Source organism: Marmota flaviventris, chromosome 5 (assembly GCF_047511675.1).
Source record: "Marmota flaviventris isolate mMarFla1 chromosome 5, mMarFla1.hap1, whole genome shotgun sequence".
In the NCBI taxonomy this organism is placed as follows: Eukaryota; Metazoa; Chordata; class Mammalia; order Rodentia; family Sciuridae; genus Marmota; species Marmota flaviventris.
Genome location: NC_092502.1, coordinates 27,630,218 through 27,702,306, shown reverse-complemented (window position 1 = coordinate 27,702,306; position 72,089 = coordinate 27,630,218). Strand labels below are relative to the sequence as shown.

At 38.4% G+C, this 72,089-nt stretch overlaps 3 pseudogenes; 1 reads left to right on the top strand and 2 right to left on the bottom strand.

The window, feature by feature from the left end:
- The window catches only part of LOC114095396 (large ribosomal subunit protein eL43-like), a 3,902-nt pseudogene extending 2,099 nt beyond the window's left edge, over window positions 1-1,803 (bottom strand).
- Window positions 1,804-41,816: 40,013 nt separating this feature from the next.
- LOC114095395 (neuromedin-U receptor 2-like) lies at window positions 41,817-58,244 on the top strand (annotated as a pseudogene).
- On the bottom strand, window positions 45,173-46,339 carry LOC114095492 (mitochondrial nicotinamide adenine dinucleotide transporter SLC25A51-like; annotated as a pseudogene).
- Window positions 58,245-72,089: the final 13,845 nt, after the last annotated feature.

The window sequence follows — 72,089 nt, the reverse complement described above, 5'->3', positions numbered from 1 at the left end:
ATGAGTATTTTTTATTTCTCTTCTCATTTCTTCTGCTATCTATTCATAATTTAAAAGATATTATTTAATCTTCAGGTGTTATAGTTATTTCTGATTTTTTAATCTTATCATTGATTCTAATTTTATTTCATTATGATCTAATAGATTTAAAGGTGTTATCTCTGTTTTTGTATTTGCTAAGATTTGCTTTATGACCTAAAACATAGTCTATTTTTAAAAATGTTTTTATGTGCTTCTGAGAAAAAAGAGAATTCAGTCATTGACAGATGAAATATTCTATAGGTGTCTGTTAGGTCCTTATTATTAACTGGAAATTTTTCTGATATTATTTTATTGAAAAGATTGTGCATGCCTTTAACTAGTATTTTAGAGCCTCATCCATCTCAGAGAATCTTAAATGTTGCCTTTTAATGTTATCACAGATTTTTTAATATTCTGTTCATGGTCTCTTAACATATTTTTTTATGGTGAACTTTATTTTTAAGATTATTTGCTTTTTCTTCAAGGCCTGAACATCTGTCTTCAAAGTATTCTAATCTACTGCTCACACTTTCCACTGCATTTTTAATTTGGTTTCTTGAATCTTTCATTTGGAGAATTTCCACTTGGTTCTTTTTTCAGAATCTCTCTTTCTTTATATTTTCTGATTTCACACCTTACATCTTTTAGCTCATAGAAAGTTTTAAGTATGGACTTTCTAAATTTCTTCGCTAATACTTCCTTCATTGTAGTGTCAATGAACCTTGTTATTGAAGAATTATGGGCTGTTTGGGATGGTTTGTTCCGTTGTTTTTTTTTTTTTTTTTTATATTGTTTATATGTCTACCCATATATCAGTATAGTTCTGCATTCTTTTAAGTGAAGATCTACTTTGGAAGCTTCTTTCCTTTAAGAGCCCTGGGTTGGGTGAATATCCAGATAGGTATTCTTTAAGTCAATGAATGAACACTTCTGATCCCAATATCAGCACCACTTTGAGACATGCCACTGAGCCCTATTTGCTATAATCATTTTAAAACCAAGTGTTGTTCTATTCAACCTTCTAAATGACAAAAACTTGTTGCAGTTGTTCTCTACAGTTCTTCAAATTCAGGTAAAAACCTACAATAAGGTTCTGGAATAGGTCAAAAAATTAATTGCTAAATTTAGTAAACCTTAAGTGAGGGCTAAAAGTGGGGAGGAAGAAAGATGGGGCAAAAAGGGAAGGGAAAAACACTGAGAGACACAGAGAGAAAAAAGATATAAAATAATAATTTATACCATAATAGAAGAAATAGATGAATGGTGGGCATTTGCAGTATTAGTAGACAATGCAAGAGGATCAATAGAGAATAAGAGGAGAAAGTACAAGCTTGAGCTAAGAAAACAAAGTGAGGAATATTGATTTCAATGAATACTTTAAGCCATTAGATGAAATACATTCAAATAGGTTAAAGATAAAATGCTGGATATTGGGTTAACAATTATGATTCTAGTTAAAGAATTATTTAGATGATTAAAGTTACATTGGAGTTGTTTGCATTCAACCATACCTAGGTGAAGAACCCCCTTCTTGATTGTTGGTTTGGTTTTCATTGGGGTTTGGACATTTAGCAGTTGTCCCTCAGCCTTTGGCTTTGGATCTCTTCTGAGTCGCAGGGGCACAGAAGCAAACTCCTAGTTGCTATAATCCTCCTACCAGCAGTTCTGGTTTGTCAGCTCAGGAGCTTGCAGCTGACTGCTCAAGAGGGTGCAGTTTTGTGGGTTGGCTGTTTCTATTGTGTACAGTAGTTCAGGATGCAGGATCTGGAGTGTCCCTGCCATTGCTGTGGGTCACCATGATATACCTGGTCCCCGCTACAGGATCCTTTTCATGGTAGTGAAGACCCTGGTGGCTGTGAGTGTAGGAATTCTGTTTGGGTTTTCCACAGTTGTTCTGTGGTGTAAAAGTATTCCCTTGGCCATTGTTGCTCTCAGGTACTGTAGTGAGTGTCTCATGTAGTTTTCCTGGACTCTAGTTTCCACTGCCCCAAGTTGTGAATGGTGGGCATTGATTTCCTCTGTTTACTAAGTCAAGGTCCCACAATTATTCAAACAATGTCCTCTCACTCTCTAGTGATCATCACTGATCAGGGTGTGTGCCTGTTAAGACTGGGATCAGCCTTTTCTTGCTGTGTAGACTCTGGTAATCTCCCACCAGGTCTCTGTGTCCCTGGATGTTCAAGAAGCTTCCCTTTGGCATGGTCCTATAATCCTAGGGATTGGCCCAAGGCTTCTCACAGTGTCAGTGGTTGAAGCCTGCTGAATTCACTTTCCTCTTTTGGGGGCAAAAATTGCTTTGTTACTGTGTCTTGAGTCAGGTAATAGGACACTGTGCAGAGCTTTCTCCCCTTGCCTGGTTTGCAGAGGCTGAGAAGGGTGAGGTGCAGTTCTGGACACAGGTCCCCATCAGTCTGTTTCCCTTGTTCATGTGAGGGGGAGTGAGAGGGGGGTTTCAGCTACTTTGGCTAGTACTGGCCCTTCTAGAAGTCCTTTCTGGCTGGATTCTTAAGAAGTCCCACTGGAGAGGACTTCCCTCTGGCTTAATATTAATTTGCCTATATTATTATTTTATAATCCAGGATCCAGACAAGTTAATTATTATGTAGCCTTGGTTTCTTATAATATATAATCATATCCCTAAAATCAAATGCTTTGTGTTTTATGATGCTGACTTCTTTAGGAGTCAGCGATTTGTCTTGTGAGAGGCACTGTATCCTGGATTTATCTGATTTTTAAAAATCATAATTAGACTTAGGTCAGCTATTTTTGGCTAGAACACTGTGAGATAATGTGGTGTGCTTCTTACTGTGTTGAACAAGGAGGCATGCTAAGATTTAAGTAACCTTAGTTGAATCACTTGGTCAGGTAGGTGTTTGCCAGTCCTCTAAATCATAAATGTATATTTTTCAACTACACTTTTTGAGCTACTTGTGGGGTGATATTTTGAGCCTGTGAACACTTTGTCCTCAGATATATTTAGACACAATTCTCTACATACATACATATGTACATTTAGTTGGATCTTCTATTTACCACAGAGGTGGGAAAAAGGCAATTGTTCTCCTCCTCCTCCTCTTCTTCTTTTTTTGTTTGCCATGACTATCTGGTAGTCTTTTTCAAAGAACTTTCTTTTTGTCCACCTACTTAGGTACCATGGATCTAGGAGTTTTAAAACTTTTTATTGAAAGTGCTTTAATCCGTTTCCTCTGTTATTCTTTTATTGAATCTCATACTGTCCCACATCTGGTCCATGGGAGCCCTTTGAGTAACTCCTATTCTCTCACGCATGTGAGTTCTTTGTTGCTTTCTGGCCCAAGCTGTCCCAGATTGATCTTGTGGCTTTTCTAACCCAATGTGAAATTAGCACTAAAAGGAAGAATTATATTGAAAAAGGGAAATACTGATTGAAGCGCCATACAAACATTTTTAAAAACCTTGCTATAATATACAGAGAAACATCCAGCCAACCTTGTATACTTTGTCAAATGACCAGTCTGCCACCTAAATCATCTTTCAACTCAGTTTAATTATGATTTCTTTCAGAAAATACCAGAAAACTCTCAGAACCCCCAAGAGGAGAATTAATTCCCCCTAACATGCATTCCCTTGGAACCCTAAATTTCCTCTCTATCCTGAACATACTCTTTACTGTTCAAGGTCAGCTCACTTGAAAACTCCACTTGGGAAGAATCTGCTTCCAGGCTCAGGTTACTGTTAATCACATTCAGTTCCTTGTAGGCTGCCAGGCCTCAGGCCTCAGTTTCTTTCTGGCTGTGGGCCTGAGGCCAGCCTCCATTTTTTGCCATATGGCATTCTCCATACACCATCTTATAGCATGAGAGCTTGCTTCTTCAAGGCCATAAAGAGATCCAGCAAGAGATATGTTGTATTCTTATTCTATGAAGAAGAAAGGACATCCCTTCACTTCTATTCTCCTCCAGCTCATTGGCCTAACCTCCATTCAATGCAAGGGAATCATGCAAGAGTGTGAATACCAAAAGGTGGGAATTGTAGCACCCTCTTAGAATGAGTCTGTTCATTGAGGCCATGGATTTGACATTCTAGAGTGAGGATTAGATGATAGACCTACAAAATACCATATCAGATGGATCTGTAAAGACAATGAACAGAGTGATGAGATGGAGAGTCAGTGGTGAGAGCTCCTTAGCTGGAGTGGCATGGGGATACCTCTGTGGAAGCTAAAATTGTCTAGACCTGAATCCTGAAAATGATTTAGTCATCTGAACATGTGCATAGGCAGAATGAAGAGGGTCAGTGATCCTGGAGAAGGCTACCAGAATGGGTTGAGAGAGGGAGGCAGAAATTACTTGGGATTTACAGACCACATGGTAAAGACTTTGGACTTTATTTTAAACTCAGTTTGAAGCCCATGCAGGAAGGTTATTATGGAGAGAGATATGATCTTATTCTTGCTATATTAAGATTTACTCTAACTGAATAAAGGGGGAGAGCAGAAGCAAGGGGGGTCAGATTGGGGGCTCATGCAGAAATCCATTAGAAAGCTGGTGATAGGCTAGGGTGGTGGTTGGGAAAGTGGTGAGAAGAAGTCAGATTCAGAATACATTCTGAAGGCAGGGTCCAAGGGATTTATGAATGGATAAAACATGTGATTGAGAGAGGCCTAGAAGTGGCAGGTCTATTGGGCCTGAGTGGGTGGATGGCACTGGATGGAGAATAGATATTAGAATGAATGTCTTGGAGCATTTTTTAATAGACTTGATTTTTAGAGTAGTTTTAGGTTCATTCTAAAATTGAGTAACACATAGAATTCTCATAGTCTCTCTCTCTCTCTCTCTCTCTCTCTCTCTCTCTCTCTCTCTCTCTCTCTCTCCACTCCTCTATGCACAGTCTTCCACTATCAACCTCCTCCATCACAGTGGTACCTTTGTCATACTTAGTGAACCTGTGTGGACACATCATTGTCACTCAGAATCCAGTTATGTTCCGGTGAGCTCATGGTGGGGTACATTCTATTAGTTTTGGTCAATGTAAAATGATGTGCATCCATTATCATAATATCATATCACGTAGTTTCACTCCTATAAGAATCTTTTGTACTTCACCTATTCAGACTTTCTTCTCCCCTAACCCTTGGCAACTACTGACTTTTTAAAAATTAATTTTATATTTTTTTTGGTACCAGAGATTGATGTAGCACCCATGGGTGCTTATCTACTGAACTACATCCCTAGCCCCATTTAAAATATTTTATTTAGATCCAGGGTTTTGCTGAGTTGCTTAGGGCCTTGTTTAACTGCTGGGGATGGCTTTGAACTTGTAGTCCTCCTGCCTTAGCCTTCTGAGCTGCTGGGATTATAGGTATGTGCCATCACAGCTGGTGAATGACCTACTTAATGTCTCCATGGTTTTACCTTTTCCAGAATATCATGTATTGGAATCATACAGCCTGTAGCCTTTCCAGATTAGGTTCTTTTATTGAGAAATATGTATTTAAATTTCCTCTATGCCTTTTAAGTTGACTAATAGTAATTATACATATTTATAGGTTTAGGGTGATGGTTTGATAGGTGCATAATGTGTAATGATCAAATCAGGGTAATTAGCATTTCCCTTACACATTTATCAATTATTTGTGTTGGGAAGCTGAACTACACTTAGGGACATGAAGGCTGCAGGCTGCTCTAAATGATTTAGGTATAGATGGCATTATTGGTGACTGCTAGGGATCACCTGATTCCTCTTTCTCTGCCATGCCAATTCCCTTTTGGTTTAGGGTTGATCTGACATGAGCAGGCAGGATTAGGTGCTGTGCACTTAGTTCCCTTCTTCAGAAGACCATTGAGGTGCTTGGTAACATCTCTGCCAGATCCCCACAACACTCTGGTGCTCTGCCTCAAACATTCCAGTGGAATGGCAGTTGTTTTCTGTTTGTTTGCATTTTTAGGGGAGTATTCTAGGGACTTGTAGAGACTGCTGATGTCACCTCTCCATGTCTTAATGCATAATCAGTTCATTTCGTTTTATCACAGAATGATATTTCATCATATGGGTATATCATAGTTTATTTTTCCACTCACTGAAGAACATCTGGATTGCTCCCAAGTTGATTTTTTTTTCATTTATGAATAAAGATGCTACAAGCATCCATGTACAGCTTTGTGTGTGAGCATAAGTTTTACTCCATTTAAGTAAATACCAAGGAGTGTGATTGTTGTATTATATGGTAAGAGCATATTGAATTTTGTGGAAAACTTGGAACTTCTGATGGCATTAAATTCTTGATGCTCATCCTCATAACTGACTCCTCTATAGCACCCACTCTGCCATAGCTAATGGGTGGTGAGCTGCCACTAAGAATATATCAAGGCCTCTCCTTTGCCCTATAGAGGTTCCCACTAGTTTTTCCTGTCCTGCTGCAGATGCTGTCTAGGGGAAGAAAGAGAAAACATGTTCTCAAGAAAGAGAAAACATGTTCTTGTCTTTTCTAGGTCACAATCCTCCTTCCCTGACCACCCAGGGCCTGGTGTGAGGCAATGAGGACAGGACCTGGGCCCCAGTGCACATGGAAACTCTTCAAAGTGACCATTCCCCTGCTCACCCTGCCCCACCCATTCTCCTCCTGTGAAAACCACAATCAAGGCCCTTGGCCTCACTTTCCCCTCTCTCCCTCTGTGTCCTGACCAACCCTGATGCTCCCCAGGTGGCCCCCTGTGATGTCCTGTGCTCCCTGCTCTTGGAGTCTGTGACCATCCGTCTGTTCAGTGGCCACTGTCTTCTGATCTGTTGGCCTTGCCATTTCTGAGCCACAGTAAGCCCAGCTCACCCCCATCTCTGCCTTGACACCCTGAAGAGACACTTCACACCTGGAAGGCAGGCTGGTGAGTTGGCTCCCATGGCCAGAGATTTTGTTCTTTCTGCCTCTTTCATTGGCGATCACTCTAAATTTGACTTGGAATAGTGCAGGGGAAATCACAAATGCCTAAAGAAAGTTAGCTCTCGTACTGTGGGAAAAAGATGATTAGCAGCCTTAATAAGCATAGTTTATTAACAATAAGAGCTCCTGCTTCCTCTCTTGCCCTGTGACATCTCCTGCTGCCCTCTTACATGTGCACCCACTCCTCCAGCCTCTGCTCTGCCTGAGGCCTGTCCTGAAGCTGACACCACTGCTCTGCCCTTGGACTTCCAGGATGTACTCTCTCCTCCACCTGGGGAAATGTACTCAGAGAGTTGGCCAGGATCCAGGGCAGCCCCCCAGGGAGCATTAGTATTATATACTCTGGATCAGAAGAACTCTCAGAAGTAAAAATATTGAAATGCAGATGCTTTAGCTGGACTCACAGGGCACTAGGGGTGGAAACCCAATCCCAGGAGCCCTGTGCCTCCATATCATTTGTATGAGTTCTTTAATCAGTCACACCCAGAGCTGAGCTCCCTCCAGGTGATTCCAGGCCTCCACTGCCTCCTCATGCATAGGATCCCTCATTATTGGTTTTAAGATCAGAGATTTAATTGACATTGTACAGATGGCCTGGTCTAAGATAAATTAAAATATTTTCTATTAGGCTAAGGAAACTATTACCTTTGTTATTTTTAGTTATATATAATATTAGGATTAATTTTGACCTAAGTATAAAAGCATGGAATATAATTTGCTCTGATTTCCCTAGAATTTTGCCTTCCCCCTTTTTCCTCCCTCCCCATATCCCTTCCCTCTGCTATATTGATCTTTCTGCTATTTACTTAGGTTTATTTAATTTAAACTAGTGTCTTGTAGGTCTTCCTAGTGATGAAATTCCCTGTGGTATATTCATATATGTACACAGGAAAGTTAGGTTATATTTATTCCACTGTTCTTCCCCAATCCTACCATCTTCCTTCCCCCTCAATCCCTTTCCTCTACTCCACGGATGTTTATTTTGATAGAATTCTCTTTTTTTTCTTGTTTACCTTATATATATATATTAGTTGTAGATGGACACAATATCTTTGTTTATTAATTTATTTTTATGTGTTGCTGAGGATCCAACCCAGTGTCTCACACATGCGAGGCAAGTGATCTACCACTGAGCTACAGCCCCAGCTCCATTTCCCTTATTTTTTTTTCTGATTTTTAATGTAATCTTGCTTTTTTAATTGGTTGTTCAAAACATTACAATGCTCTTGACATATCATATTTCATACATTTGATTCAAGTGGGTTATGAACTCCCATTTTTACCACGTATACAGATTGCAGAATCACATAAAAACATTTGAGCTTTTAATTTCTGGGTCTGGCTTATTTCACTTAACATGATAGTCTCCAGTTCCATCCATTTACCAGCAAATGCCATAATCTCATTCTTCTTTGTGACTGATTAGAACACCATTGTGTATACATACCACATTTTCTTGACCCATTCATCTGTTGAAGGGCACCTAGGTTGGTTCCATAGCTTGGCTATTGTGAATTCTGCTGCTATAAACACTGATAGGGCTGCTGTATAGTATGCTGATTTTAAAACGTTTAGATATATACCAAGAAATGGGATAGTTGGGTCATGTGGTGGTTCCATTCCTAATTTTTTGAGGAATCTATATACTATTTTCCAAAGTGTTTATGCTACTTTGTCATCCTACCAACAATGTATGAGTGTATGCTTTTTCCATATCCTCATGAACGTGTTTTAATTTTTTTTGTGTGTGTGTGCTAGGGATTGAACCCAGGGCCTTGTACATGCAAGGCAAGCACTCTACCAACTGAGCTATACCCCCAGCCCAATGTATTATTTTTTGTGTTCTTGAAAATTGTCATTCTGAAAGGAGTTAAATTAATTCTCAATATAGCTTTGATTTTCATTTCCCTAATTGGTGGAGATGAGCATTTTTTCATGTATTTGTTGGTCATTTGTATTTCTTTCCTTTAGAAAAAATATTTGTGAGTTGTTGATGGGTCCTTCATTTTATTTATTCATGTGCAGTACTAAGAATCAAACCGAGTGCTCCACATGCTAGGCAACTGCTCTACCACTGAGCCACAACACTAGTTCCCTGTATTTCTTCTTTTGAGAAGTGTCTCTTTAGTTCTTCTGCCCATTTATTAGCTGGATGATGATGATGATGATGATGATGATGATGATGATGATTTTGGTGTTAAAGTGTTTTTTGTTGTTGTTGTTGTTGTTTTTCACACTGGGGATTGAACCTGGGGTGCTTAACCACTGAGCCACATCCCTAGCCCTTTTTATTTTTTATTTTGAGATAAGATCTCACTAAGTAACCTAAGGCTTTGCTAAGTTGCTGAGGCTGACTTCAAACTTGAGATCTTCCTTCCTCAGCCTCTGGAATTAGAAGCACGTAATCTGTCTGGCCAGAGTTAAGTTTTTTGAGTTCTTTATATGTTCTGGATATCAATGCCCTGTCTGAGGATCTGGTGGCAAAGATCTTCCCTCATTCTGTAGGCTCTCTTCACACTCTCAGTTGTTTCCTTTGCTCTGCAGAAGCTTTTAAATTTGATGCCATGCCATTTCTTTTATTTATTTATTTATTTAGTTAGTTAGTTAGTTTTTAGTCTCTCATGCTTTAAGAATGTTGTTAAGAAAGTTGGTTCTTGTGCCAACACGTTGGAGTGTTGTATCTATATTTTCTTTTAGCAGTTGCAGAGTTTCTGGTCTAATTCCATCCATTTTGAGTTGACTTCTGTGCAGGATGAGAGATTAGGTGTCAAGTTTCATTTTTCTGCAAGTGGATATACAATTTTCCTAGCCCCATTTGTTAAAAAAAAAAAAAAAAGATATCTTTTCTCCAACATATGTTTTTGGTCTCTTTGTCTATAATCAAATAACTATTTATGTAGGCTTGTCTCTGTGTCTTCTTTGCTTTGATCTTCATGTCTGCTTGGATGCCAATATCACGCTGTTTTATTACTATAGCTCTGTAGTATAAGTTGAGATCCTGTATTGTGATGGCTCCTGCATTGTTCTTTTTGTTCAGGACTTTTTTGGCTATTCAGGTCTTTAATATTTCCAGAAAATTTCAGAACCGCTTTTTTTTTTTTTCATTTTGTGAAGAATGCCATTGGTATTTTGATTGGGATTGCATTGAATCTGTATGACACCTTTGGGAGTATGGCCATCTAAACATTATTAATTCTGCCTATCTAAGAACATGGGAGGTCTTCTGAGGTCTTCAGTTTCTTTCTTCTGTTTTCAATAGTTTTTATTGGAGATGTCCTTCACCTCCTTCGTTAGATTAATCCCCAAGTACTTTGTTAAGGTTATTGTGAATGGGATAGTTTTCCTATTTCTCTTTTAGCACATTCACTATTGGAGAATAAGAAGGTTATTGATTGATGAATGTTAATCTTGTATCCTGCTGCTTTCCTACATTTGTTTATCAACTCTAGAAGTCACCTAGTAGAGTTATTTTTTGGGGGGGGGTGTCTTTTAAATATAGGATCATGCCATCAACAAACAGATAATTTGACTCTTCTTTTATTTGTATCCCTAATTTTCTTCTCTTGCCTCATTTCTCTGGCTAGAGTTTCAAGGACTACTTTGAACAGGAGTGGTGAGAGTGGAGATTCTTATCTTGTTTCTATCTTTAGAGGAAATTCTTTTAGTTTTTTTTCCTTTCAGTATATTGATTAAGAGTTTATCATATGTAGCCTTTACAATGTTGAGGTAATTCTGTTCTATCTCTAGTTCTTCTAGTTTTTCAAACATGACTGGGTGTTGGGCTTTGTCAAATGCTTTTTTTTTTCTGCAACTATTGAACTAATTATGTGATTCTTGTCCTTAACTCTATTTATGTTATGAATTATGTTTACTGATTTCTGTACTTCAAATCAACTTTATATCCCTGGAATAAAACTCATTTGATCATGGTACACTGTATTTTAATGTGTTTTTGTGTGTGTTTTGCCAATATTAATATTTTTGCTTCTATGTTCCTTAAGCATATTGGCCTGTAGTATTCTTTTCTTGATGTGTCTTTGTCTGGGTTTGGTGCCAGGGCGATAGTAGTTTCATAGAATCAACTTGGTAGTGATCCCTCCTTTTCTATGTCATGGAATCATTTGAGAAGGATGGGTATTAGTTCTTCCTTAAAAGTCTGTTAGAACAAGGCTGACAATCTGTTGGAACCTGGACTTCTCCTGTTTTGGAAGGCTTTTAATAGCTGTTTCAATTTCATTACTTTGATATTGATCTTCTTAAGTTTTTCATATCTTCATGGTTCAACTTGGATAGGTCATAAGTCTCTAGGAGTTTGTCAGTATCTTCAAGGATTCCTAGCTTATTGGAGTATAAATTGTTAAAATAGTTTCTGATGATCCTCTGGATTTCAGTAGTGTCTGTGGTGATATTGCCTTTTTCATTTCTAATTTTGTTAATTTGGGGTCTTCTCTTTCTTATAATTAGTTTGGCTAAAGGTCTATCAATTTTTTTTATCCTTTAAAAAAACCAATCTTTGTTTTATTGATCCTTGGTACTTTTTTTTTTAGATTATTCTCAATTTCATTGATTTTGGCTCTGCTTTTGATAATTTCCTGTCTTCTGCTGATTTTGGTGTTAGAAAATCACTGTTTATGCTCAACTCACATGCTACAATGGAGACCAAAACTTGGAGATGCAGGGTAGAGATAAGAAATGAACAAAGATTTGGCAGCAAGTTAGTATACTGAATCTGAATGTATGCACAGGGGTGATTTGAAATCCTCATTAAAATGCAGAGGTTTTCTAGGGATGGGTGCATACGTGTGTGTGTGTGTGTGTGTGTGTGTGTGTGTATGCATGCTCATGTCTCTAGGAAGGGAGGGGAGAGAGAGTTTAAAGGATGAATTATGGTGATAATCTGTAATCCAGTTGTGGTATGAGACCAGTTATGTAATCATGCATGGCATAATGATTCAGCATGAAACTATTAATTGGAGATGTGAAGGGAGGAAAAATCCCAGAAGGAAAAGTGCTCAGGGAAGATATTTAAAAAGCTATAAACTGACTTTAGTCTTAAAACATAAAGAGGATTCAAGCAGGAAATGGGAAGGGCATCATGAAAAGCGATAAGTCTAGGGCAGTTAAAAGAAAAGCTTGAATTACTGAGATCTATCAAGAACATTTGCATCTACACCTAGGCTACTTCATTGGGATTTTTAAGAAGAGGTAGGGGTGAGTAAGAGGATTCAACCATCTCTGTAGGAGGTTCTAATATAGTAATTAAAATAATAATATCAAAAAGTAATATCAAAACATTGGTAGCAAAAGAAAACAGTAACTGGTATGTTCTATGTATCATCACTATGTAAGCACTTTTACATGCTTTCTCATTTAAACATCAAATCAATCCATGAATCAAGGATGAAATTTTCTGTCATTTTAATTTGAGGAATCTGAGACATCCAATATTTTTTCTAACTTCTGCCAAATCACAGAAGTTAGATTTTGATTCAAATGTTAGATTTCAGAACCTGATATTTCTTAATTTCTGCTGCAGAGAGTTAAAGAATTGAAATGAATAGATTTAGGAAATGAGTAGATTTAGGAGTTTCAATCTTGATCTGTCATTTGTACAACTGGGGAATGTTTCGTCTTGTGCCTGGGTGTCAGTGTCCTCATGTATTCACAGAGACTATTAAACCACATCACCTCTGAGGTTCCTCCTAATTCTCAAATGTGCTTAGAATTTTCAGTGTTTTGTTCTGATAGTTGATTGGCACTGAAGTATCTGAAGTTGCAGAATCCCTTTACATCCAAATCTATATTATAACATGGGGTAATATAAAATACTTCTGTGAGCTCACACCTCTTTCCTGATTTTACCAGCCCAGCCCAGCCCATAAAGGAGGCAATTTGATTGTCCCATGTGCTTGAGTCTATTGCCATGTTGGGATGAGGGTGGAACAATCTACTCCAGATTGAAACAGTAAAGTTAGCTCAGTGGGTAGGAAGCAGAGACGGGCTCCTCACCCTGGACTCACATCCTGTTCGCTGCTGGTAGCTGTGGAGTGCTGTTGCTGCTGCTCAAAAAGCATCTGTATCCACTCGGGGCTGAACTTATCTATGAAGAATCTTGGAATCTAGTCTGAACACTCCTTCTTGCTACCTTTAACCTGATTCAGAACATCATTATTGTTGTTGAGAGTTTCTTCGGTAGCTGGGAAGGAACTAAAGGAGAAACAGGGAGTTGGTCCTTGAAAAGGAGTGTTTCTCAGGAGGACAGACTGTGAGACAGTGGAAGCCCAGCATGCTGTTGGTGCACTTCTGGGGCTGGGTAGATGGAGGACAGGCCTTCCTACCTCAAAGTGCTGCACTGTAGACACCATGCAGGGGGCGATACTCAAATGCTCCTAGCTGCATCCTCCCTGCTCCATCAATTTTGTCTCATGTTACTTCACCTAGACTCTTTGAGTGCATTAATTCACACCTTTAAAAATATTTAGAAATAATTTGCTAAAGTTTTAGGAGGAAACAAGTAAATGTATATATTCACAAAGGTTCTTAAAGAACTTAAAAATATTTTTTCATATAATATTTGAAAAAAAAACTTTAAAAAGTTTTTTTTTTTTTTCTCAGCAAGAGAAATAATCTGTGAGATAAAGAGAGAGCCTACATCCTGGGAACAAATTTTTACCCCTCACACGACAGATAGAGTGCTAATCTCTAGGGTATATAAAGAGCTCAACAAGATAAGCACCAAAAAAACCCAAATAATCCAATCAATAAATGGGCCAAGGACCTGAACAGACACTTCTCAGAAGAGGATATACAATCAATCAACAAATATACGAAAAAATGCTCATCATCTCTAGCAATCAGAGAAATGCAAATTAAAACTACTCTAAGATACCATCTCACTCCAGTAAGAATGGCAGCCATTATGAAGACAAACAACAAGTGCTGATGAGGATGTGGGGAAAAAGTGTACACTCCTACATTGCTGGTGGGACTGCAAATTGGTGCAGCCAATTTGGAAAGCAGTATGGAGATTCCTTGGAAAGCTTGGAATGGAACCACCATTTGACCCAGCTATTCCTCTTCTCAGACTACACCCAAAAGACCTAAAAACAGCATAATACAGGGATATAGCCACATCAATGTTTATAGCAGCACAATTCACAATAGCTAAACTGTGGAGCCAACCTAGATGCCCTTCAGTGGATGAATGGATAAAAAAATGTGGCATTTATACATAATGGAATATTACTCAGCACTAAAAAATAAAAAAAAAAGATCATGACATTTTCAGGGAAATGGATGGCATTCAAGCAGATTATGCCAAGTGAAGTTAGCAAATCCCCCCCAAAAAACAAATGTCAAATGTCTTCTCTGATATAAGGGGGGTGACTCAAAACGGGGTAGGGAGGAAGAGCATGGGAAGAAGATTACATCTAGATAGGGAAGAGGGTTGGGAGGGAAAAGGAGGGCGAAGGGGAATTGCATGGATGGTGGAAGAGACCCTCATCATTGTACAAAATATATGTATGAAGATGTGAATTTGGTGTCAACATATCTTGTATACAGAGATATGATAAATTGTGGTATAAAGGTGTATTAAGAATTGTAATGCAATAATAATAATAATAATAATAATAATAATAATAATAATAATAGAGCTCATGTAAAAAATAAATAAATAAAAGAAAAACTTTTTTGTAGTATTTAATATGTGCCATGATGATGACCAAACACCTGTAACCCTACCTTCACCCTAAGACAAGGAACAATACCCATTGTTTCAAGATGCCTCTGACCCCTACCCTTCCACTCTATTCAGAGAACCCTCCTCTTACATTTGGAGTTTCCTTCTCGTTTTGATTTCTTCTCTTGGTTTTGAAACTTTGGTGTTTAACAGTTAATCTTTTCTATCTGATAATTCCAGTATTTGAAGTCTACCTGGGGTTGAGAGTTTCTGACTTATTTATGATTTCTTGTTTCTTTGGTTTTGTTTTGACTTATTTTTCATGAGCTTATTTCAGGTTGAACTTAATCAAAGAAGAGAAGAGGACCAGAGTTAAGGGTGCATGGCTCCCTAGTGTGCTTGCAATTCCTTCTGCTGACCCCAGGGGGCACTATCAGGGAGGCACTGCTTGATTTTCTTGGCTTGAGCTTTCTCTGACCAGGCAGTTGTTATCCACTCCACCCCCACCCAGCCCAGGTGAGAGCAGGCTGGGTTACATTTCTCAAGGGAAACTGCACATGGAGAAGTTCGCAGCCAGGATTTCCTGAGGTTCCCTTTTTGATGCTGCCAGGGTATAGCCCCTGGAGGTTCTTGGCTTGATGTGGGAGAATAAGTCCAGCCTCAGTCTTTCACAAAAACCCCAGGCTCCCAACTACCCTCTCCTGTCAGTACTGCCTGGGGGGGGCAGGCAGCCTGGCTTTTAATTTGTTTAGTGCTCTGCATCAGCTCACCTTTGCTGTTTATATGTTTTTATTTTCTTGAGCACTTAGTAATGAAGTAAAAAGTATGCGTGTTGTAATTTACCAGGTCTCATTAAAGAATGTAGTCTACCACATGGCTAGAAGCAAAGTCTGTTCTCAAGATTTTGGTTTCCTTTGTGACATGAGAGCTACTAGGAGAGAGGTTCACATTCTGTCAGTTTGTTCTGTTACATTTGATGAGTTGCTAGTAAAACTGCTGAGACCGTTTTCACTTTTGAATTTTATTTTCATTATTTCATTGTGGAGATTAGAAAATCAAGTCAGCATGTTTCCTACTTTATAATTTTACTTAATGAAGTTTTTCTTGGTGCTATATGATATTGTCAGTTTTTTTTTTTTTAAATTGGGTTTGAAAAGAGTATCTTCTTTCTGCAGTGTATTTACCCTGTTTTTAAGGTAAATTAGTCTTCAGATTTGATTTTATGGATATCAGTGTTAATATCTTTCAGTGCAAAAAGATTGAAACTGTATTAAACTATTTAAATTATATATTTAAATATTATATATTTAAACTATATTACTGTAAAGAAATCCACATTATAAACCCTTTTATGATGTAAATAGCATGTTGAACACTTGAATAGCAAACTTTATTTTTATTTCAAACTTTCTTAATTTTATTTAAATTTAATAGTTTGCAGGCTTCATCCTTCTCTCCATATTTCCATCTTATACATTCCTATTTTAAAACAATGTTTGTTTAGTTGCATAAATTTTGGGATTTTATAGAAATAGAATGATACTCGTTCACTGAACAAATATTACTTAGCACCTGCTCTAGTCAGGTACTTGAGAGAGTGGATGAGGCCAGAAGTGTGACCTACACATGCAGCGTCCAGCCCAGGGAGCTGGTCTCCTGGGTTCCTATAATAATACTCAGGGAGGCAGCAGCCATAAGTCAGTCTTGCAGGAAGTAAACTTCTGTCTCTACAACAGGCCAGACAGCCAGGCGGAAGCTTCCATAACACTAACCCCAAAAGGCAAGGACTTGATTAATAATTGGCAATTTCTCATTTTTGTTACTGATTCCCCAATAAGATCATGTAGAGAAGCTCTGGCTTCTATACTCCCCCTAAGCAATCCCACTGGACACCTCATTCCTAGTCATCCTGCCTGTGACTTCCCCTGCCACCCACTCAGGGCACAATGAAGCTTCTCCTCCCTCCTTCTTCTCCCACTTGCTCTGGCCTCTGTGTTGACATTTCATATGGTGGACCATGAGCCCTGGCTTATGCAGGATGGCCCCAGTTTTTGCCTACTTTTCTGGCCACTTGAAAACATCCTGAGTTAGATAATGAAACAGAGATTCCCCTGAAAATAGACAACCAGGGGCAGGGACCAAAGCAGAGGGACAATTAAGAAACTGCTTTAACAGTCTTGCTAAGAAATGGCAGTGGTGTGAAAGGGGTGATAGCAGGGAGTTGGTTATTAATCAAGTGGGATTCCCAAGTGTTACTTTCCCAGCACAGCCAATGAGATTTGCAAATAGTCCAGTGTTGGGAAGAGAGAGAGAGGGTGGGTGCGTGTCAAGCATAACTATACTCTGGGTTTTCCTGCTCTTTCTCTCACCACTCACCCACTTTAAATTTTTGCCTGAATAACCTGAAAAAGCACTTTTTTTAATAAAGTTTTTGATAGACCTTTATTTTATTTATTTATTTATTTGTGGTGCTGAGAATCGAACCCAGTGCCTCACACATGCCAGGCAAGAGCGCTACTGCTGAGCCCCAGCCCCAGCCCTGAAAAAACATTTTTAATAACTTACATGTATAAAGCAAGGTCTAGTTTTCAGCACTAAGATCTGGATGTTAATTTTGGAAATTTTGCTTTGATTAGGTTATTGGATAATGATGTGGAGATACAGACGGAGCCCTGGAATGAGTTTAGTATTTAGAAGAGAACTGCGGACCAAATAAACGTGTACTATCCATTTGTCCAATGCAATGTTTAACAACCATACAGTTCTCTAAGCATAGTTCTGTTATCTGCTCAAACCAAACCATCTGAGACGTCAAGGCCTAATATATTTTGTCTTTCTCTCTGAGTAACCCTTTATTTTATACCTTCTGTTTGTAAGAAGCTCTGAATGCTAAAGTGTAGAACTGAATAAGAATGTTTGGGGCACTTACTACTATATTTTCCTGGAAACTAGAAAACTCTTTGGAAGTTTAGATAGCCTCTTGCCTTTATTTTTGAGTGTTTACCTTTCATTATATCTGAATGCATTTTTTAAAAATTTGTTCTTTTTAGTTATACATGACAGTAGAGTATATTTTGACATTTTATAATACCCTATTTTATTTTCTTCTGTTCCTCAGGAAGAGTCCTTTCTCCCATAGTTGACCAGTATCACCTCCTCCCTTCTGCATTTTTGTATTTTCTCTAATGATCTGTATTTTGTGGGTTTTTTTTTTTTTTTAAGTTTGGTACTATGTGTGATTTTTGAAGCCTGCCCTCCACCCTCCACGTCACTGACTGTTTATTTTTCATGAGTGCGAGTTCTTCTTGGTGCCTTTTGTAGGGTTTGTGTCATATCACTGTTCCTCTTTTAGTTTTCTTTTCCTTGTGTCATGTAAATTTATTTCCTGTTTCAGGTTGTTCATCATTTCTGTAATTTCTTTGACAGGTGACAATGGTTGCAGCGGGTGACTTTCCTCCCCATGTCTTACATTCCACGTCTCCTCCATTCTTTCAGTGTTTCTGTGCCAGGTTGCTTTCTTTGCTTACTCATCTTTCAAAACAGGCGTTCTATGTGACACAGAACAGTAAACATGATTTCTTGAATGAGCTGGACTGGGACGCCTTCAACAGACAATGACTTCACTCTTCCCTCCATCACTGCCAAGCAATATCGTCACCCCTCCTTTCTGAGCCCTGACCGTAACTTAAGTATGTCCCATCGCTTCTCATGTCACTTTCAGTGACAGTAACAGTCTCATTTTCAAGGAATGGAACACATTCATGCAGCCTGACATCAGAGCTCCCACATTTCTCTCAGCCTTTGGCTTTACCCCTCCCCAGGTTTGAGTCTGATTTGGGCTTGAGACCAGTGAAGAAGTAGAGACATGGGGGTCAGCCTTTCCCTTGAGCCACCTGCCCTTGGGCTCCTCTTGTCCCAAGAGTGCTTCAGCAGGTGGGGCAGGTAGGAAGGTCAGGCAGTGAGAAGAGGGAAGGGCATTAATGTCTTATAGGACGGGCAGGTTTATGATCCCATGTGAACACCCTCAAGCTATGGCAGCTGTCCCTATGGGGGCTTTGTGCCACCCCCACCCTTCCTTCCTCAGAGGCATCCTGGGCACAAGGTGCAGCTGCTGAGCAGGGCTGCAAATGCCTGGATCTTTGGGGTTAGTTTTATGTAATTATTTGTGGATGATATACTTTTGTATAGGACAAGAAAGAACTCAGATCAAGTTGACTCCCATTGTTAAAAAGTGCCACAGATAAGATGCCAAGAGAAAGACTGCTCTCCTGGAGCTCACTGGGACCGTGGCTCTGGCCAGGTCCTCTGTACCCATGATCTTCCCTTCTCTGGAGAGTGCTCCATACTGTATGACCTAGTGAGGGTCCAGTGGTTTCTGCTTATCTGATCGCAGCTGATCCTTTCTGATATCTTGGTGGGTGGCTCAATTCTGACCTGTGCTTGGAAGGTCAACACACCTTTTCCTTAAGGAACAGGATTTCCAGAGATGTAGTGTTTGTGAACCCTGTAAGGAAATAGCCACCAGGTGTCACTCTATACTAACTTGTGCCAAATGAGAGCACTGGGTCTATTTCCAGATTGACTTGCAGGTGGGGATGGAGGAGGTGATCAGAGAAATGCCCCCCATCCCACTGTTTCAATTCACAAGGAATTCCTAGGACTGTCTTAATACAGACAGTAAAAGATGAGACAAAAATACATCAGGAAGCTAGAGATCCTGCCCTTATAATTACAGTTTTGTGGGATAGATAGAGTCATAAATGCAAGAAGTGAGGACATGCCCCCAGATCCACTTTGCTTGCAAGTGTAGGACACAAGACAGGAGAAATTTGAGTGCTCACTAAAAGGAAAAACTAAACACAAAATGGGGAGAAAACTGCGAGAAGCCTTGACAGGTGTCTGAGATTCTGGCCCACCTAATTCCTGGAAGAGGCCATGTGATGGGCTAGGAAGTGCTGGGAGGGAGGGAGGTGGAAATTATCAGTATGAATGAGGAAATCCACTTAAACGGCTGGGGGATGGTGAAGGGGCCCACAAAACCCTCAGGAAGGGCACATCAGAGAAGGGCAGGACAGAGGCTGGCAGTGAGGTTTGGTGAGTATGCAGATTCCCTGCCAGGCAGCCTATATCTGCATCCAAACCTGGCACGTGCCACCTGCTGGATCATGCTTAGGAGCATGTCCCTTTTCCTTGCTGTGCCTCAGTCTCCCCATCTTATTCTCACAAGTGAAAAGATAATCTAATTCACAGGGTTGTAGAAATATTGTGTTAATACTATAAAGTATGTAGAGAAATGTCTATCACTTACTGAATGCTTCATCAAGTGCTCAATGAACAATCTCTGAGCAGAACTAAGCCAAAGAGACTAAAGGAAGGTTAATGATGAAAAGGCAATGATCTTAAATATTCAAGGAGGGTTTATCTGGAAGTGAAGGGAGCATCTGTTCACTGAATGCTATGCACCAGCAGGTATGATAGATGCTGCATAAACCTTTAAAAAATACAACAGTGTTGATAAAACCTTCTATGTCCTGGGCTGGAAGTAGGTGCTGGAAACTAAGTACTTTAAGTACATTACATCTTTCAATCTGTTCCCAAATTTGTAGGGTGTTTTATGGTTATCTCTGTTTTATATATTAAGGCAGCGAGACCCAGATTGAGTAATTAACTCTTTATACATCTGTAACAACAAAGACTCAAACTAAGAGCTTGATAATTTAATCATGATGCAAAATCCTAAGAGCACTGAACCATTATATGAAGTTATTTTTTACAGCCAATGGGAACCTCAGTGATAGAAATGTGTCACTTCCCAACAGGTTGTGTTCTGGGAAATGCATAGTTGGAGAACTTTGTGTGAGCATCATATAATAGATTTACACAAATCATGAAGGCTATGATGGCATTAGATGTTAAAATCCTGTGGGATGACCATTTTGAAAGTTGACCATCATTGACCAAAGCATCATTTTTCTGTACTTTAGATAGACTCTTTCATTTTATGGATGAGGAAACTGAGAATCAAAGATATTGGAATTTCTTCAAGGTCATTTTTTGAGGGTAGAGAGTATATGAACCTTATTTTCTTGTTCCCAGTTCAGTTCTGATAAAATATTTTGAAAGTAAACAGAGGATTATGAATCTAACACATGAGTGTTACAATTATTTGAAGACACCGTGTTCTCCTATGCTGTTTGCAGTATGTCCTTCACTAGGGTAACAGGAAGAATGTTGTATTTCGTCTTTAAAACAAATGAATCTAACAGAAAGTTAAAGTATTTTGTCTGTGATGGATGCAGATTAACCCCTTGCCCATATGAAGGGAAAAACATGTCCACCCCAGAGGTCCTGGTATTCTTTTTATTTGAAAAACTTTTATTTGTTTTAATAAGTTATATATGACAGTAGAATGCATTTATGCATGTTGATATATCATACATAGATGGGGTATAACTTCTCATTTTTCTGATTGTACATGTCATAGAATCATATTGGTCATGCAGTCATATATGTACATAAGGTAATAATGTCTGTTTCATTCTACTGTCCTTTCTACCCCCAATACTCCCTCCCCTCCCCTCGAAAATAATTCTATTCTTCCCTAGTGCTTCCTTATTATTGTGAATTAGCATATCAGAGAAAACATTCAGCTTTTGGTTTTCTGGGATTGGCGTATTTCACTTAACATGATATTCTCCAACTCCATCTATTCACCAGCAAATGCCAAAATTCTTTAAAGTCAAGTAAAAATCCATTGTATACATATGCCACATTTTCTTTAGTCCACTGTATACATATGCCACATTTTATTTATCCATTTATCTATTGAAGGACACCACAGTTGGTTCATTAGTTTAACTATTGTGAATTAAGATGCTACATGATGTGGCTGAATCACTGTAGTATGCTGATTTTAAGTCCTTCAGGTATAAACCAAGGAGTGGGTTAGCTGGGTCAAATGGTGTTTCCATTCTGAGTTTTCTGAGGAATCTTCACACTGCTTTCCAGAGTGGTTGCATCAATTTCCAGTCCCACCAGAAATGTATGAGTGTACCTTTTTTCCTCATCCTCATCAACATTTGTTGTTGCCTGTATTTTTGATGATTGCCATTCTGACTAGAGTGAGATGAAATCTCAGAATAGTTTTGATTTTCAATTCTGAAATTGCTAGAGATGTTGAACATCTTTTCATAAATTTGTTGATCGATTGTATATCTTCTGTGAAGTGTCTGTTCAATTCCTTAGCCTAATTATTGATTGGGTTATTTAGTTTTTTGGTATTAAGTGATTTGAGTTCTTTATGTATCCTAGAGATTAATGCTTTATCTGAATTGCATGTGGTAAAGATTCTCTCCTAGTCTGTAGGCTCTCTCTTCACATTATTGATTGTTTCTTTTGCAGAGAAAAATATTTTTTTAAATCCATTCCATTTATTCATTATTTTTTAAAAATTTTAAGTCTAATTTGTTATATATGACAGCGGAATGCAGTACAATTCATATTACATATATAGAGACCAATTTTTCATCTCTCTGCTTATATACAAAGTATATTCACACCATTTGTGTCTTCTTCGTACATGTACTTAGGGTAGTGATGTCCATCTCATTCCACCATCTTTTTTTACCCCCTTGCCACCCTCCCTCTCCTTTGCCCTATCTACAGTTTGTCTAATCTTCCCACGCTCCCCCTCCCAACCCCACTATGAATCAACCTCCTTATATCAGAGAAAACATTTGGTATTTGGTCTTTTGTGATTGGCTTACTTCACTTAGCATTATCTTCTCCGACTTCATCCATGCAAATGCCATGATTTTATTCTCCTTTATTGCTGAGTAATATTCCATTGTGTATATATACCACATTTTCTTTATCTATTCATCTACTGAAAGGCATCTAGGTTGGCTCCACAGTTTAGCTATTGTGAATTGTGCTGCTGTAAACATTGATGAGGCTGTGTCCCTGTAGTATGCTGTTTTTAAGTCCTTTGGGTATAGACTGAAGAGAGAGACAGCTGGATCAAATGGTGTTTCCTTTCCCAATTTTCCAAGAAATCTCCATACTGCTTTCCATATTGGTTTCACCAATTAGCAGTCCCACCAGCAATGTATGAGTGTGCCTTTTCCTCCACATCCTGGCCAACATTTATTGTTGTTTGTATGCATAATAGCTGCCATTCCGACTGGAGTGAGATGAAATATTAGAGAAATTTTGATTTGCATTTCTCTAATTGCTAGAGATGTTGAACATTTTTTTCATATATTTGTTGATTGATTGTACATCTTCTTCTGAGAAATGTCTTTTCAGATCCTTGTCCCATTTATTGATTCAGTTATTTGCTTTTTTTGTTGTTGTTGTTTTTGAGTTTAGCTTTTTGAGTTCTTTATATACCCCAGAGATTAGTGCTCTGATGTGCTAGTGAAAAAAATTTGCTCCCAAGATGTAGGCTCTCTATTCACCTCACTGATTGCTTCTTTTGCTGAGAAGAAGCTTTTTAGTTTGAATTCATCCCATTTCTTAATTCTTGAGACCAGATTAAACTTGCATGAAATTAATGAAAAGAACGTCTTCCAGGAAGCGGGCTAGAGGATGAGAGAGCACAGCTCTTCTGCCTTCCTGTTCCTCCAAGGGGACTTCTACTGCTCCTGGGATTCACTGTAGAAGTGGGAGGGAGTGTTGTTGGTGAGGGCTGCAAGGATTTAGTTTGGAGTTCTCTTAAAAGGGGAAAAAAATAAGGAAAGTCAAGTGGGATGAAAAAGATAAGCACCTGCTTGAGGTGGAAGGAGGACAGTTTTGCAATTTCGGGTGGTGGTCAGATGCTTTGCTGAGATAAAGGGGCTTTAGATACAATTAATGGATAAAGAGAAATAAAATCAGTTTGAATGTACCTCCTGGAATTTTATTCCAGGAAATCCCAGTATAGACGCCAGTGGTTTCTTAATTAGATTTTGGGGAACTGGTGTTTTTCTAAATGTAGCGCTATATTGTGTAACATATCAGAAAGGCAGCCAGGTTGATTTGGTCTGGATGTAAGGGGAAAATAAGTTTGTGTTAAATCTCCAGACTTACAAGAACTATGTTTGCCTGGAGAGTATCCTATTATATAGGATACAGTTTCCCAAACTCTGTTTTGTGGGTCAATTTGTCTAATTCTGCTAAGTGTTTGTGTCATGAAGTTTCAGAAGTAGGATACAGTTTGTTCTATTCTAAGTGCCATGGAGCACATTAACAAACCACTGAGAAATTCAGTATAACCAAGAAAAGATATTAGAATGCCATTTTCCAAAAATTTTAGTTACCTACTATCAAAGATTTTATGAGAATATTATTTCATGGAGTATTGTAGGAAATGCTAGTTTAGTTGACTCTGAAATACAAGAATGATATTCTTCAAGAGTGCCCAGAAGGGAGCTTGTGAAGAGAACTCTCACAGGCCTGTGATGTTGTTGGAACAGCACTCAATGGGTAACAAGTTGAAGGACCTGGTAAGCCACTGAACAATACTGACCTGAACTGTCCTCACCCTATGTGGTAGAATTGAATTCACTTAATTGTAAGAAACACATAGATTTTGGGAGCTCTGTCATTAGAAATGGTCTCTATCTTTTAGATAGCAGGCTCTCCAGAATTTTTTTTTAACCCATGGAACTCATATTTTTATAGCTTAATTCAATTTCCAAATCATTTTTACCTACATTATTTGAATGGATCCTCTCTAGAGGTAGCAGGTCTCTCCAGGATACAGATGATGAACTCGGAGCTCAGAAGGCAAAGTGATTAGCACAGAGTTATAGAACGATACTAGGAAGAAGCATGAGTGGTCTAAAATTTTTAAATGTACATAACATGGTTTTACCAAGAATAGTGTTTCTCCCTAAGAGTGAAAATCATAACTTCCCATCACCCTATTCACTTATTTTATTTATTGATTTACTTTTAATTTATTTACTTATTCTGTTTTGCTATATATGACACCAGAATGCATTGCAATTCATTGTACACATATAGAGCACAATTTTAGATTAAAAAGAAATAGGAGGATAATAGTTTACCTAGAAAGTCAGAAGAGGTATAGTTGCTGATGAATACACTCATCACAGTATTATTTCTCAAAATAAGCCAGCTAATTGCTTAAATTAATTACCGAACACCAATATAATTACTTATGTGAGGGTACTTATGAGACATTGTACAAATAAAAAAAATAGAATTTCAGCAGGCCTTTATCACTTATCATTGGTTTAGAACAGAGAGGATAAGGTAGTTGCCCTCAAACTACCACAGTGCACTTGCTTGACCATGACAGAGAACTCTAATCAATCATGACATTCTTTCCCATTGGATCCAGATGAGGCTTCACAGCTGTGGTGTTCTGGTCAGGAATTACTAAGTCCTCAGGATCACCCTGTTTGCCTCTTTGCTTTAGGCACAGATCTGCATGGAGGTTTGCCTTGATCCCTCAATCTAACGCCATATTTGAAACCACAGTTTCTTTAGTAGGTAATATAAAACTATTGTTTTTTCCTCCTCCTGTGTGTTGAAACCTATGAACAAGATAGCTGCAGCATTACAATGCATGCAAAATTACGTAAACATCCAAGGAACATGAAGTTTGTGCAGAGCTGACAGGCCCAGTACTTTGCTTGTTCTCCGTCTGTGAAAATGTTGTCATTTCTGTTGGTAAGAAGACAAAGTGGCCCTCCAGCAGTCATGGGTGCATTTCCCTCTTCAAAAGCATGATTGTTGTGCACTTAGTTCCTGCAATTCTAAAAATTAATTTCATTCCCGGGACCCAGAGAAGCCATTCATTTCCTTGAAGAGGGAAGTGTCTCCACTGCCTTGCTCACTGGTGGCCGCTGAGCAGGCAGCTATTTGCTTTGTAAAGTGGAAGGCAGTGCTTTCAACTGCAGCCTCACTTCGGCATCATAATTGAGCCCTTGGCACTTAATGTAGCAAAGCAGCACATGACTTAGAGTTGTTTTAGAGCTAGAGAGATCAATCACTTAAGGGAGCTTTCTCAAAATGAATTTGCTTCTATTCTCTTCTTTTACCCTTCTTACTTCCAACATCCAGCTTCCGTTCATCTTGTTTTCCCTTAAGATAGGTGAATTTCAAGTGTATTAATGTATGTTTTAAAGGGTCCTGCAAGCTCTTCCATTACCTAGGTCTCTTTCTTTCTTCCAAATGAGGACTACTCATATGATGGAAATGATACTTAAATTTCAAGTAAATCTTGTCCTGCCACTTTTCCTAAGTAAACTTGCCTATTCCTCAGGACCAACTTGGTTGCAAGTAACTGCAAGTAAAATTGGCTTTAACAAAAGAGGTAAGGATTATTGATTCACATGGATAGGCTTCAGGTGAAACTGGATCAGGAGTCCAAGCAAATTTAAAAGAAACTTATATTTTTGCATCTCTTTTATTTTCTGCATCTCTGTATTGGCATTGTTCTCAGAATCTACACAATAACTCTAATCACATTAGCAGTGTAACTCTCATAGTTCAACAAGCCTCCAAAGAGGCAGGAATTTTCTATCCCCCAAGAGCCTTGGCCCTGCTCATTGCCTTGGCTTGTCCCTCATTATCATTCCTGAACCCATCCCTGCAGCCAGTGGGATGGATCCACTAAATTTCTTTCTCCTGGGCAGGGTGGTTATCCCTCAGTTCTTACCTCTGTAGTTGTTAAGGTTATCTGTGGCTGAAGTCTCCTCTGTGTTATTCCAGTTTCCATATTTTGTGTATGCCTTTGTCCCTGAGTTATAGGATCAGCCTTAGAGTTGGGGATGGGGACTATCCCTCATGAATCTCATGACATAGGATTGGGAAAATGATGTGCTACCCATAGGAAAATTGTACCAGATAGAAAGGAGCAGATAAATGTTTTCTAGGAAATGACATCACCACTTTGGTCCATAGTTCTCCCTGCTAAATAGAAAACATGAATCAGACACTCTAATGAATTATCTGTCCATTCTTATTTTCTTGGAGAAGAAACAGTGCTTTGGAGACTTTTCTAGTACCTGCCACATGTTTTTTTTTTTTTAATCTATTTATATACAAGTGCCTGTACACATACATCCATTTGTGTGTGTTTATGCACATGTTTTCATGTGTTTCCATGATACCCATCGCTCAGTTTACACACATAGACACCAAGACACTGAAATGTCACCAGGGTCTCACTGGCAAATAGTGATAGGCCCAGTTCTGCAATAATATTGCCCAGTGGAGAACTTTTTTCCCACAACTAGATCATTTCAGATATTTATGTCCTAGCCATGATTGTTAACACTTTAAGAGGATTTCACAATTTAGAAGCTTTTCTTTAAGACAAAAGAACTTTGATTCCCAGATACACCTGACAAATGCTGTAATTTGTTGTAGCACTACCAGAAATTGCAGGTGTGACATTACTTTGAGATGAACCTCAGGATAAAGAGTCTGTGCCATTATTCTGTGAGGTACTGCTTGCTCTAAAGAGCTCCTGCCTCTGCCTGCTCTTCTCCCATCTCCCCAGGGGCTTGTGTGGACAATAACTCCATTCTAACCCATTGTCTAATCAAACAATACATAATACAACCATTCTGTAATCTGCCTTTCCTCCCTCACTACTGCTCTTCTCATGATGTGTCAGTCAAGGCAAAAGCCGATTGTGGCGAAGCTTGTGATAAGTTTTAGATCCTGCTCTGTTAAATCCTCTTGACTCCATGTTTGTTTGCTTTGTCTTCATTGTTTTCTTTCCTGGGGTAAAGTGACTCCCCTTCTCCACTTCTAAGATTTTGCAGAGACGTTCTTAAATAAGAATGTGAACCACAAACCACGGGCCAGCTCTAGACTCTCTGTCTCATTCATGTGAAAATCGTGTATTGCATCCCATCCTGTGTAGACCTGGGTGGTGCCTGAAGGTCAATCCCTTCCCTGTAGAGACAGGCCTGGGGTGTGAATCATAATAATGCAAGATAGACAGTACCATGTGTCATAGGAGAGGAGCAGGTGCTTGCTATGAGAGGGGAGAGGACAAAAAAAAATGACTTAATGTAGAGGGACTAAGGTGAGCTGAGCTTTGCCATCTTTTGACTCCTAGAAAATGATGGACTTCAAACAGCCTTCCGCTAAAGTCAAGGTTGTGTTTACATTTAATCCCAGGAGTCAGAGTTTCCTGAAGAAAATGAAGGGGTTTAAACTAAAGCCTTATGATGAATAAGACTTAGAATTAAGAAAACTACAAGAAATCCTGCTCAGCGTTCATTTCACCTTGGAGAAGGAGTTTAATCCATGTACATCTACAAGATGCTTCATTCTGGTGACACTTGTTTGTTGGAATTAGGAGTATGTATCCCGGTATTGATGGGACTCAAAAGAGGAGGTCCTGAGCGGAGCTCACATCCTGAAGAGGTAGGTGATGCTGGGGATGAGGCAGACCTTGGCTGCATCAATCCATCCTCTCTTTGCAGGAGGGTATTGGGTGGCTGCTCTAGATCAGGGGGATCTCTATCGAGTAAACCAGTAAGATTGGGAAGTGGCCACTAAGATTGGGAAGTGGCCACTAAGATTGGGAAGTGGCCATATGAAGGGCAAAGAGATGGATGGGGGTATTTGGAAAAATGGATACAACCTTCTCTAGAACTGAAGTTATCTTGTTTTTACATGAGAAAGTAATTATATGAAAAGGGGAGAGTTAGTTTATATTTTTATCATAGGTAGACTCTCTTCTAAGTTCTGGGCATAAAACAATGAAGATGATGTCTCCGTTGTCAGGGAGATTTTAGAGTAGAGAGGAGACTAGTCAACAACTATTTGTAGTTAATTTTACGACAACTTTGCCTGAGTACCTGGGCTTGAATCCTTCCAAATAATCTGTGCCAACTACCCACTGTAGTTCTTGGTCTTAGATTAAGATTTTCTTTGCAGTGCTGAGGCTCAAACTTAGGGCCTTATGGATGCTAGGCAACAACACTACCACTAAATTTAAATTTTTACTATTTTTCCTGAAGTTTTATTTTTCTTTATTCACTCACTGACATAGGTATTCAACAAACATTTTGAGCACCCATTGTTTTCCGGTTTTAGTGCTGGGCACTAGAATACCAGAGTGAATAAGGTGGAGAGTGAGCCCTATTAAAGGAATTTGCTTTAGAACAGAATCATCTGTTTCATTATTCTACAATAATGAAAGCAGGTTACACTACTATTGTCTAATGTGGTATCTGCTACCAACATGTGGCAATATTCATGCGATAGTGATCCATTATGAGTGATTAACCTATTCTATTTAGCATTAGAAGCACTATGGCTAGGGCTTTAGTTAATTATATGTAAATGTAAACAGTCCCATGTTAGCTAGTGGCTACCGACACACAGCATAGTTCCAGAAGAAATGCCAAAGTAGTAACTTATTATGGATATAATTAAGGATTATCTTAAGTGCTGTGAAGTGAATAAATGAGGTCTTTGGTTAGAGAGAAATGAGAGAGGATGCACTTTCAAGGGTAGTTAAGTAACACCTGTCACTCCATTCAAGTGAGATCTGAGAAAGAGCCAGTTATATAGTTTTATCGGTTAGCAGAAAGTACTCAATAAGGCAAATGGATTGACATGCTTGAAGCACTAAAAAAAGGTGCCCAAAGCTTGGTAATGAGTAGGCAGGTGTGTGTGAGAGGAAATCGAAAAGGAAATAGGAGCCATTTCATGCCAAGGTCAGGCAGTGTGGCTCATCCCATAGAGAACACAGTGCCATCTCCTGAGGTTCACCCAGGTCCCTGCTTTTCATTACAGTGTCCATTTCTTCATATTGTTTCATAGAGCACATCACAGCATCTACCCATCACATTTGATCATCTGTCAACTCTCCTTCTGTGATTCCACATGTAACCATCAGTGCCTCCCATGGAACCAAAGTTAAGCTAGCTAAGATGCACACTGACAAGAAGTTTAAAAAACTGAGTAACAATTAAGAAGTATTCATGCAATAGTGACCCATTGTGAGTGATTAAACTGAGATAAAACTATTTCTCTAATATACACGGCTAGAAGAAAGCTAATTTACAAGGTCCAAAGCATGTATTTCTTGACACCTTTTTTTTTTTTTTTTTGGCAGGTGCTGGGATGGGGTGTAGACCTTGGGGTAGTTCTGAACCAAATAGGAAATATACCTAAAATATCTTGACTATTTTAAAAACTGACAACCCTCAATTTGCTATTTATTCCTTAAGTGAATCAACACCCAGACCGTGAGGTTAGGGACTTACACAGGGAGATATGTGACTGTGTAGATGAGGTGCCCATGGTTGATGTGCTGGAAGATAGCTGTGTTTTTCACCTGTCACTTTTTTCAGTTTTATTGATTTTAAAAATTGATTTAACAAATTTAAGAGCTTGCACTTAGATCATAGGTCTCTGTTCATGTGCTTTTGTTTGTAGAATCACTGTATAGTAGTTTGGGTTTATGGTCAAGGGTAGCTTGAAAAAGAAAAATCAATGTAAAAGGACATGTGCTTTTTTTCTGTAGAACTTTCTAGTAAAATACAGATGTGACAATTATTGATCTCTAATGACCACTACTGACTGGAATCAGTGTTTGACCTTTTTATCCCGCTTGCTCCAGCACCAAACATGCACATTTTTATTTTTTTATTTTTTCAATGTTGGTGATTAGTGCTCACTGCTCAGTGTGGTTCTCAATTACACTCATGGGATCATGGACTGTGAGCAGTCCTACTGTCAGATAGTACCACAGGCTTCAGACTTGGCAACACTCATTCACAAGCATCTCATGCCATTCTCACTACCACCCTGAGAGGGTATGGCATGCCCCATTATCTGCCTCTTGCTCACAGGGAGTCTGCAGCCACCTCTGATCCCCTGGAGACTGGGGAAATGTGCACACAGGGCCTCAGACCCTTTGCCCTCCTTCTCCCTGATGGAGGAAAGTGGAGTGCAGATTCTCCTCTTCCCCTTCTTTAATATTCAGTGTTGTGTGCTCGCAAAGCCATGGGCAAGGTTTAAGAAGCCCCTGTGTTCAGAAAACCCCATGTATCAATTAAGAATCTTTGCATTACAAGTGCTCAGAATAAAAGCCATAGGGATCTAACAGCCAACAGAATTTATTGACTGCTCTAACTAAAAAGGTCCAGAGACAAGGTTGGCTTCAGGTTTCCAATAATAAAATAGTAAACCATCACTCATAATCATTTTTTTCTGGATTGGTTCTGCTATCAGATTATCCTTTTACTCTTTTATTTTTTTCAGCTGATATTTTAAATAGAGCATTCCATGTTTCAACGATTCAGTAGCACATGGTGGATAGGGCACGGGGTGGTAGTCAGGAAAGCTGGATTCTCCTCTCAGTTCACCACTGTCTATGTGGATTTCCTGTGGCAGAAGTGTCAGAGGGGTGGGTTGCCTCCTGAACTTACATCTTTGACATTTAAATTTAGAGTATGTGGGGTAAGGAGGGGGAAGATGCTTCACCTTTGCCCCACCATTCCCACACAATAAGTTTTCTCTGGGTTCACAGTTCACATGTCTGCTCGAGAACCATCTCATGGGTTTGAGCAGTGGAGTACCTGTGGTTCTGCACCCTGATCAGTAGACCCCGTGGTGAAGAGGGTAGCTTAAAATCAGGGGCACTTTATTGGTGGGAGCAGGGTGAATAGATTTTTGCATGGTTATTTATCCAAGAAGTATGCAGTATACAACTTTATACACGACAATGCTGTAAAAATCAAACTTTTCATTTACATTTTTGTAGCACCATGATTTAATTTCTTGGGCTAACCACTCGCATAACCTGGATTCAGCTCTTCTTCCTTCTCATAAAGACTCCTAATTGGGCCATTCCAGATGGCTTAGATCCACGATAGTAGTTTCCTTATATAAACTTCCCTTTCAACAGCTCACATGGGACATGTCACATCTTGAAAGAGGAGTTGTTTTTCATTAACTATTTGGTTCTGCCAAATGGATTCAGTGTATTGGTGTGTGTGTGTGTGGGGGCTTCTGCCAGAATGTCAGAGATCCTCCTTTCATCTGCAGCACCAGCCTGGCTCCCACTTTCAAGCTGAAGTCTCCTATTTTTTAGACACCAGCAGATTGTGTCTTTGGTGGAAGAAGCCACAGGACCACTTGAACAGGGAAAGTCTTCATGGCCCCAGGAACTGAAATGAGAACAGAATGCAGGCTTCCTGATCAGCAGGGTTGTGCTCTTTCCACTGTATACTTCTTAATCTTTAAACTTATATAATCTTTTAAAAAATTTGGACTGATTTGATGAAGGACGTGTATTTGTTAGGTAAAGAATGGTGGCCACCATCTTGACTTCCTTCACAGATCTCTGCCTTATCTACTCCACTGCCGCAGTCTGGCTGGGCACAATCAGAAGCCACTTGTTAAAAGAAACTAACTTTATTTTTAGAACCACACACGCCAAACAAAACAGCCTCTCAGGAAAAATCCTCAGAGCCTCAACTGCCACCACCGGCTTTCCACAAGCCTGTCTCTCCCCCCACAAGCTTCTTTCCACCTCCCACAATCCTCCTGCTCTTGAGGCCGATTGGCTGGGTCACGTGGGCGGAGCCAAAAAAGTCCCCCAATGAGCAGCTCCGAGGTCTGAAAGGGCAGGGAAACAGTCCAATGAGCATCACCGCAGAGGAGCCAATCAGCTAGATGTTGCTGGGGCCGAGGAGCCAATCAGCTAGATGTTGCTGGGGCCGCTGTGAGCCAATCATCAGCCGGCAGCTGGAAGTTTGCTGGAAGCTGGAAGTTTGCTGGGGCCCCTTCGGCTGTGGCTCTCAACACTCCACCAACACACCCTGCCTATTTTAAGTATATTCTGATGCAGACGGAGAAGACTGTCTAATCTTAGGTGGGAAAATGAGGCTGTCAACAAAGGTCATGTTAGGGATCACAGATAAAGGGTTAGGAAGAACAAGGGGTAGGATGGCAAATAACAAAGGATTTTAAGAAGAATGATAAGGTAGTCCAAAACTTAGGGATGGGTTTTGAAATCATAGAATGTCAATTGGATAAAATAAGTTGGATAATACAAAACTAGTGTTTTGTTGTTATCTGGGACTAAGTGGACGTAAACAATTTGATCTTAAGAGTTTCATAAGCTCTCAAAAATCTAAGAAATAAGTTGGTGGAAGCATAAATGAGACTATTCCATTTGTTTATTCTGTAATTACTTATTGAACAACCTGTTCTAGATAATAGAGACAACCCTGTATCACTAAGGCTACATTCTGTCTGGGGGGGGGGGAGAGAGATGACAATCTTAATAAGCATATAAATTATGATATGACTTAGAGAGGAGCTAAGGAAAATAGGAAGAATGGTAATAAGATGCCAGAAATACTACAAGGGAGTTGTTTAAAATGGAATGTTCAGGCAGACCTCATTGAGAAAGGGGCATTTTAAGAGCAGAATTGAAGGAGAGAGGGGAATTGAATCATGTGGAAATGGGTAAAGGAGTTGAGATGTGCGTGGCAAAGGACAGAGCCATTGGAAAATCAAGGAAGTGGGAGGAAATCTGCACAGGTGAGGATGAGGGAGGACAATGTGACTGCAAAGGAGTGGGTGAGAAGGTGAGAGTAGTAAGTCAGGTCAGCATGGTAATCAGGGAGACCCTGGAAGCCTTTCACTCTCCTCTGTACTTTGTCTTTTACTCTTAAATAAGATACTGGAGTCTTGAGCAGAGAAATGGCATTACCAATGAAGCAGTATTGTTGCATCTATTATTTGTAGGGAATCAACTATAGAAACATGGAGGGCAATATAATATACCCCTTTAAGAGGTTATTTGACCTGGAGAATTAATAATGACTTACATCGCAGTGGTGTGTGTGCTAGCAGATACACACACACATACACACACACACAGACAGATATGAGTGACTGAGGTTTAAAAACACTGATGAAGAAAAGTAATCATGGATTTATAAATAGGACATTGAAGTTTCTTTCCAACCCAGAAGTTCCAGCATGCTGTGTAGACACTTGCAAGATGCTATGGGATTCAATAACTCTGCCAATCCCACATCCTGGCCAGCATCAGGATTTCTCCTGAAATTCTATCATCAGCATTTAGATATCATTTTGTAAAAGAAGTCAGTTCCTATCTAAATGTGGGTCACCCCTGGGATTTGCACTATACAGGTAATTATCGCTAACATAATCATTTCAGTAAAGAAACAGAGAAAACTAAGGATCGATGTAGATAGGTTGTACTATATAAGCCCAAGAGAAACCATTCTTTGATGTGCAAGTTAATAGAAAACTGATCATTAGCCTAAACCCTGTGTGATTGATGACCCAGTGGCCTTTGATAGAACTGAAGGTCTTTATGGAGGAGGCGCTATGTTCCGGCCAACAGTGATGTGAGGAGATGAAAAGCAGGGCCTGTGAGAGGGGAGGCTGCCCATTCTGCAGGGAGCCCCCTCTCCAGGATCACCAAGTCGGCCATAAGTGCCACTAAATTGAGACCATGCTTACAGCGAGGGGAGATGGTGTGCCCTGTGAATGCAGAGAGCTTGGTGAGTGTGCAAAGAGGCTGACAAAGGGACAGCACAGTGAATAAGGATGGAGCCGTATAGGGTGTTGGGGAGGAAGTAGTAGTTTAGACTGAGGAATAGGGGGAGGTTTGCCAGAAAAGGAAACCTCTAAACTGAGAGGTGGAGGATGAATAAAATTGAAGTATGAGAGCGGAATGAGGAGTGTAATAGTTCAAGCAAGGACATTATCATATGTGCAACTGTCTTGAGGTGAAATAAGGCTCTTTCAAAGAACTAAGGAGAAGTCCCTGTCCTGTGATGGAGACTAGGCTTACGGTCTGAAAGAAAATAGAAGCTGGCTGTAAAAACATAAGAAAATGAGTTTTTGGACTGTTCTAAATTAATATCAGAGTGTGTTACTAAATCTGTTGTATTTAATCCATAGCAGGTTAATGTATATACAGTGCACTTCTGATCAGACCTTATTTATCCTCAGCATATATCATTCTAAAATATCTCTTACCACCTCAAAACTAAGTATGAAACAGATATTATTACTGTATGTATATATGTGACTACATAACCAATATGATTCTGCAACATGTACACTCAGAAAAATGAGAAATCATATCCCATCTCTGTAAGATATATCAAAGTGCATAAATGTATTCTACTGTCATGTAGAACTAAAACAAATAAAAAAATTAAAAAGACTTTAGCACCTTAAAACTACAACGATTATTTTTTTTATGTATAGCAGTTTTATTGGACTAAGCGGATCCTGTTCCATGTATATGCTGAGTTCACTCAGGTATTTCTGTTCACCTGGTGACCCAGGTGGGGTTGTATGAGCAAGACAGCATAGTGTGGGAATTGATGCACATTCAAGAAAGGGATAAGTTACCAAGAAGGGGGTTTACTTAGGTAAATGATTTGTTTAGGTAGATGATAAAATGTTTACTGCCACATAGAAATTTTCCAGGAAAAAATATCACTTTATTTAAGCTTTAGGACACAAGAATGTCATTGAATGATGTGCGATACCTTATTTCCCTTTCACTTCACACACAAAAAGTCTCCTCTTTGATTTTTTTCAGACTGTTCTTTTCAATTCCAGGTCTATGCACATGGTAGATGCTTCCTGATTGCTTGGTCAAAACCAGGCTGCAAGTTAAAAGCAAGCACGGTGGATGTTATCTTTCTATGCAAAGGCAAATTTAGTTTTCCATAAAGGTTAATATTATAGTTTCTAAAAATATGGAGAGTAGACTTTTCCTTATCATGGCAGTACCACGGCCAGAGTGGATTAAGTGCTGTTTTGTTCCTATTAACTAGAGGCAGATATGCAGAGCCAAGAAAGTGGTGTTAATTATGGTTTTATTGCAGATCACAGGAAAGAAAATTGGGTTAATGAGAGGGCACATGGATTGATCACCACAGCCCAGGGTGTAGCACAATAAATCAATCCAAGAATACAGCAGGACAGCTTTAGGAGAGAGGATGCCAGATTGAGGACTGAGAACTCTGGGCCTCGGAATGAAGTTTCTATTCACAGGATTCTGTTGTGTGTTCAAATCACTAGTATCTCTAAAATAAACACTTTCCTATAGCTTTCTACTGGCTTTTCTTGTTATAGCTTTAAATATGATTGCTTTCTAGAGAATCTAGTTGGTACAGTGACCCTTTATTTATGATCCACATATTGAGTAAAGGCCCATTGCCTAGATCAATATTAAAGGCAAAAATTATGGAGTAATCCTTCAGAAAGATGAGAGTTAGAGAATAATGTGTCCACATTTATGTTACCCAGAGTGCTACTACTGGTTTTCTCTAATTACTAGAGACGTTGAAGATGGAAATCCATATGCACCGAAATGAAACTAAACGCCTGTCTCTCACCATGCACAAAACTCAACTCCAAGTGGATCAAGGACCTAAGAATTAAACCAGAGACCCTGTGCCTGATAGAGGAAAAAGTAGGCCCAATTCTTCATTGAGTTGGATTAGGCCCCAACTTCCTTAACAATACTCCTAAAGTGCAAGAAATAAAATCAAGAATTAATAAATGGGATGGATTCAAGCTAAAAAGCTTCTTCTCAGCAAAAAAAAAAAAAAAAAAAAAAAAAAAAAAAAAAAAAAGACAGTCAATGAGGTAAAGAGAGAGCCTGCATTTTGGGAGCAAATTTTTGCCACACGAACATCAGATAGAACACTATATCCAAGATACATAAAGAAGTCAAAACACACACACACACACACACACAAACAAATAACCCAATCAACAAATGGGCTAAGGTGCTGAACAGACACTTTTAAGAAGACATACAATCAAACAACAAATATCTGAAAAAAATGTTCAACATCTCTAGTAATTGAAATGAAAATCAAAACTATTCTAAGATTTCATCTCATGTCAGGTCAGAATGGCAGTCATTGAGAATACAAACAACAATAAATGTTGGCAAGGATGTGGGGGAAAAGGCACACTCATACATTGCTGGTGAGACTTCAAATTGGTACAACCAGTCTGGAAAGCAGTTTGGAAATTCCTTGGAAAACTTGGATGGAACCACCATTTGACCTAGCTATCCCTCTCCTCATTCTATACCCAAAGGACTTAAAATCAGCATACTACAGGGTCACAGTCATGTCAATGTTTGTAGCAGCTCAATTCACAATAGATAAACTGTGGAACCAGCCTAGATGTCCATCACTAGATGAATGAATAAAGAAACTGTGGTATATATACACAATGGAATATTACTCAGCATTAAAAGAGAATAAAATTATGGCATTTGCAGGTAAATGGATGGAGTTGGAGAATATTATGCTAAGCGAAGTAAGCCAATTCCAAGAAACCAAAGGCCAAATGTTCTCTCATATGACTGGATGCTTATCCATAATGGGGCAGGGGGGCATGGGGAAAATGGGGGAGCTTTGATAGGGCAAAGGGGATGGAGGAGAGGGGGTATGTGGGCAGGAAAATTGATGGAATGAGATGGATAGACATTATTACCTTAGGTACATGTATGACTGCACATATGGTGTGACACTACATTGTGTCCTGGCATAAAAACAGGCACAAATGAAAAGTTGTACTGCAATTGTGTACAATGAAAAAAAAAAAAAAAAAAAACTCAAGGTCATTTCAACGTAAAAGGCAGACATAACACAGTTTTTGCCCTTTAAAATATTCACACTAAAAGATTGAACGAGAAGGTAGAAAGAAAATTAACACCTCATATAATTTGGAAAAAATTGAGATGCAAAATCTCATTGAGATATAAACATCTGTAAAATTGAACTTTCCCCCTGTTGTCAAAATACATTAAAGGTTGTTAGTAGTGATTTCAGCATCAAACTTATTTGCATGAGGGCTTCAGTTCTGGATCTGCAGTGGCTGCTCTATGTCTGCAGTCACTTAATGCTATTCAACAGATTTTCTTATCTCTGATTTCTTTTCTTTTTCTTCTTTTCCTTTTTAAACAACAGATTGAATTCAGGATGCTTAACCACTGTGCTACATACCCAGCCTTTTTTTTATTATTTTGAGATAGGATCTCCCTAAGTTACTGATGCTGGTCTTAGACTTGTGATCCTCCTGCCTCAGCCTCCCCAGTTGCTAGGGTTAGAGGCATGCACCACTACATCTGGCCCTCTCTCTGATTTCTGTGCACATGATAGGACAGCACCTCCTGCCCCTGTTGTTGTTGAGTCGATACATGTGACCGGCCTCAGTCTGTAGAATAAGCAAAACCTGCACATGTTCCTATCCTTTGGTCTGAAGCATGTAATTGCCTGAGGCCTCTAAGCTGCTTTCCCTCTGTAGCAAGAATCAGCAAGTGACCATTTAAGCAGCCTGGGCTCTGAGTGAGTATAATCCAGCATGGATGCCCCCAGCTGACACGTGATTGATTTGCAGTGTGAGTGAAAAACAAGTCTCATTTTAAATCACTGAGATAGGGAGAAAATCATTACTGTAGAGTCAACCATCTCATTTTCACATATTATTCTTAGATAAGTCATTTTAGCTCTTTGGTCTTCAGGTTTCATCACCTGACTTAGCAAATAAAAGGGGGGAAAAAGAACATTCAGTAAGCATCTCTTGAATATAAGGCTGATTTATTCTTACTAATCAGGCAAGGTATTGTTCCTTGCTAAAATATCCCTGAATCCAAAGATCTCTCTCAACTTCATAGCTAGCATAATAATCTAAGCCACTACCATCTCTTATTGGTCTCACCTTCCTTAATTCTGCTCTAAACTTCCAAAGAATTCTTCCTGCAGATTGAATCAGATCCAAATTCCCTCTAGTTTAAATTATATTCAAGCTATTTATCATGGTATATGAAATTCCATGATCTGATGATCTCTGCCAATCCCTTCAGTCTAATCATTCAGAATCTCCTGACCAGTCATGGAGTTCTAGTTATCCAGGTCTTCTTGATATCTGATATATGGCTCCTTTCTGCCTCAAGTCCTTTGCACTTGTTATTCCTTTTACTAGGAATATACTTCTTTAGGTTTTACGGTTGACTTTTTAATTGGTGCATATTAGTTACACAAAACAGTGGGGTATCATAGGGGTATATTTATAATTTAATGAGTTTCAGTCCCTAACGTCCATGTATGAGCAAAAAAACATGCCACACTTGTCTTTGAGTCTGGCTTACTTTGTTTAACATGATTTCTGGTTTTATATATTTTTATGCAAATGACAATCTTGTCTTTCAGGACTGAATGAAAGTCTCTTGTGTATGAATATCAAACATTTATTCATTCATTTGTTGATGAACACTTAGGCTGATTGCTTAACTTGGCTTTGGTGAATTATGTTGCTATACACATGGGCATTCATGCATTTCCAAACTATGTTAACTTTTATTCTTTTGGATTAATATCAAGGAGTGGTATAGCTGAATCACATGATATTGCCAGTTTTGTTTTGTGAGAAATATCCAAACTGATTTCCATAGTGGTTGCACATTCCAACTAACAGTATATTAGAGTTCCTTTCCCCCACATCCTGTCCAATATTTATTGTTGTATTCTTAATGATTGTCATTTGAGCTAGAGAGAGATGGAATTTCAAGGTAGTTTTTGATTTGCATTCCTTGATGGCTAAAGATGTTGAAATATTATAAAAATATTTATATAATTGTTGGCCATTTGCACACTTTTGGAGAAGCTTCTGTCTAGTTCATGTGCCCATTTTGTGAATGGGTCATTTGATAATTTGATGTTGAGTTTTTCCACACAATTGGACTATAACTTCTCCCTTAGTAGAGTAGCTGGAAAGATTTTCTCTTATTTTTGTAGCCTGTTCTTTACATTGCTGTTTCCTTTGTTATGGAAAAGTTTTTTAATTTAATAGAATTCCATTTATTGATTCTTACTTTTACTTCCTGAGATATAGGATTCCTATTCAGGAAGCTGTTGCCTCGACCTGTACATTGGAGTGTTTCCTCTATGTCGTCTTCTCCAAGTTGCACACTCTCGGGCCCCTACACCTGGGTCTTTGATGCATTTAGAGTTGACTTTTGTACAGGGTGAGAGATGGGAGTCTAGTTTCATTCCTCTACATATGGTGATCCAGTTTCCCTGGTACCATTTTTACAGAGGTTGTCTTTTCTCCAATGTGTGTTTTTGGCACATTCATCACAGAATCAGGTGACTGTAACTGTGAGGGTTCATCTTTACAACTTGTATTCTGTTCCTTTGACATTTGTGCCTGTTTTTATGCCAGAACTATTCTGTCTTTGTTACTATGGCTCTGTAGTATAATTTGGGAAAAACTAAAATCATGTTCTCTAACAGGAGAAGGATGTTCATTTTTACCATTCCAATATAGTGCTTGAATATATTTCTTTTTCCCCAAAATGAGAATTTAACCCCCAGGGGCTTAACCACTGAGCAACATCCTCAGCACTTTTATTTTTTATTTTGAGGCAGAATCTCACTAAATTGCTCCAAGCCTTGCTAAGTTGCTGAGGCTGGCCTAGAATTTGTGATCCTCCTGCCTCCTGTACTGCTGGGATTATAGGCATGAGTCACCATGCCTGGTAGAGTACTTGCTTTTTAGCAAAAGTATATAGTTAAGAGAATAAAATAAAAAGGATTTAAATAGAAATGGAAGAAGTCAAAGGAAGCCTATTTGTAGATGATATGATCCTGTACTTAGAAGAGCCTAGAGACTCCACTGGAAGAACATAGATCTGATAAATGAACTAATCAGAGTGAGTAGAAACAACACAAAAGAATCACTTTTCTATATACCAATAATGACTCCACTAAGAAATTAGGAAAATAATTCCATTCACAATAGCTTTAAAAAACACCTAGGAATGTGTCTATCCAATGTAAAACATCTGTACAAGGAAATTACAGAATGCTGAGAAAAGAAACAGACGTAGACACTTAGTATGAAAAGAATTTCCATGTTCATGGACATCCAGAATTAATACTAAAATGTCCTCTTTAAGAAGTGACCCACGGGAGGCTGGGGATATAGCTCAGTTAGTAGAGTGCTTGCCCCGTATACACAAGGCCCTGGGTTCTAATCCCCAGCACCACCAAAAAAAAAAAGTCACGTACAGATTTGATGTTATTTGGATCAAACTACCAATGACATTCTTCACAGAACTAGAGAAAAAAGTCCTAAATTTTATATGGAAAAGACCCAGAATATACCAAGCAATCCTGAGCACAAAGAGCAATGCTGGAGTTATTATAATACCCAATTTAAAATTGATTCATTTTTCATCCTTTTGACCTCAGCCCAAAGTGTGATATTGAACTAAACTTGTTTGTCCTTGATAAATAATTGTCAGTTATTATCTGAAATTGTATTCGCTTATTAATTCACTTGTATTTTCAGAATTCCCTAATGTAACAGCAGATCATCAAGGGTAGAGATCTTGCATTTCCTGTTCACTGATGTTTTCACAAAGCTCAAAATGTAGCTTGGCACACAGTGAATTCTCAAGAGTTATTTGTTGAATAAAATAAAATTAGTGATGCAAATAAGGAAATAAGACTGGGAGTTTGAAGATATTTCCTTATTTTCCTCTATTTCTATATCTGTATGTCACATTGATCATGTTTTCTGGAGAGCCCTGAATCTGTAAGGGAAAAGATAATTTGACAAACCTATTGATGCTCCATTTTGTCATGTTTCACAGGTGACAAGGATCACGGGTGATTTGTACTGTGCTACTTATCACTGCACAACTTGCATTTGTATTTCCACCCAAATCTACATGTTTCCCATGACACTCATCAGTATTTCCCAAAACTTGGCAAACTGCATTGCGGGAACTGCCTGCCCACTGCTTATTTGTTCCAGAGTCATAGACTGTGTGCGCTCCATTCCCAGCTGCTTCCCATTAGCAAAAAGCTATCTCCCTCCTCCCTGCTCCCAGCGCAGGAAACCAGCACATCCTGTAGTCCAGCATTTTCCAGGAGCTCTGCAGCCAGCAGCCTGTGGGGGGCGGGCAGGGCTCTTGTCATCTCCAGGGTTCTGTCTCCAGGGCTCTTGCACAGAGCTCTGCAGCCTGAGCAGCCCGGGCTGGAGACCACAGTGCTCCTCTCTCCCAGCCTCCTTCACCGAGTCTGTGCGCTCTAGATTGCGTTCTCTTTCCTATCTGGCTCTGCTTTGGACTGAGCCTCATACTAGGGAACGCTCGGATCTTTGATTTTACTGACAGTGATGGGAAAACTTGAAAATGCCTCATTCAACAGTTCCGAGGGCTGCCTCTGCGGGCCTTGGCACAGCCACTTCTTTCTCCCTCTCGCAGTGGTGTATGTACTGGTTTTTGTGGTGGGGGTGGTGGGCAATCTTCTGGTGTGCCTGCTGATTCTTCGGGACCAGGCCATGAAGACACCCAAAAACTACTACCTGTTCAGCTTGGCCGTCTGTGACCTCCTGGTCCTGCTGCTGGGAATGCCCCTGCAAGTCTACGAGATGTGGAGCTACTCTCCCTTCCTGCTCTGGCACCCGGGCTGCTACTTCAAGACAGCTCTCTTTGAGACCGTGTGTTCCGCCTCGGTCCTCAGCATCACTGCGGTCAGCGTGGAGCGCTACCTGGGCATCCTCCACCCCTTCTATGCCCAACGGAAAAGCACCTGCCGGAGGGCTCGCAGCATCCTCGGCCTTATCTGGGGCTTCTCCCTCATCTTCTCTATGCTCAGCACCATCATCTATGGCTTTAGGGTCCCCTACATCCCCAGTGAGACCTGGGTTCCTGGCTCTGCCACCTGTACAGTCATCGAGCCCGTGTGGACCTACAATGTCTTCATCCAGGTCACCTCCTTCCTCTTCTACGTCCTCCCCATGACGCTCATCAGTGTCCTCTACTACCTGATGGGGCTCAGGGTGAGTAGCCAGGATAACTGGTCAGGGCAGCATTGCTTCATTTCACTGCCCCAAAGTTCAGAGACAAACTTACAATTGGAGAACGTCAGAATTGGAAGGGAGCATGGAGGAAAATAGGATGAGTTCAAATGGAAAATTAAAAAGTTAAAGGACTTGCCCAAAGCTAAGTAGCAAACCTACAACCACATACAGTTTCCAATAGCTAATAATTTGCCATCATTCTTCCCTCTATACTTGTTCTCATATCTTAAGTTATTGTTTTTTTTTTCTTTTTTAATAAGAATTGGCTGGGAAACTTACTATGGGTCCCAATAGGCACACCTTACCCACAGGGAAATCAGCTTCAGGAGGTTTGAGGTGGGGCCTCACTTTAGATAAGTGCATCAGGCCATCTGGGCTTGGTAGAAACACTGAGGGACTCTTCCACACCCTACTGTCTCTTTCCTATCTACTGCCTGTGTTGACATTGACCTCTTTATGAACTTGATCTGAGTATACCATGAAATATAGATACCTACTATATAATCTGAGACATAAAGTCAAATACTTCATTGTGGTTGCTTTGACCATGTGGTTGAAATAACAAAAAATCAAACACACACACACACACACACACACACACACACACACACATATATATATATATATATATATTTTTTTTTTTTTTCCTCCTTAATAAGATCAACCTGCTCTCCTCTTAATCAGGTGGAATTAGAGAGGTGGGGAGATAAACAGACCACATGAGATACAATAAAAAGAAAATGTGAATAAGAGACATCTGGAATTAAGGCAAATATTACTTAATTTACAAAATCTCCTGTCATTAGATGTTTCTTTCCTATTCTTGTGTCATGAAACTAATTCCTTCATTCTTTCTTTCCTTCACTTTTTAATTTCCATTTCTAGGACTATATTAAGCTGAGTTTCTTTGACAAGGGTAGGATTGAGTCCATATAATTCCTGGTATATTCTGTCCCCAAATGTATGGAGGTACAAGTCTTGACTGTGACAGTTTTATACCTGTGTAAGAAAGTAGCTTTTGTGACAGCTTTGAAGTGATTTATACTCCCAGGACCTCAGCTGACATAGAATATGCTTTTAGGGAAGCCACATAATTCTCCTTGAATGACTTTTCCATTCATAAAATAAAAAGGTCACATTAGGTCACATCTAAGGCCCCATCTAACGCTAGAGGTCTGTGATTCCTTTAGGGAGGGAGGGGGAGCCATGTGTGATATGAATGGAAAGAAAACAAAATAGTTACGTCCATCCTATGCTTTAAGATGGCTCTGACTCTATGTGACAATTAACATACTCCCATCTGAGTCCAACTTTGAGAAAGAGAATTTTCAAAATGGATCATTCCACAGGTGAATCTTTTTGAAGACATGTTGTCCCTAAGATGAACATCAAGGTCTATGTAAAGAAGAACAAATTTTCAGTGTCACTGACCTTTGAGCACTGGAGTATACCTAATCACACAGAGCACTGTGTTATGTTAGTTTCCTCTTGGAGGGTGGCTCTTCATTCTCCTGGTGATATGTTATCCCAGAGCAGCTCCCAGCCATGTCTTAGAATGCCTTGTGCATCTCAGAGGAAGAGACACCTACAAATGTTCAGACATCTTCGGTCATAAGAGAAATCCTCACCTAGAACTTATCAATATCATCTTCTCCAACACCAAACACTTATCTGGGGTCAATTTGGGGGAAATATTGAAATCTGAACAGACACATGTTTACCCAACTGTCACCTTTGTTTCATTGTCATAAAGTCACTGATGTTTTTTCTTAAGTTTGTGGAAGTGTTTATGTTTTAAAAATAGTTTCAAAAGAACAGGATGCTTGAATATGATGTATATTCAAGTGGGAAAAAAAATTCCCAATTTCTCTGCTAAGTTGGCACCAATAATTAAACAAACAGATTAAAGGGGACAATCTCTATGGAATTATGATTTAAATTATGTTGTAAGTAATTCATTCTGTTATATCCTCTCAGGCTTAAGATCACATTCAGAATTAAATAGAAAAATTTCTAAGCTAGAAAGCAAAAATGGGAAAATCAAGTAGTTAGCTACTTGATTCTACCATATCTAAACAAAAAGTCTGGGTAGTTTTGAAATTAAGTACCTCTTGGGATAATTACTATCATCAACAATTCACCATGAAATGCCTATACCTAATAAGCTGGTTTTCTTCTCTGTTCTGTTCCTTTGTCCTGGCATGTATATGCCTGAGTTCAGTGAAGACTACTGAGAGCAGAGAAGCAAGAGACAGAGTAACAAAGTCGACCCAAGAAGTTCCAGGGCCCTAGAGTATTTTCTGTAGTTGGTCACAATCATTTATGTTTCAATACAGAAGACTTAATAGGCTATTCTGGGGGAAAAAAAATATAACTTTGCTATTAGGTTACCCTGTAAAAAACCATCATATAGACAGCCTGTACTAGGCAATTAGCCTAAAGCTCTTGGATCATGATAGAAACAACAAAAATAACAAGAAGAAAGACTTGGATTTTCCTACTGAAAATTTTTACTATTTGTTGTTGAGGCCTAAAGAAAGTAGCTTTGCCCATTATTTGCAGCCTAGAATTAAGGACAACAACTTGTGTTTGAGCCAATTAGGAACAAGACCAAACTTTCTTCTTAGGTCTTTTTAAGTTGACAAGTGGCACTTCCCTAATGAAGTTTTTCATATAACTTTTAACAAGAACTCATAAGTAGTACCCAAGAGATGAGAGACTGATGGTAATTCAGATGGGCACCTCTGAAAAGCCTTGTCAGTGTCCTGTCCCATTCTAGACAGATTGGTTTGAAAACCTTTGGAAAAGACTAAAAATCCACCAGGTTGAGACTGTATGTGAGTTTTCACACATTAATTGAAAAAACAACAATCACAGCATGGTGCCCAGCAGACGTTCACAGATAATGTCATGGAAAACATGAGCACTGTGAATCATTGCAGTAGGCAGATGATCCTTAATGGGACCTTAAAAATCAAAGCAAACGTCTTGCTGAATCCATTACAAAAATGAATAGGCACCAAGCCAAGATAATACATTCCAATTCCAGAGCATTTCAATGCCCTGAAAGCCTAAGTGTTTGTGGATTTGTCATGATGCTTGTGGTCTTGAAATGTTTCGACATGTGTCTGTTCAGATTTCAATATTTTCCCCAAATTGACCCCAGATAAGTGTTTGGTGTTGGAGAAAACGATATTGATAAGTTCTAGGAGAGGATTTATCTTATGACTGAAGAGGAGTGAAAAGGACTCTGTTGTCCCTGTCATTGTCATATCCTGAATTGTAAACTCTGGGGCATTGAGGTGGTTTTGGAGAAGGCAAGATGAGTCTTCATACAGACCAAACATGAGTGCTGCTACAGTTGTTTTCTGCATCAATGAGGGAACAGATCCCATGGTACAAGTTTCAAAATCTACCCTCCCTCAACTGAAGCACAGAAATATGGGTGGTGTTTTTTTTTTTTTTTTTTTTTTTGTGTGTGTGTGTGTATGTACCAGGAATTGAACCCAAGGGCATCCAAATACTAAGCCACATCCCCAGCCCTTTTTATTTTATTTTTGTTTTGAGACAGGTTCTAAGTTGCTGAGGCTAAGGGTGACTTTGAACTTGGGATCCTTCTGCCTCAGCCTCCAAAGCCACTGTCATGGTGGGTTTTGATTCCATACAGCTGCTGCTGAAAAGGTATCTTTTAATGAGAAATGTGGTCGTTACATTGTTGAAAGCTATGCAGCAGCCACAAAAGTTAATGCCTCATGTCACCAACATTTGTAATGTGAGGCACTATATCTTATTTTGAAGATTGGTGGCCTTTTTTCATGAACTTCTGGCAACATCATGTTGTTTTTGATGTTTCTTTGAACCCTCGTGATTGCCTGGCCTTGGCTTTGTACCTGGAACACCAGCTGAACCAGTTGTTGTGGGGGGTGCCAGCTTTTTGGCATCTTTCCCATTTTCTTCTACGGTTACTGGTCAGGGTCTGTCTTCTGGGGTAACTTTTGATAACTGAATTTCCATGGCATGGGTGCCAGGACCCATGCCCAGTGTCAACAACCCACAGGACAATGATGAGTGAAGCTGTGAGCTCAGGCCTGGTCCTCTTAGCATTTTTTTTTTTTTTTTAACTCAGGAACTGAGTGACAAGTGACAGAGAACAGGTTAGAAATCACCCACGTTTGCTTTCTTTATTTTTTTCTTCTTTTAATTATTATACATGTTTATTGTAAAAGCTTTAAACAACACATATATTCAAAGAAGAAGATAAAATTATCAAAAATTTTACCCCATGCATATAAGAATATTAATTTTTATAGCATATCCTTCTAAACTTCTTTATATACATTTTTGGACTGGTAGCATAAGTCAACAATTTTATATAGATAGATAGCATCATGCTGAACATTACTATTTAAATTTTTTTTTTAAACTTTGTTTTATTTTTTATATTAACTCAATTATTTATTTTAATTAGGTATATATGACAGCAGAATGCATTGTGATTCATTGTACCAGGTTTGGTTTCTGGGTGTAATGCAACTTATGACATCCTATTCTCAGGAAGGATGGATGAGAAGTTACCCAGGTACCAGAGGACAACAGAAAAGGAGCCACTTGCTCAGAAATTCTTTCTAGAAACAAGTGTAATATCTGTGTTCTAGAAGCTTGAGAATTCAGCTCTGCTGTGCTGGGATTTTGTACCTGTTGCCTAAGACATCCCTGCTGTCCACTAAGAGTTAAAAAGAGTCTTAGTTATCCTCTAAGTCATACTCAGTTACAGTTAGTCAAGGAAGTTCTCTGGGTCCTCTATTCCATGTTATAGGTGCTCAGAGCCCCTAGTGATTTTTCTTTATTACAATTAGTAATTCTATATTGGTAGTTTCCTTAATTTATTTCTCCTAAACTGAACCATAAGCTCAGTGAATGGATGAGGCTAAAGGACTTCTCTTTTCCTGGGCTTCAAGTTCTGTACTTTTCAAACATTGGAAATGGTTTTTTGATCTACAATTAAAAAAAAAAAAAAAGCTTCAAACACCAAGCCATTTAATATCAATAAGTTCTACATAAAACAAAGTGCTGAGACTTTGACTCCCGAGATCTACCACATTGAAACAAAACTGAAAGCTGAAACAATCTAGGCAGCTGGTCCTCCTTGCAAGGGGTCATTCTGCCCCAAATCAAAGCTTGACTTGTCCTATGAACTATAGAAATTGGGTGCATGCCTCTGAGAACTGTTGGAAGATCCAATTTGCTTCATTCCATCCCTGCCCCCAGAGGCAGGCTGATCTAATTGTGGGAGAGGTTTCCCATCTCAATGACTCAGAACTTCTTTTAAATACAGTCACTTCCCTTCCTTCTCAGGCACTTTTCAAGCTGGGAAGAAAGCACACTCAGAGATGTGCACCCCTTCTCTTACATTCCACAGAATTTCATTACTTGGCTTGACTCCCCAGTTAGGAATGTGGGACCCTTTTCCTCAGGCATTATTAGTTAAAACCACTAAATCTGGGGACACTTTTGCCAGTTTTCATCAGTAAGGAATGGTTGAGATTTAGAACCTGGATACTGTAGACCTGGGTCTAAAATTCAACTCCATCAACTACCAGTTATCTATTGGAGCAAATCTTCAGCCATTTTAGGTCTCTGTTCCTTGTTTGTAAAACAGGAATGAAAATCATCTTTAAATAACATTATTATGATATTATGTTATTATGAATTTTGCAGATGATGAACACAAAGTTTCTGGTATTTTAAAGGTGCTCAGTAATTGAGTTTTTGTTTTGGCTGTTACTATTGCTACTTATAAGAGCTATCATTGGTACTTCTAAGCACAGACACTATTTTTTGTTGTTCAGATTCATTGTCTGAAAAAATAAATTTTTTTTATCATTAGTTGTTCAAAACATTACATAGCTCTTGACATATCATATTTCATAATTTGATTCAAGTGGGTTATGAACTCCCATTTTTCCCCCGTATACAGATTGCAGAATCACATCGGTTATACATCCACGTTTTTACATACTGCCATACTAGTGTCTGTTGTATTCTGCTGCCTTTCCTATCCTCTACTATCCTCCCTCCCCTCCCCTCCCCTCCCATCTTCTCTCTCTACCCCATCCACTGTACTTCATTTCTCTCCCTTGTTTTTTTTCCCACTTATTCGAGTAGTAGGAAAAAAATGCAGAGTTTATGATCAATCAGTTCTGAATCCCAATTCAGTCTTGACACATAACAGTTCCTTGACTCTGCCATTGACTCAACCCCTCTGAGACTCTGTTTCCTGGTTAATATAATGAGAATAACATCTACTCTGTACAATTACTGCAAAATAGAGGTAATGCAAACAGAGATACCTGGGGCAGAGTAAGCCCTCATTATGTGGTTGCTACTGATACTATTAGTTCTTCTATTCCCATTAAGTAGCACATACACATATATCCTCAGAACCATCTGATTCCACAGGATGCCCCTCACAAAAATCTCAATCATCCCAGGCAGTTTTATGTTCCTAATAATGATAGGATGTAAGAGTTTAGCAAATTCACAAGAATAATTTCACCTATGATATTTAAAGAGATTCAAGCAATCCTAAAGATATTTAAAGTTATTAACGCTCTTGGCAAATCTAAAAGTGTGACTTTGGGTCCCACGACAGCAAGCCCAGAACTGATGACTTCACAAGCCCAGGGAGGAAGAAGGCTCAGCGATGCCTCCTCATCCCAGGGCTTAATTCTCCACAGGGCCCTCTCCTGGGGCAGCATGTTATGGATACAGAAATCAGACGATGCCAGGGCAAGTCCCTTCCCACGTAGGAGGGGGTGTGGTAAGGCTGACCTCGTCCTTGTGTTTCAAAGTTTAGCCACTTTAGTGTTAGCACTGAAAGGATGCAGGTGTGGACTGCAGCACAATCCAACCGCGCCAGACAGGGTTGTGCTCATACACACACAGACATGCTCATACCTACACACACAAGTAAATTTTTGATAAATAGATTGCATTAAGATTGTAGAGATAGTTACACAAAATCTATTATATCTTGGTGTTCTGAAATGAAACCCTATAAACTCTGCAAACAAACATCTGGTAGGATGATTTCAATCACTATAAAAAAAATGAACAGGATAAAAGACCAAACTGAATGATAATCGGGCCCATGAACTCCCCTGCCACTTGGATGCTCTATAGCTGGGGGTGGGGAAGGAAGGAAAGCTCCTGAACTTTCCTTATAGTGACCATAGTTTTTACTCCTCTTTGTGCTATCCAAGTTTTGAAATAAAACTTTGGGAGAGGGTAGAAGCAATTAATGATTGAATACCTGCTTTGTTCTACATCTGACAGTAAATGAAATTACTCAGTAATAAAAAGAGCATGTAACATTGGTTAGGCAAATTATATTCTATTATGTAAACCACTCAAATACTCTGAAAAAATTTATAACATATATAAAACTTTAATTTTCATTTTTCCTCCAGTTAGTGACTCATGTTGCTGTCCTCTAAGGAAGATGCAAAATAACAACAGGCGTTTTTCTTTCAGTGCAAAGCACACTTGCACAGGGAGCCTGTTCATAAAAGAGCCATGTGAACTGTTTGCTTGATATTTAGGAAATTTATCCCTTGGGGTAGAGATATTTCCACTGAGAACTGTTAAACCCAGCCAAGAAGTGATTAATAGACTTCATTATTTTGTCATTATTAATTATGAAATAACTATCTCATAATAGCTAGAATTTTTAAGAGCAAGAAATAATTAAGAGACTTAATGGACCACGCACTGCTGAAGGATGTAGTCTGATGTGCTGCTTTAACCCTGAACTTATTTTTCTTAGTGCATCTAACTGCTGGTTTGCATCAGGACAGCACTGCTTTTCCATGAGTGATAGCAGGAGAAAGAATTTCTAAAAAGAACTCACTAATACACACCAAAGTCACACTTATGTAAATAAATAATTATATTTAAGAGAAATTCAGTTTTCATTATGTATTTTGAGTGGGCTTGGAACAACAACCAGAATCACAATAATAGCCATTAGATGTCATTTGCTGAGTGTCAAATTCCAGGCACTGAGATACACTATTAAATAACACTGGAAGAGTGTGTATTAAAAACATCCTACCACACCTTCAGTTTCCTCTTTTATTTCTAAATCACTGCATAGCGATTCCTTTGTTTCAAGTTCTAGGGGACTCCAAAGGGTCCCGTCTCATAGCATCTTCAATCCCTTACTTTACAAAAACATAGGCACATGCATAGAACCCTCTCACCATCATGAGATAGATGGCCAAGCTTGTTAGCCATCCAGGTGGACACTTAGGCCCATGGTGTCATGAGAACTACCCGTCTTCCAGTAGTTTATATATTTGTTAGGGAGACAGAATATCAATTTATTGAACCTTAGAGGCAATTTTGAGCCACTGTTCCAGGTCTCATCTCATTTTAAATACCTCCTCTAAAATATTCCCTTGAAATGCCATCTAGCCTCTTACAGCCATGTTCCATTAGTGCACAGGATCACACTGACTACTTATTTGCCTTGAATTTGAATCAATCTAGTTATAAGTCGGACTAATCCTAATTTAGTCATGAGATAATATAGGATAATTGGAAATTTTCTTCCACTGGATGGCCTTATTCACTCAGTTAGGACTGTTGTTTTGCCATGAGGGAACCCTCTTCTCAGGCTTGCAAAAGACAAAGGAGCCAGAGATCTGAAAAGTCAGTATGTAGATCTGGCCCCTGGCAAAAATTAATCCAGTAAAGCACACAACATGGAGGACCTGCCTTGTTTCTCTTTCTTCACTCTTCTTTCTATTGTACTGCTTTTAACTCTCATCTCCACACAGCAGCACACTGGTGGCTCCAAATTCTCTTCTCTGACAAATAAAAGGTAGCTGATGGAATTTCAGACCTTACATTCAGAGAAGAAAGCTGTCTCCTGCTGTCCCAATAGAAATAGAAATCAAATTTCCATTTCCAGAATATAAGCAAATATGTGAAAGGTTGCTGGACCCAGTTATCAAGTCACTGTAACTATGGACTAAGACAGTATGTGTGCCTCAGTAACTTAAGGACAATTCCTGGAGCCAGAGTTGGGTTCATTCTCATCCAAACTAATGACTGAGTATGGGGAAGGAGTAAACTACTACAAGAAAATTAGGATGCTACTGATAAAATAAATTCTAGGGAATCAACAGGTAAGTATATACTATATTAATTTCAATACATTTGACTATATTTTATCATGGATCCTTAAAATTCCCATTTTCTGGCTGAATATCCCCACAAATCAAAATAAACATAAATTAGAAAGAAAAAATTCACAACTAGATCAATAATAAAGATCTTTAGTTCTATGGGAGTCAGGAGGAAGGAGAGAGCACAATGAGATAATGTAGACACCAAAGTCTTCCAGGAGTAGGTGGAACTTGAACTGGGCAGGAAAGTTTGATGTTCAGGCAGTGTTGATACCTGAAATATTCAGAGGTCTAGTCCAATTAGGATGAATACATTTTAACACCTAAACTCAGAAAAACATGCATTTATTTTAAAACAAGAAAACAGCAAATTATCTTGTCAGTATGGTTCCAGGCAATTCACTGATGAGGATTTGGGGAAGGCATTTAGTCAAACTCTTCTTCCTTTGGCTGGGATGAAATGGAAGATGTGGGTTTGGACAGTGGGGAGGGATGGTACCCCATTTCCCCTTGAAGGATCCTAATGCCCATGAGCATATCAAAGGCTCTAGAAGACCCACCATGGGACTTATAACCTACATGAGGCAGGAAGAGTACCTGCTTTTGTTTTCTACTGCCTGGCTCCCACCTGCAGAGGGACTTCACTCTAATAGACATCTAAAAGTGAATAAATGAATGAGTGAATGGAAAGGCCTAGATAAATTCTGAAGTTAAAAAAATGCTAACATTTTTTAGGAAACACTTATTAATATACCACAGAACTAGTGCTCTATCAAATTGTAAATAAAAACTGGTTGTATTGCCATGAGGGAACCCACTATACAGTCTGGCAAAATACAAAGTAGCATGTATCCGTCAAGTTCAGTGACCTGGATCAAATTCTGCTTCCAATTTACTGTTAAACTTATAACATGTTCTTACATTCCTCTAAATCTGATTTATTTCATTTTCAAAATTAGCATTAGAATTATACTTTTCATATCTTAAAAAAATGCTTCCTGTTCTTACCATCTCTCTCCATTTCCCTTTCAGCTGAAGAAAAATAAATTCCTTGAGGCAGATAAAGTGACTGGAGTTATCCATAGACCCGCCAGAAAAAGATACAAGATGCTCTGTAAGTCCTCACTTTATATTTTCTTTTCTTTTGCTTGCAAGAACAAAGGACTTGCATTTGTTTCTGACCAGTGCTGCTTGGGTCAGGCTCTAAATTTCCCTGAAACGTCCCAGTCTCCCCTGACCCACACCCCTACCTGTGGTAGGGGGAATTGAACCCAGGGGCATTTTGCCACTGAGCTACATCCCGAGCTCTTTCCTTTTAAAATTTATTCCAAGACATTGCCTCTCTTGGTTGCTGAGTCTGTCCTTGAACTTGCATCCTCCTGCCTGAGCTTCTTGAGTCAGGGGGGATTATGGGCATGTGCCGCTGTGCAGTCTAGCATCTCAGTGTAGTGTCTAATTCAAGTTTCTGGTACTTGTCTTGTAGTTTCCTTTTTAGTTTGGAATCCTTAGAACCATATGCTACATGTATTCACTGGAGGACCCTCCCTGACCTGTGTGGGAGGTCACATTCACTCTCAGACTCCCAGCCCCATTTCCCCTCTACAAACTCAACAGGAGGCTTTTAACCTGTTTGTGTTATGACTTTCTTTAAAAATATGATAAAGCAGTGGACTCTGCAACCAAAACACATTTAAATGCTCAGGCACAAATTATTTTATAGTTCATTTCTGGGGATCATGACCCCCTAATGCTCACACATGGACACACATGCTGACGCATGGACTCCCGATTAGGAACATCTGGCCAGGAATACCTCTAACTAGTCTTTCCATGAAGACAATCTGTAACTTCGTATCAAAAAGTATACTTTTGTATAGATAAAATGTTTAAAAGAAATCCCCCAGGTACTAATCCATACTCTCCAAAAATAATATTATCAAAATATATATTTATTTCATCAATCTAGTCCAGTACTAGTTCATGAGATTTTCTGACAAGGGAGAGATTTCTCATGTACTTTCCAAATTAAAAGTGAATATTCAAAAGAAATGAATCCTCAAGGTAAATATGCATACAGAACACATGTGGTAATGTGCCATTTGACTAAAAAAATCCCCGCAAAGTCATTGATGTTGGTCTTTGATGCTCATAATTATTTTATTGGGGATGTTTTAGCTCCTATTGGTACATGACTTTTGCTGGCAACAAATCTAACCTTCATTTTTTTTTCTCTCCTCTTTGATCATAATCTACCCACAAAAAGACTTGTATCACAATAAAAGTCACAGTAACAGAATATAACATAATGTCTTTTCTCTAAGAGAGCTTCAATTTCTGCTGGAATTAAAAGTTTAGGTAAGAGAAGTTACAGTCAGAATCGAGCAGACTGAGAACTCCTTGGGGGGTAAACTCAGGAGTTTCCATATCCCTGAAACCACAGCACAGGCAGATGACTTACTCGGAGTGGGTTTCATTCCAGCAGGAAATACATGTGCTATCCACTCTGACAACTTCAAAAGTGCTCACAAGTACAGAGCACTGTAATATCAGTGCCATGTGCCATCACTCAGCTCCAGAAATTACCAACTCCTCACTAGTGTTGTTTTATCTGTACTCTTTCCCCCACCCATTAGATTATTTAGGGATAAATCTGAAGTAGCATGTCACAGCAAAGGAACATCTTCCAATCACCATAAGATTAAAAATACATATCTATCTTTATGGAGTTTAAATGCTCAGAAGAAAAACTACAGCAGTGCTAATCAATGTTTTGAGCACCAAAAATTAGAAATTGGAAGGAATTCTGTGCTCTAGCAATAAAATGTTTAAAAAATAAAATATTAAAAAATGTTTAATATAATAGACACATCCCTCTCAATCAAAAGATACATATAAAGTGATATTATGCTTGGAGTTATTTTTTCTTTCTCTTTCCCCACTCACTGAATTTTATATGATCAAATTTAGAGAAACTTTTATTTCTAGAGTAACAAGATGAATGCACATAAACATTTAATAGTTTGTTATTAACAGTTTTAGAGAACTCCAACTGCTTGATCCCAACCATTTATTTATATGTTTACATGACTCTAGCGAACTTGATTTCCCACAATAAATTACTTTCAAAAGTTTAAAATAATTCAGATCTATGCTAAATATTCTAAAGAAAACATTTTGTGAAATCTTGTATGTAGAAAACTGTTCTTACATTCTACCACTGAGCTCTTACATTTGAATTTTCCATGAAGGGCTCCATGGGATCTAGCTTGCTTGTAAGGACTGTGGGTTAACCCAGGCGGAGAGAAGAGCTGCTAGAAGGAATGGATGACTTGGTGAGCAGCCTGTACTTATCCTTGTCTGCACTGACTTTTCCTCTAGCATTTATCCTCTGTTTCAGTTGTCTTGTTCTTAGCATTTGCCATCTGTTGGGCCCCAATCCACATTCATCGCCTCTTCTTCAGCTTCGTGGAGGAGTGGACCAAGTCCCTGGCTGCTGTGTTCAACCTCCTCCATGTGGTGTCAGGTAAAGCTTTAGCTGTTTTGCCGGTGTGACAAGAGCCTAGGCAACTGCAGCTTTTCCTACAGCTTGCTCACCTGCTACAGTAGAGCAAACTATCATGGGGATCTCTCCTCCTGGAGTGAAGACAACTTGGTTTCAATTTTAGGCAAAGATCAACTAGACATGTTGCTGGTCCAAAGAAACAGCCGTCTGATTTCAAGGATGCCTCATGAAATACCTGGACTCTAAGTGTGAGGATTGCAGCAGGAAAACAGTCCGGGGTGCTTTCTTTGGTTTCCCCTCCAAGGGCCATGGGAACGGATTTGTTCTTATTTAGTGAACACCATATCCCTGTCGTCTCCTATGGCCTCATGAAAGCAGCCAAAAGGTGTTCATGGGCATCAAGATCTGCTTGTAGGTGACTGTAACTCTCCTTGTCCAGGATACTACCATCAGAAGATGGAAGAAATATTGGTGGAAAGTCACCAAGTCAGAGCACCTGGCTTGGTACCCCAATTCCACTTCAATGCTCTGAGTGAGCTGAGCCTCTGGCTGCCTTCATGCCAGAGTTTCCTTGGCTGTAAAATGAGAATAGCGTCTGCTCTAGACACCAGGCTCTGATGATAGGCAGTCAGTCAGTGAGTGTTACAGAGGTTTTAGCCTATAAATTCCACTTGTATTTCTATAATCACAAGTTGTTAAGTAGATATTATCGTAAACCATTTTATAGTAAAAAAAAATCCAGTTCTGCTAATCTAGGACAGAAGAGGCTGGTCACCTGCGGAATTTTTAGGAAGCAGGATTATTAGCTGCAAAGGTCCAGAGGAAGTTAATGCCTAAAAAAATCTCTGGATCCCAAATCTGGAAATTCTTTTAGATTTATAGTTAGTGGGATGATTACATGTAGTGGGAGGGGTCATACTCTTTGTCCCATATTCCTATGTCAGACAGAGGTTTTACAAGTTTTTTTTTCCCCTTCAAATCTAGCCTTTATAAACAAGAGGGAAATGCAAACCACCATGCCCTCTGCCAAAATTTTTGCTGATATCTTGTTGATACCCTTTGTAAAAAATCTTTCTGACAAGAAGAGAAACTCATATGTTACAAACATAGTGGGGATTTCTGTGTAATTATGGTAAGGGTCTTCTAAGTGGGGGTCCCTGGTCTGCTTTACTACTAGAAGAAGTGACTACCCAAGGCACTCAGCTGGTAAATATTAGACCCAGGACTCACCCCCAAATAACTGAACTTTAAGCTCAGGTTTCTGTCTATTAAAAACAGAGAATTGCAACCAACGACCTTCTTTCTCATCTCCCACTCATCTCAAGGTCAGGATGAAGCCCAGCCACACCCACCAAATGGATGAATCCTTGTCATTGTGTTTACCCCATTATGTAAACTGCTATAGCAGGACTTAATAGCTCATGGTTTGCTCTTAACAGAAATTGTGCCATAAATTATTGAATTTAGCCATAGATTTCATCTGAATGATACTATCTGAAGTTGTTAAGACAATTCACTTGTGCCTTGAAGTTCCTGGCACTTAGTAAGGGTTCAGTTAGTATTTATTTCATGAATGAACAAACAGTCAATAGTAACATCTCCTTTTGTATTCCTCCCTGCCCACCTGTACACATGGCATGTGGCACTCTGACTGCTGTGGATCATGCTAGCAAAGGTAACAAGGAGTGTGCTGACCACTGTACCTCTGAGTTGCTTTATATTCTCAGCCCCCCATGGATGGTATCACGACACAGCTGCTCACAATAGTGAGGGAAAATGAGCTAGGCTGAATTTTCTTCATTTTATAACTAGGAGAAAATTGAAGTGCCGGTGCTTCTCTAAATTTTTATTCCCCATTTCACAGTTTGGAAGAAACTGAAATGCCAGTGTGTTTCAGTTTCAGTTTCTTGCTTTGACAGATATGACAGATACGAGGTCCTAAGATTCCCATTCTTACACTCATTAAACCTAGGAGACATAACACAGGACATGGTAATAAGGAAGAGTATAAGAAACAGGAAAATGGTTATGTGAAAAGTGCAAATGGACAAAATAAATGATAAACACAATGATTTAATAAGGTGGAAGAGCCATCAAGGAAAGGCAGGGAGGGAGAAGACATTGAGAGAACCATTCTTTAAAGAGCTTTTCAGTGTGGGCTGGAGTTGTGGCTCAGTGGTAGAGCACTGGTCTAGCATGTGTGAGACACTAGGTTGATTCTCAGCACCACATATAAATAAATAATATAAAGGTCCATCAACAACTACAATAAAAAAAAAGAGCTTTTCAGGAATCTCAGCAGGAACTAATCCTTGGTAGATTTACCCTTCCTCCATCACTTGCAGCTTCAAATTATAGATTTAAGTAAAATTACAATGAGAACAATTTTTTTTCTCTAATTCTTAAACATCTTTTATTAATGTTATAGGAACATTTTCTTTATGTAGGGATCAAAGGAAGTTACTATCTAATAGAGATCCTGCGCCAGCCTAAACTTTTTGAGGATTGCAATTTTTATGTTTGAGTCCTAAGTGCACAGGTGGTAGATCAGTTCAGAGCCTTTTGCATTCTCAAAGAAAGTCTTGTATATATCATCACTTCCAAAAGAGCCAACACCAGGGACTCCAGGTCTTTGTTAAATATTCATGCTTCCAGCCTAATGGGCCTCTCACTCAGTTTCTCCACACATCTCTCCCTTATTCCAGGTGTCTTCTTCTACCTGAGCTCAGCTGTCAAGCCTGTCATCTATAGCCTGCTGTCTTGCCGCTTTCAGGAATCATTTCAGAAAGTGATCTCTCCTTCCTGCAAAAGATGGTACTCCCAGCATCACTCACGGAAGCCAGCAGGCCAGCAGAACATCTTGCTGACAAATCGCCACCTTTTGAAGACACAGGTCCCCAGCTGCCTTGACAGTCATCCATCTGCAACTCTCAGCTCTGAACCGTCCCCATGAAAGGGACTCTCAGAGATGCCACCTCTACAAGGCACCTTTTATCTTTGAGGTGCATTCCTCCATGTCTCCGCAGTGCAGGGAGGGTCAGGCTATAATCTCTGCCTCCTCATGTGATGACAGGAAGATAAAATGGTGCTGAGAACTCATGAATCTGTACCTAGTACTTTGTTAACGTTTGTGAAACTCAGTCCTGGATCTGGGTCTAAACTGAAGAGCTTTCAGATATGTAGTCATCTTTGCATCATCCTAAGTGCCTCATGTCTCTTCTGGTTTCATGATGACATGACTGGCAAAGCATGGCTGGCCTTAGTGTGGACAATTTCCACTGTGAGGATTGGTTTGTCCCAAGTCACCTACACTGAGTCAGGATGTTGCTTATAGCCAATGGCTGCTAGGGGCCCTGGAAGGAAGACACATAAGTGTTATTCCACTCTTCATGAGGTGAGAAGACCATATGCATGATCTATTTGACTCACATACCGCTATAATAATTTTACTCCTTAGAGTCCTGAAACCTTTCAGATTAAGAGTTCCCTGGATGACATGGGAATGCCCTTAGAGCAGTTAGCCCTGGACCCCAGTCTCCAACTCATTATCAGTCCACTCATCACTGACAATGGGATCAGACACAAGTTCAATTTAGAAAAGAATGGGATAGGAAGAGAGAGAAGGTGTGGAGGTAGGTTGAAAATGATCTAAACTCCACCAAAGAAAATCTTAGTCGTGTTTATAATTTGGTCCAAACTTGGATTTCTAACATCATGTTTCATATACAGACAGAGGTATGGTCTATTATCTTGGGACACAGACAAATTAAAAGTCATCTACTGGTCCCAAAATCATGACTTCAACACACTCAGTCCTTCATCACCTAAATAATGCTCTGCACTCATATAATAGAGGCAAAAAATTGGCTTCCTGGACTCATCTTCCATTATTCTACCACAAGTAATGTATATCCCATTCAAAGTAGATTATTTTCTACTCTTATGAGGATGTAGCCTATAGATTTCCCAACCTGCTCATCTTTGCACATAGAATACTGTTAAGATTTAGATGTAGTATCCCCAGAAAGCTCCTGTGTGAGACAATGCAAGAAAGTTTGGAGGAGAAATGATTGGGTCATAGCCTTTAGCCTAACCAGTGAATTAATCCCTGATGCGATTAACCAAAGTGGTAGGGTGTGTCTGGCCAGAGGAGATGGGAATTGGGGCGTGGCTCTTGGGTATATATTTGTATCTGGTGAGTGGTGTCTCTCTGCTTCCTGATCACTGTGATGTTAGCTGCTTCCTTCCAACACACTCTCCTGATGTCCTGTCTCACCTCCAGCCCAGAAGAATGGAGCCCTCCATTGACCTCTGAAACTATGAGCTCTCAGATGAACTTTTCTTCCTCTACAATTGTGCTGGTGAATCTTGAAATCACAGCAGTGAGAAAGCTGACTAAAACAAACACCTTCCACTTAGAATACCTTCTTTATCTCCAATTTCCATCTGTTTCTCTCCTACCTGTCCCTCAGTGTTCACTTGAATATGGTACTTCCTTCCATGGACCTTGCTTGATTTTTTTCAAGTAAATATGTATCTGACTTCATTTGTTAAGCTTTGTCTCCACTTGATTTCAGTGATCTATAGTATTGCTTGGCAAGAATGTTAGTTTGTAAAAGGCATGAAGTATCTTGTGTTCATTATTTTTCTCTTACTGGAATCCTAGCATTGTATCACAATGGTAGGTGTTTAATAAATATGTCATCAAGCGAGTTTGTTTTACATTTCAATGTATTGAGCAATAGGACAATTCCAGACGGAACCAATTAAGAGCCAGAAGATTAAGGTTGTGTTTTTCTTAGGGATACCTGGACTTCAACTGGTCATTTGGTCTGTGGTGTATGAATGGACTTACTGATGCTGAATCATGCTAGTTCTAACATTTAGTTTTTGAATGGCCTGTAAATTACATGAACAATCCCATTGATAAATGGGAGTATTGTATCTGATATCATTTACAATATAATAAACATATCCAAAGTGATTCAATATTTTTAAAAAATCCTCCTTGCCAATTACAATCCAACCTTTATGAATCAGAATTCTCCAGTGATGGTTTTATCATGGTGAACATAATAATGCTCAAGAATTGCAAACACTCAAAAACAAATCTCAGATATGAGGAAAAGTAAATTTTCCTTGTGCTTTTTACAGTGGAACCATTCTGAAAGAGAATCTACTAAGGTTAATATCTTTAATATCAACCTCTAATGACCAGGACTAAAAGTACTACTGCTGTCAGTGCATGAACAGAAAAAGAAACCACGGATTCTGAAGCTAATAATTTAGTATAAGAGTGAATCGGGTTATATAGAATAAACATGGGAGTGTTACCCCCAACCCACCTATTTCTTGAAACAATTTGAGAAGCATTGGCATTAATTCTTTAAGGATCCTGTAGAATTCAGCTGGGAATCCATCTGATGCCAGGTTTTCTTGGATGGTTTTTATGACTGTTACAGTCTTATTGCTTAATATCAGTCTCTTTAGGTTTTTTACCATTTTCTTGGTTACATTTGGGTAGGTCATATGTCTAGAAACCTATTAATTTCTTCTAGATTTTTGGATTTACTGGCATACAAGTTTATGAAGAGATCCTCGATAATCCTCTGGATTTCAAAGCTGCATAATTAAGGACAAAAATCATATGACCATGGCATTAGATACAGAAAAAAAAGCCTTTGACAAAATTTGCACCAATTTGTGTTAAAAAGACTAAAAAACTAGAGCTAGAAGGAACTTCTCTAAACATCACAAAAGTTAAATAGGGACAAACCCAAAGGCAACATTATAGTATACGGGAAAGAAAAAAAAAAAACAAAAACAAAGCATTTTCTTTAAAATTTGGAACCAGAAAAGGAGGTCCACTCTCACTACTTGTCTTCAATATAGTACTTGAAATTTTAGTCAGAGAAATTAGGCAAGAGAAATAAAATGGATTTAGTGATAAAGAAGTCAAATACATGGCTATTTGTAGATGATATGATCCTGTACTTAGATAATCCTAATGGCTTCAGCAGAGGATTTCTAGAGCTGATTAAAATTAAAGCAAAGTAGTATACAAAATCAATATATAATTCAATAGCTTTTATATACACACCAATAATGTGTCTGCTGATAAAGACAGCAGAAAAAAAATCCATTCACAATAGCCTTAAAAAATAAATACCAATAAATCTAGCCAAGGAGGTGAAAGACTGCTGCAGGGAAAATTATAGAACACAAAAGAAAGAAATTGAAGGAGACACTAAATAATAAGAACATCTCCTATATTCCTGGGCAGGCAGAATTAATATTGGTAGAATGGCCAACTTAATAAAAGTGATTTATACATTCAGTGCAATTTCCATAATGTTATCAGTGGCATTCGTGGTAATGATAGAACTACAAAAACCAAAAAGTCCTAAAATTTATATAGAAATATAAAAGACCCAAAATATTCAAAGCAAAGCTGAGCAATAAGAAAAATGCTGGAGACATCACAATTTCCAACTTCAAATTATACTACAGGGCTATAGAGACAAAAGTTGCATGGCACTGGCATAGACATGTAGAGCAATGGAATTAACTAGAAAACAGGCAAACCAACATAGTTTAAGTTACCAGATCCTTGAATAAGGCACCAAAAGCACATGTTAAAGAAAAAGAGAGCCTTTTAAACAAATGGTCCTGGGAAAACTGAAAATCAATATAGAAGAATAAAACTACATTCTCATCTCCCACCCTGCATACAAGTCAGAGTGGATCAAAGACCCAGGAACTAGAGCAGAAATTTTATAGCAGCTAGAAGTCTGCTCTATCATATAGGAACAGGCATCAACTTCCTCAATAAGACCTCTAAAGCTCAGGAAGGAAAACCAAGGATTAATAAATTGAATAGCATTCAAACTAAAACTTCTGCAAAGGAAATGATTAAGCTCACAAAGAAAGAGCCTTCAGAATGGGAAAAGTTGTTTGCCAGGTATTCTTCCAACAGAGGATGAATATTTAGACTATATAAAACATTCAGACAATCTAAGAAAAAAACTAACAAATAGCCCACTCAATAAATTGACAAATGAACTAAACAGACCTTTCTCAAAAGCAGAAACACAAATGACCCCCCAAAAAATGGTAAAAAAAATTATCACCATCTTTAGCCATCAGAAAATGCAAAACTATATTGCTATGTTATATGTATAACTATGATGCACTAATACAAAGATTTTGAAAAGCTACATTGAGATTCTCTCTCTGCTCAGAATAGCAATCATCAATAACACAATAATAAAAAATGCTAGCAAGGATATGGGGTTAAAGGAACACTAACACAATGTTGATTTAAAATGACCACAACCACTGTGAACATCCAAATGTAGGTTCCTCAAAAGACTTAAGATGGAACCACTATATGACCCAGCTGTACCACTCCAGGTGTTTATCCAAAAGATTTAAAGATACCATAACTATAATCACAAATGCACAGCTATGATTATGACACCACAATTCACAATTATCACGTTTTGGAACCAGCCCCCATCTCCATCAACAGATGAATGCATATAGAAAATGTGGTTTGTATACACAATAGAGTTTCAGTAGCCATAAGAAAATTATGTCATTTGAAGGAAAATGGATGGAATTTGAGAACATTATGCTAAGTGAGATTAGCCAGATTCAGAAAGTCAAGGGTCATATGTTTTCTCTCATTTAGCAGCTAGAGAGGAAAAAAAAATAAAGGGACTTCATGTATGTACAAGAACATACAAGAATGACCAGTAGATGAGAGGATGGGGATGAAGGGAGGGAAATATAGTTATGGGGAAATAAAAGAGACCAAATAATGCATTGTACATGTATGAATATATCATAATTAATGCTATCATATGTAATTATAAGGTACCAATAAAAATTACAGATAGAAGAAAGAAAAAGGGTGCTTGCCATATTAGTTTATCCAACCTGAAAAAATAAAAGAAATGGTAAATCTGAGTCCCATGAAGAAATATCAGGAAGCCGAATGTTCTTCCAAAATTGTATTAAAGGATTTGAATGTGTACTTTTCCTTCTATAGGAGAATGCTTACAGCTTTTATGAGCTTTTCAAAGTTATGACTTAAAATTATAACCACTATTGCCTTTTAAGTCTTTACATAGACATGATAACTTAACAGATGAGCTTCAATTGAATGAAGGCATTGCAGGAAAATTATCATCATTATTGCAACATACAAATCCAGTATCTTTAAGTAGTAGCTGTTCAGTGGTGTGCTGGTGACTGGCCCAGACTGACTAACAAATCTTATGAAAATGTTTAAGAATTTGTCAAGCCTGTTATCAAATGAATTATAGGTTGAAATCAGCCACTATGGAAATATTTACAGTAAAGGAATTAACAAAATTTCTAAGTCAAGGCTTTTACTCCTTTTTACACACTACTTTCCATCAGTAAGCTGGCATTCTGCCATCAAAGATCAATGACATTCTTCACAGAAAATACAGTCTTAAAATTCATTTGGAAGAACAAAAGACAGAATAGCCAAAGCAATCTTGACCAAGAAGAGTGATGCTGAAAACTTCACAATATCTGATCTCCAATTATACTATGAAGCTACAGTAGCAAACAGCATAGTATTGGCATCAAAATAGACCTACAGATCAATGGAACGGAATAGAAGGCACAGAGACAAACCCACAAGCTTATAGCCATCTAATACTTCACGAAGGTGCCGAAATACATGTTGGAGAAAAGACAGCATTTTAAACAAAATTTGCTGGAAAAAACTGGATATTCATATGTACAAGAATGGTATGAGATCCCTATTTCTCACCATGCATGAAATTCAACTCAAAGTGGATCACTTAGGTAGAGGGGCAGAAAGGTTGCATCTGCTAGTAGAAAAGATAGGGCTAAGGCCACAACATACTGACACAGGCACAGCTTTCCTTGAAAAATACCTCTAAAGCCCCCAAAATAAAACCAAGAATTAACAAGTGGGATGACATCAAATTAAAAAGCTTCTTCATAGGAAAAGAAATAAAAAATAGTATGAAGAGAATGGTAGGAAATTTTTGGAGACCTAGTTTTCCCCCACAATCTGCTCCAGAATTTATTATTATTTCTTCTTTTTTTTTAAATTACTAAGATACTTTATTTTCAAAACAGGTCACAACATTAAGCTTTTGGCTCATTCTGCCATTGTACAAAGTACAAATGCTTGCTGGGCAGCTGAGGGGGGGCATTCTTTAATAGCTTGTTTGAAAAGTGAATCAAAATACATATAAAACAAACATTCAAATTGTTTCCATAAGTGTGACCCCACTTTCTTGTCTTCCATATTGCTACATCTGTTCCAACGCTACTCTTACAAAGACATTTTAAAACTAGCAGTAATTAACTTCAATGGTCTCATATCCTCCTTCCCCAGATCCCTTAAGCTAAACTTGCAATGAAGAGCTACAGAGTGGCATCTACACACTGAATCTAGTGGAGGTGCATGCTGCCAAGTGAGGTTTCATGCTGTTTTTCTGAGCACAAGGCACAGGTAGAGTGCCCACGTCCTGTTCCTCCACTTCATGTGGGAAGCTGTGGTTCTGGATTGGCTGCATGCATTGCCATGTTGGTCCTGACATCACATGATAGAGAGCTGGCCTCTGGAATCCATTGAAAGTAGAAGTAGCAGCAACAGTGTATGTGCCCATGTTCTCAAAAAGCATCCAATCACCCACATGCATTTCAACAGGTCACAACACTCGACAATCTGTTCAAGGCCATCACATGTCAGCCCCCATACGCTGGATGAATAATACTTTTTTCATCACAGATATTAGTTATTTAAGTTTTTTTCTCTCATTTTATTCATTTGCTTGGCTAAGAATTTATCAATTTTATATATATTTTCAAGGAACCAAATTTTTGTTTCATTGATTTTTTAAAAAATTTTTGTTTGTTTCAATTTTATTGATTTCAATTCTAATTTTAGTTATTTCCTGTCTTCTAGATTTGTTTTATATTATTCCTTAAAACACAGTATCCCAACTATTGACTGAGCATTGACCATGTATTGGGTGTTATAAGTAATCTAAAGATGTCTTCTACTGTTTTTGGTGTTCTTTTTCTAGGGCTTTGAGATATAATGTTAGGTTATTTATTTGGTGACTTTCTATTCTTTCAATGAATGAGCTCAATGCAGTGAATTTTCCTATTAGAACCACCTTCATAATGTCCCAGAGATTTTGATATGTTGTGTCATTTTTCTCATTTACCTTCAAGTGTTTTTATTTTAATTTTATCAGCTATCCATTGGTCATTCAATAGCATATTATTTAGTCTCTAGGTGTTGAAATAACTTTTATTTTTGATTTTATCAATGATAAAATTTCTAATTTTATTCCATTATGATCTGATAGAATGCAGGGTAGTATCTCTATATTTTTGTATTTACTAAGACTTGCTTGTGGGCTAAGATATAGTCTATTTTAGAAAAGGATCAAGTGTTACTGAGGACAAAGTGTATTTAGTCATCAAAGGATGAAATATTTTATATGTCTGTTAAGTCTAAATTATCAATTGTACTTTTTAGTTCTATAGCTTCTTTATTTAGTTTTTGTTTGAAGGATATATCCAGTGATGAGAGAGGCATGTTAAAATCAGTATTATTGTGTTGTGGTCTATTTGATTCTTGAAATTGAGAAGGGTTTGTTTGATGTGCACAGAAGCTCCAATGTTTGGGGTATATTTAAAATTGTTATGGCTTGTTGATATACAATTCCCTTAAGCAGTATGAAATGTCCTTCTCTGCCCTCTGATTAACTTGGCTTGAAGTCCACTTTACCTGATATGAGGATAGAACCCACTGCTTGTTCATGAGATCCATGTGAATACTATGTTTTTTTCACATCTTTTTACCTTCAGTCTGTGGATGTCTGTGGATGTCTTGCCTATGAGGTGAGATCTCTTGGAGATAGCATACTAAAAATGATTATGGTAAAATGAACCCAACTATTATGTACAACTATATTGCACCAATAAGCAATAAAGAACAAAATATATGCTGTCTACACAGATAGTAGAAAAAAAGCTGAGAACCTTAACTTACCACCCAATACTAAATATAATAAATTTAAAATTAGTATATTAATACCACACAAGGTAGAAGTTAAAGCAAGGAGTATTATAATAGATAATGAGAAATATTTTGTAATTTCAAAAATTTTAGTTTTTCAAAAAGGCCATAATTATAAAATTATGGCCTTCTTAAGAAAATTTCAAAAATCATGAAGCAAAATTAAAAGACTTAAGGGAGAAATAGATAAATCCATGGTACTCATTAGCCACTTTAGTACTCCTCTCTGTTTTAGAGTAAACAAAGCAAAAAAAAAAAAAATCAGCAAGAACAAATAAAAAATGAACATTAATCATCTTGACTGAGAGACAGTTGAGGTACACTACACCAAACAACTGCAGAAGACAAATTTTTCTTCATATATAAAGGAAAATGTTCAAAAAGAAAGACCATATCCTGGACTTACAAATTAAAAAAAATTCTCATAAATTTCAAAGAATTGCTCTATTAGAAAATGTTCCCTGACCACAGTGGAATTAAATTAGAATTAAATAAATGTAATTTATCTATGCAAGGCCTATATTCATGGGAATTTAAATAACAAACATATAAATAACCCAGGAGTCAAATAAATCACAATGAAATTTAACAGAATTTTAAATTAAGTGATAATGAAATTTGAATACAGCTAATCAGTGGTCAGTGAGGATGTATAAATGGGCACCATCATCACTTGGAATCATCATCTCAGGGAGAGACTTGGACTTTTCATGAGAGCCTCAGTTGACTATTTTCCTCTCCTGTTGTCTGTGTGTAATTTGCACAAATTGCTGGTGGTAGGGCTTTTTAGTAGTTGAGTCTTCTGAGGGCCCAGTTGGTTAGAGTAAAGCAATTATCACAAGAATTTACAGAATACCTTGGGAGATCAAAAGATAATACACCTTCCCTGTGAATCTTCAGTGACAGAGTTCTTAAGCATTGTAGGATATTACCCCCACCGGGCTGTTATTTTAAGGGTAACACACACACACATTGTCACATACTGAACACACTTTTTTCTCTCCAAATCATTTCTCCTGGATAACTGTTCTTCCTCTCAGCTGGAGATGCCTGCTTTGCATAATGCAAAAGGGAACTATTTGAACCACTTAAAAAAATAAGTAATGGCTACAACCCAGATTCTAGAGAGAAAATTTTCAGCTATGGATTCTCAAGCATATTACTTAGTCTATAATTTCTTAGTTGGTAAATGGAGATAACTGTAATATTTACCTTATAAACTGATGTCAGGATTAGAGTGAAGTCATACACACAAACTCCCAGTAAGAACTAGTGTTCAGTATGGTTTTAATATTTTTCCAATAACAGCTCAAAACTTAGTAGTAGCAGCTGCAAATAACCAGGAAATGTTGAAAGGGTGTGATGATGCTATAACAAGGTCACTTCAAGATAGTGGGACCAAGTGAGGCAGGGATGATCTGGACGCAAGTAACATCCCAATGAGAACAGACTAACATATGGGGGTCCCTCAAAACCTAGGGGTGATCCTGTGTGAACAGCTGCTTGCTTTTAGCCTTATTTTAATTTTAATGACTTATGGTCTTGTTCTTGGGTCAGCTTCCCCACGGCCCTTGGTTTTCACCTGCCAGTCCTGTCTGTGAGTCCGGGTGTCTGATTCCAGTTATAACTGGTTGTGTTTCACTGGCTCTAGGCAAAGAAATCTAATGGACAATGTTCTTAAAATTGTGCAGTTTTATAAAGAAAGGGTTCTAAGGAGAAAACAGTTCTTGCCTGTTCAACAATGTTTATTTTATTTCTTAAATGTGTTTGCTTTGTTACTAACCTTCAGATTATTTGATTTATATTTTTAACGTGAATTTACAAGTAAACTTTTGCTTTTTGAGAAGGATGGAGAAGCAGAAAAACAGTTCCTGAAAGAATGTTTTACAGAACAATCTGAAATTTAAGAGCCACACTATTTTTAGGAAAAAATACTCCTTACACACAGGTCTTAATATAATGTCCTGTAACACAGCCTGGAAGAAAAATTATAAACTTGTCAAGGCCTAAATTAGTACAAATAAGAAAAAATGCATGAGACCTTCTGCTGAAGGCAGAATTCTGCAAATGTCTGTGTAGACTCTTATAATTTTCACCAAGGAAAGAGTACAAAGGATGGAGATGCACTAAAAGGGAACATTAAAAAACTCTCTCGTGACCATAAAGTTCACATCCTGCACTTGAACTTTGGACCTAGTCTCCCTAGGGGATATTTCATTGTTGGTTTGGTTTCAATTTAATTACTATAAATCTATATTTCTAGTGTTCTCCACTGAATAAATCATAAGGAATCGTTTAAAAATAATCATCCAGCACTTCTTTAGTTCCTGATAAATAATTAAATGCATGATTTTTTTAAAAAAAGCCTATTAGTATACTAATAAGCGTTTTAACTCTATACGTGTATCTATAATGTTTAGAAAATTTAAAAAGCACAAAACTTTAAAAATAGTATAAATTTAGTATTAATGTTTCATATAATTTTGCCTTTAGAATATAATTTTTAAAGGGAACAGATTTAAAGATCCATTATCTACTTTTTTTTCTAGTTGGAATAAAAATTCTTCCCAGGATATATATCAAGATAGATGCATCAAGACATTGAGACATTCCATCCCCAGACAAGCATCTTTCCTTTTTTCCCTAGAGCATAAAGCTTTGGCATCAAAGCCTTGTTTTTCAGAGGCACATTACTTTTGTCTATACGTGCTCCTTAAAGTGTGTGTGTGTGTGCGTGTGTCTGTGTAGAATTATTTGAAATGAATTTGCCTCAGTAATATCAGTAAGTTTTTAGTAAATAATGTAATCATATATAAATTTATGATACTCTCACTGATATAAAGAATGAGAAAGAAGGAAATCTGTTATTCCTCCTTTCCCATTATCTTTCCCAAGCAAAACATTAAATCCAGAGTCCCTGGATCCATCAGGTCAGAGCTGGCAGGATTCTTGTTTTTAAAAGACTAGCATTTTCCATTCCTTATACAGAGCCCAGTGGGCCCAGAGGAGGGAAAATATAAGAACTTGGAGCTTGAGTGAGCTGACGGAGCTGAGCAGAAGAGAGGAAGGTCCAGTTGCAAGGAAAAAACAAAGGATAAAACTAAAAACAAGTCAATAACCAGGCACACACAATAAAGAGACTTCAAGTTTCAGATATCAGTCTGGATCACACTGAATCTCCTCAATAGAAGCACACAAAATATGGTGATCCTCTTATGTCCATATGCATGCCTGAGGTCATGAATAATAGCCTGCTACAATGCTGGAAACTGAGAGGAAACAGAACCGTGTGCACTGAAGTGGTGGCTGCTCTCAGGGAAGATGGGGCGCAGTCAATCTTGTAAATAGAGGATGAATTTTAGTGCCCAGACATAGAAGTTTAGGTCCTAAATCTAAGCAAGGCAAGAAATTGGCACTCAGACCACTACATAAAGCTAGGATGCTCAGGCTTCTCAGCAAAAGGGGATTAAGTGAAACAAAACAAAATGAAACAAAGAGATGCAAAGACGAGCACAGGAAGCAATAGAAAATTCTCTCTTGTCCTGGGCCATGGATTCAGGCAAAGACTCTCCACTGAGAAACCATCACCATAATGGATGCTCCTTGTGGAAGAGAGGTTGACACACTCTGCAAGTGGTTCCTAGACCCCCAACTCAAGTACCTCAGCAAACCTGGTCCCCAGCTGCTGGGATTCATGGAGTGTCTATCACAAACTACCCTGGAGAAAAACACAGAATTCATGTAGCAAAGAATGCTACAGATAAAACACCACTGGAATAAGCAGATAATAAAAGATATAAAGCATGCCAGGAAATCGTCTGAGAGATAATAAAAATAAAATGGAGGGGCTGGGGTTGTGGCTCAGTGGTAGACCGCTTGCCTAGCATGTGTGGGGCACTGGGTTTGATCCTCAGCACCACATAAAAGTAAATAAATAAAATAAAGTTTGAAAAAAAGAATACTTTACCTTAAAACAAAAAAAAATGGGTAAAAAATATGAAAGAATTTTAGATAATAGGAAATCAAATATATACATAAATATTTGTATACATACACATACCTAGATTTATATATGTATATAAAACTCCTAAGACAATTAAAAAAGAAAAAACATTTTAAAACAGAAAAAAATGAGAAAAATAGTCACTGAACTGTTGCCTATATACCAATAAACCCTTGAACTTTAAAGTTCACCAGTTTTATACATATCAGTTTGTCAAAATTGTAAAAAGCTGTCAATCACAGGTATGAGCAAGGACACAGAGCAATGAGGACTCACATTCCTGTTGGGACTGCAAATTGAAATTGACTTTACGTAATCAATCCAAGGGGCTCACACTCTTGTCCCCAAGCAATTGTGTCATTCTGACCTTAGGCAAACAGACTAGGGACCTTGCCCTTGTTCAATAACTTAGCTGCTTAAGAAATTTTATTGAAATGTAATTAATAGAAAAATTAAGAACCTCTGGTAGAGTCACATAATTCTATACTAGGTATCAGAAAAGGTAACAAAAATTAACATAGACTTATCTCAGAAATAGCACCTTTTTTCCCCTTTCTAAATAAGGATGCCATTTTTATAAACACAAAATATTATAAGCTAATCAGTATGTTGTTCTAATATTCACAATTATTTATGTAGCAATTTTTTAAAAGGCAAAGAAATGTTAGTTCCTGAAGAGATAAAAAGCATTCCCAGTTTCAAAATCAAAGATCAGCAAAAACTTGCACTTTCTTATAAAGACAAATAATGTACTTATATTATTTAAATGAATCCATTTTCATTTTTTCCCCCAATTATTTCCATTGCCTCTTCTAGCTAATAATTTTAGTATTTTCTACTTTATCCTTCTACTTTCTCACCTTATAGGCAATAGATGCTGTCTACCAATCTGTCTACTTGCTATAACTGTCAGTGTTCTCCAGAGAGGCTGAATCAATAGGAGAGAGGTAGATATATAGATAAGTAAATACCGACTTTGAGACTTTTCAGAAATTGCCTTACAAGGACATACAAGCTAGTAAGTTCGTAGCATGTAAGACAGTCCAGCAGGACCCACAGGCAGGCAGGATTTCTATGCTGCCAACTTCAGACAGAATCCTTGCTTCTCTAGGAAACCTGTTTTCACTCCTGAGTCTTTCAACTGATTGGATGAGGCTCATCTAAGATGCTGCAGTTAAAGCCAATTGGTTATAAACATTAACCACATCTACAAAATGCCTTCACAGCAAGCACTATCTAGGTTAGTGTTGGACCCAGGCTTTGGGAGGCACACCTGAGCTGAGTGGACCTGTGACATTAACCATTGCTTCTACATTCTAACCTATTCAGAATTCTGCACCTGGGTTTCCCTGTGATAACAGAACCTGAATATAATTCTATTTGTCCATAAGCCCTCTACCCCTTCCTTGACAACATACTTAATGAGTGCCAACACTATTGAATAACTATACTGTTTATCCAACCACATTTCTGTTACTTGATGTTTCCATTATCTTGTTTTATCAATATGTTGCAAAATTTTGTTTTTCATGAATGTTGTTTAATATTTACCCCAGTGTTTATGGGACAGATTGCTAGGACTGGAATTATCAAGAAAATCAATCTGTAGTTTTCTCTGATATTATCACATTCCCTGTCCATGGCAGTTGGATTGTTTAACATTCTATCCAGCAATGTATAAGAGGGACTGTGTTTGGACATAAGCTCACAATAAATAAATACTTTTATGCAAACATACATGAAATTAAATATTTGAATTTTTTTGTAATTTGATTTTTAAAAAAAG